Source organism: Sinohyriopsis cumingii, chromosome 10 (genome assembly GCF_028554795.1).
Source record: "Sinohyriopsis cumingii isolate HCF-2022 chromosome 10, ASM2855479v2, whole genome shotgun sequence".
Lineage (NCBI taxonomy): Eukaryota > Metazoa > Mollusca > Bivalvia > Unionida > Unionidae > Sinohyriopsis > Sinohyriopsis cumingii.
Genome location: NC_142970.1, coordinates 67830174 through 67902262, shown reverse-complemented (window position 1 = coordinate 67902262; position 72089 = coordinate 67830174). Strand labels below are relative to the sequence as shown.

General features: G+C 33.6%; 1 protein-coding gene and 1 long non-coding RNA gene across 4 annotated transcripts; one reads left to right on the top strand and one right to left on the bottom strand.

Annotated features, from left to right (window-relative positions):
* Positions 1-21054: 21054 nt before the first annotated feature.
* Positions 21055-60595, bottom strand: LOC149790329 (uncharacterized). 3 transcript variants are annotated; one of them, XM_089972378.1, is made up of 22 exons: positions 60491-60595; positions 59640-59693; positions 53753-53821; positions 51326-51373; positions 50005-50082; positions 46901-46978; positions 46341-46388; positions 44400-44471; positions 42585-42650; positions 41550-41600; positions 41116-41199; positions 39810-39860; positions 38830-38901; positions 38392-38472; positions 35562-35609; positions 32287-32343; positions 31695-31772; positions 30822-30866; positions 29037-29177; positions 23393-23562; positions 22599-22721; positions 21055-21344 (listed from the first exon to the last, which is right to left on the bottom strand). In XM_089972378.1, exons 1-22 carry the CDS (start codon positions 60498-60500, stop codon positions 21243-21245), a joined length of 1626 nt encoding a protein of 541 aa, XP_089828504.1. In that variant the 5' UTR covers positions 60501-60595; the 3' UTR covers positions 21055-21242. The 3 variants fall into 3 exon arrangements, with proteins under 3 accessions (XP_089828504.1, XP_089828506.1, XP_089828505.1); XM_089972380.1 differs by lacking the exon at positions 44400-44471; XM_089972379.1 differs by lacking the exon at positions 53753-53821 and having other exon boundaries at positions 60491-60548.
* Positions 60596-64363: 3768 nt separating this feature from the next.
* On the top strand, positions 64364-69752 carry LOC149790328 (uncharacterized). The gene is made up of 3 exons (XR_016424044.1): positions 64364-64461; positions 68448-68563; positions 69576-69752. It is a non-coding gene; the product is annotated as an uncharacterized LOC149790328 (long non-coding RNA).
* The last annotated feature ends 2337 nt before the right edge of the window (positions 69753-72089 follow it).

Genomic DNA, 72089 nt, shown 5'->3' with positions numbered 1-72089 from the left:
TATGTGGTGACATGGGGTCATATTCAGACCTACATCACCTCTATTGTGCATTTTTATAATAGTAACGAGGTTACTTTAAAGGTCCACTCTGCTATCGATTGGGAAAACTATCGCCATATTGGCAGCGGTACAGAGTAATAAAATACAGCAGTTCCAGTATGGAGGGAAAGGAAACTTCCCACGATCGCATCAGATAAGTAATGGACTTCATAGGCTTAAGATAACTAGTTAAATCGAAAGAAAATGATATTTAACGTGTTGGTGTACCTCAAAAAATAAACAGCAAACAGCGTACCGTATCTACTAAATTAAAAAAGCATTAACCCTGATATGTTATCGCATAATGAGCCAGCAGATCAGGGTCGTTGTTTTTTGTTCTGCTGATCAGTCCAACAAAATTCATAAGCTCAGATCTCACTGTGCGATTTATAACGACATATCTGGGTTTGCACAGTTTGCTGATGCATCCGATGTTTACCCGAGTATACTTGATATGTGACGCGAACCAATTATGTGACAAAGAAAGTGTATCAATGATAAAAGTAGACGTTACTGTATACAAAAGCTACTAGCTTAGTGTTGTCATTATCATTATGAACTATATGCAATAATTATTTATATTACTATTCTCATAGAGTGTTTTATCTTTATAAATCCATCTCACAACTTTCTCGGAATCACATCATGTTATAAATTCAAATGAAGTAATTAAGGTAAATCTGAAGTCTCAGGAGTGTCCGGGTGTACCTTAGAGTGTTTTTGTTTTGCACTGTATGGATGGTTATATTGAACCCAAACAGCGGCTCCTTCTTTTTGTGTTATAAAGTGATACTTTAAATTTACGTTCTTGAGTAGATATAATGAATTATTTCACTAGTGAAGTGATAATATGACATGGGTCGCAAATACACAGAAGGTATACGGAATGATCTCAATTAACTCGTGCAATAGATTGTTTTATTGCATGTCCTTTTATTAGTATATAGTTTATCTGGCTTTGGATGCAGATATTCAGTCCTTAACTCCGTATCATATATCAGATTGGAACTGTTTAAATGTTTTGACTTACATCCACTCGTGGATATTTTTCAACGTACTGAATCAAATTTGTATAAATTCGAATTCATTCATACACATTGGGATCCATTTAATGTGTTTTGTGTGACAGCCTCGACATATCGACGCGTACAGTTTCGAAAGAAACACTTGTTATTTCTGTATGTAGCTGCTAGAAACGTATATTTTGCTTTATATTGTTCGAAGGCAACACACGAACAGTGATATTTTCTCATTATCTGCCAATACAGTAAAGTAGTAAGCTTGATTGGAACAGGATATCAAGATATTTCCAAATGTTTAGCAATTTATGACTGAGGATTATAGAAATGAACATCATACATCTAATGTTTGTAACTGTATATTTTGTGGGATTAATAACTTGTTCATAGTAAAAACAAGAAAATTGTGCAGATTGCTACAGTGGACATTGTAGGGGTAGGTGTTGTGTCATAACATATCGTTCATGTTCGACAACTTTATGAACATATCATATTTAGACTAGAAAGTTTAATAATTGCTTGTGTACCAATTAAGATTTTGCTTATGCACTGCTTTCAAATTTCAATAATTTTTAAGCATTATCATTCATCCATAATTATCTTAAACGTTTAGAGTTGTGGCAGAATGCAGCAGGAATGGGTGACTTTGATATTAGAACACACACACACACACACACACACAGATATATATATATATATATATATATATATATATATATATATATATATATATATATAATGACGACATTGTATAGCGTCTAATCTTTAGAAGCTCTAAGCGCTTTACAACATGAAACAACTCCTATAAGATAAAAACGTATCTAATTATATGATTGCAAACACATACACCATACAATTAGAAAAACATAAAAATCATCCTGAGAATATTTAAGGTAGGAAACATTATTAGGTCTTTACGTTTGTTCATGCGTCGAAATAAGTGAGTTTTGAGAGCACTCTTGAATGTGATCACTGTGTCTATGTGTCTAAGTTCAGTGTGCAATTCATTCCACGTTGCTGGGCCCTGGTATGCAAAAGAACGCTGTCCATATGACTTTGTTTTCATAGTGGGAATAATGAGTATACGATTGTCAGAAGAAGAGCATAAGTATCTTAATGGTGTGTACACATCAGTGAGGTCGGATAGGTATGTTGGACTAGAGTCCGTCAGTGAAACGTAGCACAGAGAACAGGTTTTGTGTTTGATTCTGGATCAAATGTATAGCCAGTGTAGGGTACAGAGTAGCGGGGAGGTGTGCTCTGATCGTGGTATTCTAAGAAGGATCAGAGCGGCTGTGTTATTAACTTTTTGAGGTTTTTAGAGTAGATATTGAGATGAACCAGACATAATTGAGTTACAATAGTCCAGTCTTGAAAGTACTAATGAACACACACGTGTTTTAGTGGCATCAACTGAAATATATTTGCGAATGGAGCTGATACGTCTCAGCTCAATATATGCAGCCTTGCATATGTTCATGACATTTTGGTGCAATGTGAGAGTACTGTCCAGAGTAACACCTAGGTTTCGTGCTGATTGTGTGAATTTAATGTTGGTGTTGCTGTATTTATTGTTTGAGGTAAAGGATGTGAATGAGAAAGTCTTTGTGTTGTAATCAGAATGGCCTCAGTTTTACCATCATTCATCTGCAGGTTGTTACATGTCATTCATGATTTCACATCAGAAATGCACCTCTTTACACCTTGGATGGTTGCATTAACTTCAGTTGGGTGGCTAGATTTGTATTTTGTGGTGTCATAAGCGTAAAATTGGTGTGACATTGGATGATGATATATGACACTTGAGAGCGGCTGAGTGTATAGAATGAAGAGAACAGGTCCAACAGACCCCTATGGAACACCACAACTTATATCAACTGAGTGTATTCCATTTGCAGGCACAATTTGTGTCATGTTTATCGAGTATGACTTGAACAACAGTAAGACTGTATCATGAATGTCAAATACATGCTGGAGACTGTGAAGTAATATATCATGGTCTATTGTGTCAAATGCTGCAGATAAATCAAGGAGGATGAGGACTTTAATATTTTCGCTATCCAAAGTAGAGAGAATGTCATTAACAAATTTTAGAAGAGTAGTTTCAGTACTGAGGCAAGGGCGATATGTAGATTGTTTCAATTCAGGTGAGATACAAGCTGGGATAGAACAAACTTTTCAAAAGATTTTTTATATGAATCCGAGATTAGAAACTGGGCGGTAGTTCTTTAAATCGTTATAGTCTAGTGTTGGTTTCTTTAGCAGAGGTATTACAATGGCAGTTTTGAAAAATGATGGGAATTATAGATTCAGTAAATGATAATTTCCCTGATTCAGGTGGAGACCTGTTATGAATAAGCCAACATGTGAAACCTTCTTGTTGTTTGCAATTTATTTTAATCATCTTTTAATTTAACGTCTTCATATCTTTCACAAGCAAACGGTGCTAGCATATAATAAGATACGTGCAACGGATAGAGGGAGATGGACAAAACAGTATGATCGAAGCTGAAGGAAGAGAGAAGTATAAGGCATTAATATGGAAATATAATTTACAAAATGTAGATATATCTCTAAAATGTGGCATAACGAATTCTAGAAGTGATAACGACAAACATAATTTTATCGCACCTGGGTTATATCAATTTTTTTTAATGAAATATATGAAACAATGTTATGTTTATAATAAGTTTCAAACCAACTTTGTGTAACGTTTGATAAAACTTTTATATTTTGTTTGTAAAGTTTCCTTATTGGTTAAACATTATTCAGTAGGGTTTACAAGTGACATGTGAACTGAGCACTCGCGCAGGCACCTATAGTTCAAAATATCTACACAAAGACTAGCTGATATGTAGAAATTAGCATTATCACACTGTTTAATTTTGATCATAGCTTCACTAGACTCTTGTATAATATATGTATGTGCAGCGCTTTCTGCTATTCCATAATGCCTTAAATCCGTTAGTAAGACATCCAAGAAAAATGCCAGCAAGCCCTCCATCTGAAGTGTACACTCCATCCGATTTCAATGTGGCTATGGGTGTGTACAGCGGAATTTTGTTACATAATGCAATGACCTGTATAAATTGAATATACAAAAAGGATAAATAAACTGGTAGAACACATATCAAAAGCATTATTCAGCATAATTTCAGCATAAGTTTCCATCTCGTTGAATTTGTTCAAATTATTATTCTCATTATTATTATTATTATTGTTATTGTTATTATTATTATTATTATTATTATTATTATTAACTATCGGAAGAGTAGTATCAGTAGCAGGAAAAGTGGTATAGTACGACAATAGGTGACTGCTGAGTCTGCACAATCTTTACCTTAAACCTCCAGAAAAAAAAAATATTTTTTAGCTCCTCTACATGACAAAAGATTGTATAAAGGTTGTCACGTTATAAGTACGTAACAATAGCCAAATTGCAACATGTATATGCTAGACCCTGAGGCTAATTATTCATTTCATAATTCTTGTGAGGTAAGCTGACATCAAAAAGACGGAGGGGAAGCCAGTTGTATATAGCATGGCCATAGGAACTTGTTAATGGCGACTTATTCGGCGGCGTGCGATTCATAGGTAGATGGCAGGAATTGCCGGTTTGGGCTCACAAGAACATCAACTGAGGGTCATAAATCCACCCTTGACAGACTGCCGGGGAGGAGGCAATGTATGTTAATTATGTAGACCATGGGTGAATCGACATCCACTCGGAATTGAGCAAGGCTCTGAGCTTTGCATCTCTATCACTACTTCAATTTCTTTAAAACAAAACGAGCCAAGGTGGGTCTTCTGTAATAATTATCGATAATACTGGGAGCATCCCACCTCAACCGACGAGAACCCATTACAAAGAGATTAAAATAAAAATGCAAAATGCAGATGACATGTAACGCAAAAGGCATGAAAGTATGAGAAATACTATCAATTAACTAATGTTAGGACTATGCAAATTATAAAATGTGCGTTAATATATTAAAATGTTTTACATATGCAATATGCCTGCTCATGTACAAATAAAACAGATTTAACAATATATTTGGCTTTTCCCAACAAATTAATTATATAAATATGACTTCTATAGATTGGATTAATCTACAATCTTTGAATAAAGCAGCCACAATAGTGTTATAAATGAATTACATTCAATATGGTTCTATGCTCTTGGAAATGCTCACGATGTTCTGATCTTAGTGTAATAATTCATGTCAGTGGTAAGCAGTCCGTAGGAATTTTAAATAGGCACTGACAAACTGACAACAAAAGTGGAGAGACAACCCTTCTGAGTTCTGTTTTTCCTGCTGATATTAATTACATTTCTCTTTCTATCTGATATATTTGATGATATAGAAATTTGACTAAAGATCCGTTTGCTTGAACATTTTATTTAAATTTAACTTACTAAATTGAGAGTAGAGACAATACTTTTCAGCTGTAGGAAAAGGATTTATAGATTTTTCAGAGACTTTACACAATGTATGTTTTGTCTTGTTCAGAATTTAAATGTGATATAATGATTTGGGACAATCACGTTGTGACCAAACAATTTAAAAAATAATTGAACAAACATCCTTTGTTAATACGTACATTTTCTCCTTGTCTCCAATTTGCTGTTGAGCTTGTATTGCAGCTGAGAAATACAAGAGCTTCGGACGACTTGTGATCTCCCGTCATACAGTCGGATGCGTTGGCATGGGTAAGCGTGACGTTATGCACAATCCCGGAGATAGTTAATGATTTGTTACATATAAGAAGGCCTACCATGAAGGAAACATATTATCCGGAAATATATATAAAAAACCAAAACCTTGATATTTGTAAAGATAAGTAACTTTGAACACCAGTGTATGTATGTGATTTTATTGTTGTGTTGGTATGGCTTTCGCAAGCTAGTTGCAGCTACCCTGATCATTAGACATGATTATGTTAAAGTGAACCTCAAGCAATCATTTCATTGTTTTACAGGTTTTCAGATCACTACAGATAAATAAACATAGCGGGAAAAGCATATATTACAATGGTTCAAGTAAGCCTTAAATCAGAATCAAACACTAGGATAACAAACCTGTCCTTAGTGGACCCGGACGTCAGTGTGATGAACAAATAACACTTAAACACATAAGATGATAATAAAGACCACATTCAAGACTTACTAAGTTAACGTTAAGTAAACTGTTACTGAGATGGTACATTATATAACATTATAAGGAAATAAACCAGTTTATGATTGCTAAATAGCATTTCTTTTTTCACAAATAGCATATAAATATAATTGAACTAATTTCATGTATAGTCATTCTAGAGTAGATAATAGCTTGACTGCTTTTTAAATGATTTCCTAACGTGTTAACTTTTATTAGTTTTCTTTTTATAAATTTACCACCATTGTCATTCTACTACTGCTTGAAGTTTTCTTTTCATTTAATACTAAAAATAAACGATTTAGACAACTACAATATCACATGAGATTTTACCATTCTTCCTTTTTCTACACGACATTCAGACATTCTAGCGCATTAATAAAATATATAATGGGAGAATGAAATCAATTTTAAAACATTTTTCTAGTTGTCCACAGCACATCGGCCCAAGAAAGACTATAGCATGATGTGGCAGTTTTAATAGTTTCTTTCTTCAAAACACACACCTACAACAAACAAGGGAACATCTGGGCATCTTTGAAAGACCAAAGAACGCCTTGTAAGTCTGACAAGCTAGATATTGAGCTACCCCACTATTTGTTGTCTCATTTCGTTTCTAAAGTCTTGAAACAAAATTTGAATGTGTGTTTATAATTACCTTTCAAAATATTTGTTGTTTCTTGAGTACTAGTACATGTCGTAGTCGATGGTACGCTAGTACTTGTCGAAGTGGCAGCAACTATCACTAAAAGTTAGGAAAGAGGCTACTATAAGGTTTGAAACACATTTGCGTTTCAAGATTCATAAAATTTATCTCCTATAAAAATGTTTCAAAATACAATAAAAACTGGTCAAACGATACTATTCTTGCAAGGACCACTATTAATATATGCAGAATATTATTTCAGCTTACGCACTAATCGAGACCACCTCATTGAGACCAATCATAGCATCGTTGCTGTCCCTCAGCACACACTGCACTGCGCATAGCGACTGATTATTATTACAGGTGAATGTCTGTCTAATCTATCGCCTATAGGAATATGCACAAAAATGGTCGAAAAGTGGTATAAAAGGATGTTAAAGGGGGAGACGTCAACGCATATTTCTACATTAATATATATATATATATATATATATATATATATATATATATATATATATATATATATATATAATGTAATATAATATAATATAATATAATATAATATAATATAATATTAGAATATCAATTACTCTGCCCTGTACGATAATTCGATATGGATAATTTATCGTTCCCTTATATTCGACTTGCAAGACGTATATATCAATGCTTTGACATATCTTTCAGACACACTTACACTACTCGATAGGTGGCTACAGTAGGATGGACAGTCTATATTTTCTGAATGGCTACTAAATCAAAAGGAAAATAGTAAAATACATCACATTTATTTTTAAAAGGTTTTTGCTGTCATGATGTGGCATATTCACACAAGTTTATCAATTATAGCTTCCTGTATGTTATACTGAACGAGTATTGATAAATGTTTCGTTTTAAATGTTAACCTTATTTACTTATGCTGATGGAAGTCAAGTTTTCAAAGAAACAAATATTAATTGTTCAAGCATAATATTCAAATACAACGTTATATATCAGTGAGCACGTTTAAAAGTTCGGTAAACCTTATATTAAACACTGAGTCATGTCACCAGGATAATTTATGTTATTTGAAGGCATGTGTTTCTAGACACTCAAATCTGAGTTTAAAAATAGTTTATAAATTAAATATTTATCAGATCTACCTATTGACAGGCATATTACCGTTCAGAAGAAAAAAACACTCTTGTTTGTGTCAATATCGATAGATCCATATCTTTAACTTTGACGATTCTTTATTAAAGAAAAATCGATTGATACATAAGTAAGTAGACATGGACTATACATGCAGGCATACAAACAAGTAGATAAGAACATAATAAGGTAGACAGAGAAGTAGAACAATACCTTTTGAGCACAAGCATGGATCATTTCTTGGTTCAGGATATGTGGCTATGGTTAGACGAAACGTTTACAGATTTACGATAGTGCAATATATTATGTATGATGCAATCAAAGGGGCGTTTAATTAATATAATATTCTTTATGCACATACTTGTTTAAAAGTGATTTCAAACCGTTCTAAATGGTTTAATCAAACGTGTGCATTTAAATCTTTGAAAATAACTTATATTTCTAATTGAATCCTTTCATTCAGAATAGCACATGTTATCTCGTGTTATATGTTTTTTATGTGTTGATTCAATTACAGCATGAACATGAAGGCTTGTTGAATATTAATTTAACAGTATGCTTCAAAAAAAGTATTTTGAGTCATTTCGTGAAGATAAAACTAGTTTATTTTGATATAGAACGTCAATGTATGCGTGTGTAGGTAGAGGAGCCTTAACGACTAAAGATTTAGAGATTAAAATATAGAAATATTACCGGCTGCATGAAGTATAAGATCCGCCCTACAGTATTCCTCACCGTGCACTAGGGATGTTAAGAAGCATTTGCCACACTGAAATAATTCACAAACATTTATGCTACGTACATTTTCATACACTGGTAACTGCAAAGATTGTTCTAATGGTAATAATTGACAAGTGGCTACTATGTTACAACTTGATTCGCTTAATCTTAATTATATGTATGCCTGTATGAAACTTAAAAAGTGAGGGACAATCATTTATTGCAAACACGACACGGATAAAACCATATATCCAAATAAATAGAACAATATATACTGCACTCACTATTTCATTCAGAACGACTTATAATGTGATCTTTAGTTTTGGATAAATGCGTTGAAATCTAGATTTACATCCGTACAGTTGCGACAGTATGTCAATCGTTCATTTGTTCATGTTTAAATGTTCATTTACTATGTTTTTCACGACTGTAATTTTTCTGATTTTCGAAGTTATACAAGAGAGAGAGACAGAGCGGAATCGTGTTCAAATGGAAAGGAGTATATATGACAGTGAAACTGATAAACAACAAAAGTCAATACTGGTTTAAGAGCACAGGCCCTATCGGCATCTACCCTTTCATTTCTTAACAGCAACAACCTGCGAGAACGTTGTAGGCAAACGGTGCGAGTGTGCATCCCAAAACGTGAATTCTCTACAGAATAAATATGACTTTTGCCTTTAGATATTTAACAAAAGGATGCGATACCAAAAAGTAATGCCAGCAAGGCCGTGCGGCCCTGGCACAAAGACCGGTCAAATTACAAGTGTCAGCGAAACACGTTGTCATGAATGAACGTAGGATTTAATCAACGAGTTAAACTAATGATATATTCAATGAGCAATACTGATGTTGTGCTTTTGAAAAAGACCATGTGCTTCAGCTTGATACCTTGTTGCATCGAAATCAAGCTGTCTTTATTACATCGATATATTATTGGAAATTAAAGCAATCAAAGATGGAAGCGGAGGGTGGAGGCAGTCAGGCAGACGAAGAAGGTATGACTCTGAAGCCGTCGCGGAAAGTTTTAGCAGGTGAAAGTACATTCGAAGTAAAAGGAGTGTGTGTCACACAAATGTACTTTCGAAGACTCGGTCTTATTGAACCCGCTGAATGTTAAGTACATAAGCTGTCGATTATCAGGAGCTGGTTGACCCTTCGACACTCAATCGGAATAGCACAGTTTTCCCCACAAAGGACTCAGTCAGCAAGTATCCGACCGTGATTGAATATGTCTACATGCAATACATTTGACGAAAACTCGGCTATTTACTCACATTAACAAATTTATTTATATCGACGTGTGACAATTCCTATAATCTCGAGGTCACGCTTGTCTATTCATTTGTTCACATGTAGCCTAAAATTAAAAAGGTTCGTGTCTTTTGAAATTTTGAAGACAAAGTCCTCCAAACAAGAAGTTTGTAATCGACGAATGACAGGTGAGCTTAACGCTTCTCAGTCTTCAGCAAACACACCTTCTCTTAGTACTTCACATGTTTGTATTTATTTCAGTTTTATTATCCTATATAATTGATCGAGACAGAATTAAAGATTTATTCCTTAGCACAATTTTTTTAAATTTCATTTATGACCTGGAAAGTCGAGGACGACAAAAACAATTTCAGAGACGAATTTAAAATCGAATATTTGTCAAAGAGAATTAAACCTGAATGTTCTCATTCCTTTGAAAGCTTAAATGGAATACAAATATTTCAATTGTGTACAAATTTAGCAAATTTACAAATTTATTTATATTTAGAATGTGACAAGAAATATAACATTGAACAAAACGTTTCATAATACTTACATTGTCTCCTCTTCTCTAGGTGGCCGTAGATATTGCGTTACAGTTGACAAATACAAGCGCCTCTGAAGACTTGTGATCTCCATTTAAACAGATTGGTGTACTAGGATGTGTACGTCGTGTTATGCATAGTCTCCGAGATAGTGGATGCTTTGTTACATACATGAATACATAAAAATAAGCAATTATATCATTTGAAATAAATGAGAACTAAACGTTCCATTACATATGATATTTTAACAACAACAAATATTAAACAGCATCTATGCGACTTAATTGGTATTTTTTATAACGCATACTGTTGATACTTGACAGAACCGCAAGTAATCATTCCTATCATTCACATGTTCTTACTGAACAATTTAGCTTGATAAGTAACTTGAGGTGAAACATAAAGTACAGTGGCAAGAATGTACATTTTATGGGAGTAGCGATTACTAAATATGTGTAGGACTGAGATTGTCGAGCCAGGCAGTTTGATGAACGAATACAATTTGAACACATACAACTGAAATGAAAAGAGGCAAAGTCAAGTCCATCACTTGCAGTGTTAGCTAAACGATGAATGATATAAAAGGCTGTATAATAAGGTGCTATTTTAAAATATATTGCGATTATTATATTGTTCCTCTTCTTTGACCAAAGTCAATTAAAAAACGGATTATCTTGGGAGTTTTTCCATAGCAGACAAAGTTTCTACTTTTAAATATGACTTTGCAAAACAGTATATTTTTGAGGTTCGTATGAAAGACATTTGCTGGTATTGTCATTTTACTAGTGCTTGCAGAATCAGTTGATTTGGTACGGATTTTAACTGTTTTAGACAATCAAAACTTAAAAAAGTATGTCTCCATTATGACTTGCTATAATTACCAACAACAAGTCAATAACTCTTTTATCAGTGGAACAATTTGTGCGTATTGGTATTTCCTTACTTTAACCTCGCGACAGCTGATCAGGAAAATAACATAGCATCAATAAAGGGGGAAATACTCTATGGTCCTAGACTCCGGCTGGTCGGGTCATACTTGCATAGGAAGTATATCTTCTTTTAAGTCCGTTATGCTTGAAAGTCAGTCCTTTCCACAAGTTTCATGTCCGTCACATGATACATTATTTGTACGTCCTACATGGTAGACACTGTCCAGCAACTGATGTTTGTTTTCTTCCCTTGTATTTTAGTTATTCAAATTAAAACTCTAAATTTATGTTTAAGTATTGAATTTTCTGTTGCTTATTTGATAGTCATTGCAGATGACGTTGTCGACGGTACGTTCATATGCGTCGATGGGGCTGCAGCTTTTATTGTACAAGGGACAAAAATAGTCTCGTTCCATGATCTCTATCCGTAACATGCTACGAGTATATAAATATAAATATATATATATATATATATATATATATATATATATATATATATATATATATATATATATGACTTCGTGCCTTATGTATCGAGAACGTGATTGGCTTGTTTTCGAAAGACAATTCAATATATAATCGTGAAGTACTTTTCCATCTTATCAAAGTGACATTATTTCTCGACTCGAGCGTCTCAAACTAAAGAACAGAAAAAGCAACACGAACAGGTTTAGTAAAAAATCAACACATAATTTGATTCGCGAGAATAAAAAGTGACAATTATAGGCGAATTTAAGATATTGTGAGTTAAATTCCAGTTATTAATAAATGTTCTACTTAAGATTCCATAGTGTAGAGCCTTAACACATGAATTTAGTATTGAATGCACTGATTTACCAATCGACGTCAGTATGTCATATATACCAATTATTCCGAACGCCCAAATGTTCCAATTTTCTTTGCTGTGTCACAATGTCATAATCCAGAATGAAATTGAATAAATTCGCAATAATCCAAAAATACTGTTTAGTCCAAGCCTTTGATGAACATTTGTAAACCCATTCAACAATTGAAATACATAATTCCTTACATATTATACGTGAACACAACTAAAAGCGATTATACTCTTATAAGCAAATAGGAATTAACACTTTTGTTTATACGAACCATATATAAAATCCAAAGACATCGTAAGATTACCACGATGTCGGCTATTGATTCGCTTCTAAAATTTGCTAAGGTTAAAGGCCATACTATCTTAAAGTTGAGCCTACAATCATGAACAAACACTAACTAAATATATTGTTTATAAACGATCATTAGCTTACACTACACAACTCATTTATGGATAACAGTTAAGCACACAACTTAGATACACATAATACATTGGTAGCATGTATTCCACAATGACGATGTGTATTATTTCCCTCTGCATATGCTATAACCATACCATTTCGGTATTGAATGCAATAATTAATATACCCTCGTCTACTACTACCACCACCATCGATGCTAATGATAGTTAATTGTATTGGTAATATTTGTTTTGTTGAAATAATCATACAATAATGTATATCGTATATTAATATACCTCACAGCTGAAGTTCTCGCCTAAAAGACAACCTGTACAAATTAATTGACTATCGAAAGATAATTAAGTTATTCAGTACATCAAGATATTAGCCAAACGGTATTAATTAAAATACTTAGATAAACAAATTATGAGTCACAGAAACAGAAGCAGTAGTAGAATGAACCGTTTACTTCGTGTTATTTTTTTTAGTTTCGATTTTGACCACTTTGAAGAAAACTACCTTAAATTGGCAAATATAACATGTGCCCAGATATAACATTCACCCATGTATTACCCGCAACTTTTCAATCCGGTACAAAAAGTATATGAGATAACCCTCGGACGTATATAACCCGCAGGCTCTCGTAAAGAATAATAAACGAACAAAGTATGTGTCGAGTTCTTTCATAATAAGCATAATATGAAATACCAGAGTATGGCATATCTTCCTCTCTATTCACTATTGAACCACAGCAGAACCGTGTCAACCATAAATCGCCAATTCAAAATGTGTTACCGGACTTTGATCCGTTTTAAACATCACACGATGATGTCACGTGCTCTCTTAATTAAATTCAGGACTGATGCCGCCCCTATCCGTTACGATGATTTATAGTCAATAGTCACCAACTTGTAAATATTCACCATGGCATCAACTACACATCTTCCGATTTTCTAATAAACAGCAAAAGCCCTGGTTATTATTCGCAATCGATTCCAAAAATGAGAAATTCTTCAGAAATTCGACTCCTCTTTGGTAGCGGTCATCCCGATTACGACAATAACAGCAAATCAGACCCATCAACATTACCGTTCTTCATAAATAAACAAATTATTAAATTCAAGATGTTTTTTTATTATCTTATTGTTATTATATCATCATAAAATTTCAAAAAAGCTGTAGCTAAAATATAAAACATACTTACATAAACAACGTTGGACTCATTTAGTACACGATTTCGAGCTTATTGTGTTGCTTGAAATAATAAATATCACTACAACATAGTTAAAAGAGTAAAACTCAAATTGTATAATACGCAGACATACATGCCCTGCTAGGGGGATGCTTGGTAGCGAAAACGTGGATAACTGATGATTTACATGGGAGATAAAACTGACGGCCACAAACAGCGCACTTTAGGGGAGTGAACTCTTCACAACCCCTCGAATGTATGTACGCTCAAAAAAGAAGTTCTGTAGTTATCCATAATTTCCTGCACACTTCATTCATATTAATTTATATGTTTTCTTTAGCAATATTAATGAAATGAAAACACAAGGCTGATAGTTAACATTCAAAAGATTTTTAATAATGTGCATGCAAACATTGCATTTGCAGCGTTCGTTGTCATGAACAGTAACAGTGCGGCCATTTGCATCTATACAGTAGCAACAGTACGATTCGAGCCATAAACATCAAAATAATGAAGGAACAATGGGCAATTAAACAATTTAACCTGAACCACAATTCATTGATATCGTTTATGTCCATATTTCGCTATTCCTACTGACTGTCAGTGTCACTTTCAATAATTCTCCTACGTTTTCGCTGTGTGGGCCCTGTTTGAGAATGCGCCTGTTGAAAGAAGTTGACCCAGTTATGGATCTCGTTCATGTTTTCCGTTAGGTTCATAACAAACATATTTTGTACGGTGATGTTTGATCCGTAGAATGGGTTGCTGATAATCTTATTCTGTTGAATATTACACGTTTGGTAACTTGACATACTGCAGTCTGCAGCTGTGCAGTTGGAAATTTCTTTGTTGTGGGGGTGGGGTTTACATCATCATTACTTGGGTGGTCGGTGTTGCTCAGGTAATTGGAGTACGTCTGTTGTTGTTTTTCACTAATGTTTGAGTAGCTGTGTATAGACTGCACGTTTTAGTGGCCAGAAATGTGCATGATATCAGTTGGGGGAATGTTTTTGTCTCTTAACTTCTGAATTAAGTACTTGCGGCTACTTGTGTTTGTTAATTTCTTTCTTTCTTTAATATTTGCCTTCTCTTTCATTTCTTCATGATGCATCCAAGTTTGTTAATTCCAACGATTTGTTTCCTAAACCATTTTGGGTTTGTCGCTGAGATTGCCATAGTGTTGGGTGCAATATAGAAAGGATCTTCACGTTGACAAAAGTCTGCTGGTCTTAGCTCAGCATACCGTTTGTAGATAGCAAGTGGATCTCTCTCTTTGTTGTTTTTGTTTTCATACATCTTAGGATTAATATCCCTGATGTCCTTGACATTGTCTCCTGTTCCTGTTTTTATCTGCCTTTCATTGAGTTCAAGATACGCGAGGCCATTCACATCTTTCTTTAGTGTAACATCCCCCATTTCAGATTGTAACGTTCAGTCACTCCCGTCAAACCAAAATGCACAGAGTTGTTAAACCATAATGTGTTAACAATGGCTTCAGGTGTTTCCATCCCCATTAGTTTTTTACTATACAGGGCATTTATTTCTTCATATGTGATCGGTTGACTCCGATTGGGTTTATTTCCTTTTCCTTGATATTTTAAATCTTTTTGCTTAGCCCGAAGAGCTTCCCTTGTTAATGCAAAATTTGTGTCTGTTCCTCTCATGATTGTACTTGCATATTTCGTGATTTTAAGGAAGCGATCAATTGAGCTGATGATGCTTCTTAAACTGTTCGGTTCAAACTCAGATCGATCTTTTCTCCTAACACTAAGTATGAAACCATCCAGGTGCTGATCCAATTCAGATGGGTGTATCTTGTCTAAATTTCTGAATTCATTTTTTGACTGCAAGAATTATGTCACTAGGCTTACATCAAAAAGTGTCTTTTTTTAAAGTGTTTGCATTTTGCTTAGTTTCTATAAATTTCAGTTTATCATCAGGCTCATGGTGTACAGATCTGTCTTCCCTAACACAATGATCATTTTCATTTACAAATGTCTCCAATTAACTCACAGTTCAGTAGATTAAATGTTGCTTCATCATCTTGCTCCTTATCTGATGTCATTGTTTGCTTTTTTCCACAGAGTTAGAGTGTTTGATTTTTGCCAGAGGGAGAGACTGGAAACAGCAGTGTTGACAGAGATGACAGCAGACGACACAGGGTGGAGCTCAATAGTATTCATTTCCTGAATTGAGTATTGTTGGTTTTTTGTATAAAAATGTTATTTTACAAGAAAATCATAATCTTGTTATTTTCTCCTTTTTAAATGTAACATTAGAAGAAATTCATATTCACTGTTAGAGAGTATAATAGCTATATAAACATCTTCATTTTGCGTATTGATACGCATGGGCAAATCACAATTTGATCTGGCAATACTATTGGTATATCAAGTTGCTTTATACCAACACTTCAACGGCCATGTTATTTTTAATAGATGTGGTATATATATATATATATATATATATATATATATATATATATATATATATATATATATATATATATATATATATATATATACATACATATGTATATATATATATATATATACATATGTATATATATATATATATATATATATATATATATATATATATATATATATATATATATATATATATAGTAATCTGACAACAAACAGTGCAAACCTACTATCTAGATTGCCTGAATGCTTTCGACTCCTAATGAATCGTTTCCAAAGGCAAATACAAACTATAGACAAAAATATAAGAAACACCTGTTTTATTTGTTTGTTTTGTAAATGTTTTGAATTTGTCTTTGAAAAAGATTCATTAAGAGTCGAAACTGTTCAGCTGGAGCTCAATACACATAGGTCATGTAGGCATTCAACACCGACTATTTCAGTAACGGGTGTCATCTTTTCGAATTTGATTATACAAGCTTTTTAAGTGGCAAATTCTTCACTTCATTTGGATTCGTATACATCCATATTCCTTTGGTAGGTAGGTGCATACGGACAAATCAATGTTAAAGTACATAGACATTTTTAAACAAATCAACCAAAACAGTGCAATCCGGAATGAATCTCGCGCGCTGTGATGTTACAATCAAAGTAACCCGGATAGATAAATAAATTCGTACTAACCGCGATTGTGGCGGTTGCACTCGACGCTTTTCTTATGTTGACCCAAGTTTAGTACACGACCACCATTGTAATAGTCCATAGCGATTGATACGTTTCGTCTGGATATTCATTGGTGATTGTTAAGGTGCAAAGCATTCAGTAATCAGCATTGAATAAACCTTGGTCAATGAAAATTAGTATTAAATTTTGAAAGAACATATATTATTTAATTTAAAACCAATAAATAGGCACACATGACCAATGTGACTTGTACTATAGTTAAAAATTAGCTTTCCAGTGTTTGTTGTCAGTTTATTTCCTTTATCATAATCAATCCCTGACACACGTGATACCTTGCTTGATCCAGTACACTTGAAAGGACTGTTATTCTCCATATGTTTTACATAATATATATATATATATATATATATATATATATATATATATATATATATAGAGAGAGAGAGAGAGAGAGAGAGAGAGAGAGAGAGATATATAGATATATATATATACAAATACATATATATACATATATATATATATATATATATATATATATATATATATATATATATATATAGATTCAGGGGACAAGCATCAATTTATTAATATAATGACAGTTTGAGCCATTTTGCACATATGTTAAATTACTATTCAGCAATTATAAAGTTGAAAGCATTGTGTTGATGGGGTTATAGATCAGGCTGCAAGATATGTCGGACGCAGACAGTTCTACGCCGAATTTCGCAACTATATGATGGATGAATACAGCTTTCAGAGTAAATATGATACTATATTGGAATTTCCCTAGTTATTTATACCATTGTTAATTGAATACAACATATCTTTGTCATATTTATAAGGGCATGGTTCCAGCACTACACGGTGTTCATGTTCTTGAGTATCGCGGTGATGGTGCTTTTAGATGTATGTCCCTGATACGAGTCAATTCCTTCTGTACCCCCTGATTTGTTAGTCAATCACATGCGACACTGTGGATTGTGAAAGTCACTACCATGCACCCATACCAGATAAAAAGGACATACAGATTAACCGAATATCATCTATATCATTAACGAACAAAACCAGTAGCATCACGCTACCTATATACACCAGTCTGAGATTTGAATGTGACAAATACAAAGTACAGTGCTTGTTCTATGCATTTATATACTTGCCTATGATTTAAAACGAAATTACTCGACTTTCACTATCTGCTGTTCCTCAACACTCTTGCTTCCTATCTGTTCTCAAAGACGCCAGTCGTTTTCCATTTCCATCAACAGTAATTAATTCACAGAGTGGCCTCCATCAACAACCCTTACAGATTTCTTATTTGTCAGTATAAGGTTGCCAGCAACGATCATGACATCACTGGACTGAATATTCCGTTTTGGTTTTATTGCATTATTTTCACCATCAATTGGCTCTCCCAGTGGCTGAATTCGGCTGCTATTCACGATAAGTTCTCCACTAATTTCATAGAAATACTAATTAACCTTCGATTCCGTATTTGCGTGAAGACAATCGTTAACAAAGGAACCGATGTTCCGGTGTACGTGGTATGTCCTACTTCACTGATTACAGGTTTTGTACGATAGCGCATGGCAAGTTAACACCACTATATTTAATGTCCACGCTATACGTTTTAAATTGTCCAGTTACAGAAAGTATAAACAAATACAATAAAAAAGACACATTTTGATTCGCGGCATGTGCCTGAATTAGTGTAGGTAAAGAATAAAAGCAGTAAGATACACAAAGGTCCTCCATATAAATCGGTTCAGCACCTGGCCAGTTTTATAGGCCGTGTTACGAAAAATGAAGAGTCTAACAGTGAGTCAATCAACTAAAGAAGCATCATCAGATCCGTTGATCCCCATTTAAAAAAAAAAAGAAATAAGCTACCACAAACATAACAGGAAATTACACATTTTGCGGTAACAATATACACTCTTACTGCAAAACAAAAGATTTAAAATGAAGCAAAAAGGGAATAAATAAATCGCATATAGTCAATCACAGCTGAAGAGAGAAATGCTTTGCATAGCTAAAATTTATGCGGATAGGAACACTTTAAACCATGATTAACGTACTATGGTTTAGCATCTGAGTGTATTATGGTTTACGGATAATGACTGAACATTACAGTTTTAAATGAATGGTTATACTGCTAGAAAAAGATGTTAATGGTCAATACTACGATGGGATCAGTCAAAGACAGACAGAAAACAAGAGCATGAGAAAATGGTAACGACACGAGATTCATTCATTCAAAATGTATCAAAATAAGACTAACATGTGAAAACTTTAAATCTAAAAATGCATGCAATATTAAGATCAGCGGAATCTTGTTAACCAGGAAACATCTTCTATATTGCGCCAATTAATATGCCGATCACATTTATGCATCCAACTGTTTTAGAAAACTAATCGTCGGAATTATAACAATAAAAAAACTGGGATGATTGCAAACAAGAATGAGAGAAAAAGCAAACATGACAGAAGGAATAAACTTGTCATCAGCCAGTAGGTGTAATGTTCTAATTCCACCTACTACTAGCAGTGATGTTGTCAACCCCGTTTCCTAGCAACAAAAATATTTCAAATTAGTCCACATGAGACTGCACCAGTTCCAGTTCGAAACACGTAATATACAACATCATAATATTATCGCAAACCTTCTTATGGATCAAACATCAGAGTAAGTAATGTATTTGCTATTAAGCCCCTCTCTAAACAACGTAAAAGAGATTCCTATCTAGGTCGAAGTTTTTCAACAATCGACTTCTAAAACTCAGGAACCTAGAGAAAGTGACATTGACAGTAAGTAGGAAGAATAACGTATATGGATAGTTGGGCCACCAATGAACTGTGTGTAAGATTAAATATGTTTGCTTAGGTCTTGTTTCTTCGTTGTCTTGAAGCTTCTGGCTTGAAATGACATGTCTGGTAAATTTTCCTTCTGTCACCCTTCATAACAAAGCACACTGCAAATTCGTTGTTGGCATTTACATTATTCAAAAACAGTGAATGTTATAGGTCAGCTCTGTGACTACAGTTTATTTATTCAGTACAATAATAAACTTAATTATGAAGGATGAAGTTTAACTTAAATTAAGAGTCAATAAAAAATAAATGTTTTGGCGTACATATTTGAGAGAGGGGTTGTGAAAATTTCACTCCATTCACATCTCAGTGATCAATGTCTTCATCATTTCAAAATCCTAACAGTACTGGTATATCAAATTTGGCCACATATTTTAAAGGCTATGGCGTCTTTAATGCAGACAATATATATATATATATATATATATATATATATATATATATATATATATATATATTCAAGAATGAAATATAATATGTGTTAAATGTGTTAAATTACGTCTTGTTCCTTCATTATATATATATATATATATATATATATATATATATATATATATATATATATATATACAATTTTAGAACCCTTAGAGGATCATACATGTTTGCATATATATTATCCTGGTATGATAATATTATATTTATTTAGGCCTTTATTATTTTTCAAGCACTTGCAAGACCATAAAAAAGGTATTTTTTAGCTTAATGGAGATATGTGTTTCCAAAAAGAAGATAATTGAACCAATCACAATACATAATAAGAACACGTGCATGAAAAATTCGATCATAGCTATTGTCCAGCCGACACTACAAGTAACGCCATTATTATCTCTGCCCTTTACTTTCACGTCGTGAAAGTATGATTTCGGTAGGCATCTACTCTCTTGCATATCGTTTTATAAACTCCTGTCTGCATCCGTTTAAATATATGTCTCGTTTAATTGGAATATGATATATAGTGACATTCAGTCGGGCACTGGGGCATACAATGTAAATGTCCAAACACCATATTCTGTGCATACACACTTGGCAGCGATAATCCAGATTAGGGTTCTTTCACCATGTTCTAGAAACTGACTGACACGTAGCCGTATATTAATTTACTTTTCAGTTTATAACACATAGCAATTGAAATTTTAAACAATCCTTAATATTCCAAGAAATGTATTATCAAAGAACTTTCTAGGGTTCTTATAGTTTGCAAAACAAATAAAGCTTATACTGTTCATTGAATACGTTTTATTTGCATGTATTCATCTGTAAGCATGACGATTTCATCGAGGAAATATAACAAAGGATTGAAGAAATACGCAAAGAAAAATGTAAAAGATAGGCACTTCACACGAAAGTAACAAAGTAAAATATGTCATTTAACGAAAATGAACCCCGCTAAACGCATGAAATTCACCATCTAATAACAAAATAGCTTGCTGGATCATTTACACCAAGTGCACCCGATTGCAGATGTTTGATTTGCATACCGGCAAGACAGTCTTGAACAGCTAACTGAAAGAACAAATCAGAATAATACCTAAAATGATTAATATATAAATAAGAAATAGGCAAAACGTTACAATCGTGATAATAATTGAGATGTCGGTTGCAAATGCAATGATGTCCAAAATAATAATAATGATACTACTAGTAAGAAGAATAAAACGAATACGGAGGAGAATAATGTGGAAAACAACGACGATTATAATATGTTTATCATAATCTTGGTTATCCCATATTCAAAGCTAAACATATGAACATGTATACCTACCAATAAGCAAATGGGTTATGTACATTTTCCAGTAGAAAACAAAGGTATCTGAAACACTGCCAGGCTGGCGTACGTACACCGCCTGCATTAATTCCTACCTGGCGCCTTGCAAATGTTTTCCTTTGTATAGATTAATAGAGCGAGACATCGATATGGATGAATATAGTAAAAGCTTATCAAATTCTCTTCGTTGCGGTTGTCTTCCCTTGCAATCAGAGTTACAAAAACTAAATTGAGCATGTAGACAAACGTAGATACTACTTCATCTTAGTTTCGTCATTTGTAAAAATGATCTTCATATAAGCACTAATTATAACATTATTTTTATATTAATAGGTTATAAAGTGATTAAATATTGTTCAACATCGCATTATACATTGAGGTCTAAACAACGTTATAAAGAACGTAATGTATAATAAAAGTCAACGACGTGATTACGTTTAGTTTTAGTTTTTTTATTGTATACGTTCGAATGCAAGAAACATCAATATGATTGACGAATATGATTTCCTACTCCATCAAGAAAAACAAATTTCGGTTTCAAAATATAATAAGTTCCTACAGTGGGGTTTGCACATGTATCTATTATGTATAATATTTTGAAATGTATGTATACGCCTTATAAATAACTTTCGTATACAAAAATCACACGTTTGGCTGGATTTCAAACAGTAAACATTATTTCGATTGTAACGTCATCCTCACAGGGAGATCATACTCAATACTCCTCAGACAATAAGCTCTTCTGCCAAAAATTGTAATCAGTACTAGTTCAGATAATTTATTTGTTAAGCTTATTTCTGCCAAAAGCAGTAAATTGGATTGTATTAAGACTCATATTTTGATAATCAGTTAACTGTAAAGGTAAACGCATTATTTGCAGAAAACCTCAGCGAAGATATTACGGATATTTACATATCTGTTTATAAGACTTACATTATCAGAACCTTAACCAATAAGATTCTTTCCAATATATTTCTGTTATTTATAAGTACCTTAAATCCATCTGGAAGACATCCAAGGAAAATGCCGGCCTTCCCTCCAATTGGTTCGAAAACACTATCTTTAAATGTGGCAATTGGGGTGAACAGAGGAATGCTGTTACACATTGTCTTAACCTGGAGAAATTTAACAGAGTGAAAGGTAACTAACTGAAAAAGGAAAGTATCGGCTCCATGTAAAAGGCATAATAAACATAATATAGTTCCTCTTGTTTTTATTGTTATAACTAGTTACATCATTAGTGATCTAGTATGAAAATGGAAGACATTTAATAATTTAAAATATTTATCTTCAGCCGTCTAATTTCGACTGTCTGTTTGTCATGTTTGTATATAGATTTTTTGGCTAAAGAGGGTAAAACCATCTTCAATTAAAGTTTGACTATATTAGTAGAGTACAATAGAGGCTGTATATTCTTTGTTAAAACTGCTCGTATTGATTTAGACAGACAAACCATTCCGTTCATAAATCAGAATATTTCGAATCTACTATCACGGAAACTAAATTTCATAAAGATTAATCAAATTTATCGGCCATTTATTCAATAGTTATTGAACTCAAAGTTGCTTATTCTAATTTAACTTCCTGCCGGAAGACTCGTGAATCAACGCCTAATAATAATTTCATTGGAAAAAGGTTTAAACACCTTGTCTGATAATTACAAAACGAAATTTCGTCCGTTGGTTTATTATTACTTGAATTATTGCAACTGCATACACTAGAGAATTTATTAACATTTTAACGTATGCAAGAGAACTTAATAAAACTATTGTATGTTAATACGTACATTTTCACCTTTTATCCACATCGTCGTAGAGCTGGCATTACAATTTTTAAGTACAAGTACCTCTGAAGAAGTGTGATCTCCCCTTGCGCAATCTGATGCGCTAGCATGGGTAACATTGAGGCTGTGTGCAATGCTGTAGATAGTTAATGCTTTGCTACAGACGTGAAGACCTAAAGTGAGCAACAATAGCATCCGGAAATAAATGAAAAGAAAATTTGCCGTCTCATTTGAATTTTCATCATTAACCCTTTTACATTAATGATACGATTTTATTGTTTTTTTAGCATGCACTTTACTGGTCAGTTGTAAATTCTAAAATCATAGGCACTGTAAGCATTACTCTAAAGCCTATGTAATTCTTTCTCTGATTTACATGCTTTCTAAAAGTTTTGTTGATAAATAAATAATGAAAGTGGGAAATACGTGTTGATATATATATATATATATATATATATATATATATATATATATATATATATATATATATATATATATATATATATATATATATATATATATATATATATATATATATATATATGTATGTATGTATCCACGCAACACATATCACATACGAAGACATATATTTGCCATCTAAACTGCGTTAGATAGACAACAGGCAACTATGTGTCCGCTACAGACTTTTGTTCTGTCTTTTTGTGTTTATTCATAATGACCTTTTCGTATTGATTAGTCGATTGTTTTCATTCTTGAATATATATTTGTATTCACATTTATTAAGTCAATATACATTCCACTTATGATATATACATACAGGATGGTTTTATTGAAGAAAGCAGATGACTAGGCCCACATACACATTGATTTTTGAATACTAAACGCTCGTCAATGCGTTGATGTACATGCGCAAGGTAATTAGAGTGGAATAGAATCTAAGCAAAACGACGAACCTACAAGACGCAATTAGAATATTGTACTATAATTAAAGTTGATTTTAGGCGTTATTGTGTTTCAGTTTACATTACTACCGACCATACCATTATCTCTCTCTCGCTCTCTCTCTCTCTCTTTGGTTGCTTTGCCATAACAGTTACCAGCATTCTTCATAGCTCCATAGCCGCTGTGATATTACGTCTGCGAAAATCCTCTACCATCGTCTTTGCATGGATTTTCTTATATTCATACGATGTAAACATAGAGAGAGAGAGAGGCAGCCTTTGGATATTTTCATATTTAATTAATAATTATCAATTCTTAGAAACTTATAATATGTTTAAGATGCAGCAACATCATCCAGAAGGAAATAAATACCTTACATATTTTTTCTCATAACCAAGACATTTAATTTATTGTTTCGACCGGCAATAGCAACTTTGTATCATTGGTTTTATAAATACTTTATATAGGTCCCACGGGAAATGTTGACATATCGTTATGAAGAAAGATATTGTAGGTTACTTGGTGCAATTTCAGTTTCAAGGTTTTCATCTCGCCCGATTTATTTCTCTCTCACTCCCTATTTCTATATATTTTATCCTTTGTACATGAGAGTGGAGGGGAAAGAAGGGAATGAGATTAAAGTGTGTACCATGTTAAATTCGTTTAGAAAACGGAGATTGCTTTTAATTTGCATCTTTTTTTCAAAGCTCACTAATATTTACTAAGTGAAAATTCATCACTGATATATAGGAATTGACTAATAGCACACAGTTCCAAGCATATTTGTGTATGCGTATTATTGAGCCCTGGGCAGTAAGTATTAATATATCAAATTGCTTTATAACAACATTTAAAAATCCTAGCTTTTTTAATGCATGTGGTTTATATATATATATATATATATATATATATATATATATATATATATATATATATATATATATATATATATATATATATCAGAACTCCGCACCAGGAAAGACTATGAAGACTCCAACTCTTCGTTTTGCAACCTGGAGCATCAGGACCATGTGTCCTGGATTGACCGCTGACCTACAGCAGATCGACGATGCACGGAAGACTGCCGTCATTGACAGAGAACTCTCCCGACTGAACATTGACATTGCCTGCCTCCAGGAGACCCGACTGGCTGACAGCGGCACCATCAGGGAAGCCAATTACACGTTCTTTCGGCAGGGGAAGCCCTCGGATGAACCTAGGCAGCATGGTGTAGGCTTTGCCGTAAAAAACACGCTAATCGCCTTCATTGAACCTCATCATCAGGTACTGAGAGAATCCTTGCCCTCCGGCTGTCAACATCCTTAGGCTCGGTCAACATCTTCAGCGTGTACGTCCCAACCCTCTGCTCCACCTACGAGGAGAAAGACAAGTTTTATGAGGCTCTGGATCAGGCAATATCCAGTATCCCCAACAATGAAAGCCTTTACTTACTAGGAGACTTCAATGCTAGAGTGGGAGCTGACCATGAGGCCTGGTCCACCTGTCTCAGCTTTTACGGAAGGGGCAAGATCAATGAGAATAGTCAGTGACTGCTGGAGATGTGCTGCTCCCACAGCTTATGTGTGACCAACACTTTCTTCAAATGCAAGGAGATCCAGCAGGTGTCGTGGAGACACCCAAGTTCACGCCACTGGCACCAGCTAGACCTCGTCATCACCAGGCGTGCAGAACTGGCCAGTGTCCTCCTCACCCGCAGCTGCCACAGTGGCGATTGTGACACGGACCATTCCCTCGTCGACAGCAAGGTGCGAATATTACCCAAGAAGCTACACCACGCCAAGAAGAAGGGTCACCCACGCATCAACACCTGCTGTGCAAGCAACCCAGAGAAAACACAGCAGTTCATCAGCAAACTGAAGGAAGCTCTCACCAAAGTGACACCTGATGACACCATTCACTCCAAGTGGTCCCATATCCGTGACTCTGTGTACAATTCAGCCATCACAGCTTACGGGAAGATGGAGCGAAAGAATGTCGACTGGTATGAGGCAAACTGGGAGGAGATGGAGCCCGTGACTGAGGCAAAGAGGAAAACCCTCCTGGCATACAAGGCTGCACCTAGACCCAGAACACTACAAGCTCTCAGGATTGCAAGGAACAACGCCCAGAAGACTGCCCGCCGCTGTGCCAACACCTACTGGCTGAACCTTTGCAACAGTATACAGACAGCTGCTTACACCGGGGATACAATAGGAATGTATGAGGGTATCGAAAAGACGACAGGCCCCCACAGCTACAACACCGCCCCCCTCAAGTCCAATACGGGCGAAGTCATCACAGACCAGGGGAAACAACTGCAGCGATGGGTTGAGCACTATCTCGAGCTATATGCAACCCAAAACAATGTCACTGGAACTGCCCTGGACGCCATTCCAGACCTGCCTGTCATGGAGGAGCTAGACACACAGCCCACCCTGGAAGAGCTCGGAAAAGCCATCGATTGCCTTGCCTGGAAGCGACGGCATTCCGCCTGAAGTCCTCAAGAGCGGAAAACCAGCACTGCTCCAGCCCCTACACACACTCCTCTGCCTTTGCTGGGAACAGGGATACATCCCACAGGACATGCGTGACGCCAACATCGTCACTTTGTACAAAAACAAAGGACACCGTAGCGACTGCAACAACTATCGTGGCATCTCCCTTCTCAGCATCGTTGGAAAGGCTTTCGCCCGTGTTGCCTTGGCGTGGTTGCAAATCCTAGCCTCCCGCGTCTACCCAGAGTCCCAGTGTTGATTTCGAGCCGGCAGGTCAACTGTAGACATGATCTTCTCACTACGTCAGCTGCAGGAGAAGTGTCGCGAGCAGCAGATGCCCCTCTACATTGCCTTCATAGACCTGACGAAGGCTTTTGACCTGGTTAGTCGGAGTGGACTCTTCAGACTCCTGCAGAAGATCGGCTGCCCCCCCACGTCTGCTTGCTGTCATCATGTCGTTCCACGAGAATATGCAGAGCACAGTGTGCTTCAATGGCGCAACATCTGAAGCATTCCCAGTCATCAGCGGCGTCAAACAAGGCTGTGTCCTTGCGCCGACGCTCTTTGCCATCTTCTTCTCCATGCTTCTCCAGTACGCATTCAAGGACTGCAGCGAGGGAGTGTACATCCATACCAGGGCTGACGGCAAGCTGTTCAACATCGCCCGTCTCCGTGCTAAGACTAAAGTCACAGAGGTACTCATCCGTGAATTGCTTTTCGCCAACGATGCAGCTTTGACATCACACACGGAAGATGGACTGCAGCCGCTGGTATGCCGCCTCTCCCATGCTTGTAAGGAATTTGGACTGACCATCAGTTTGAAGAAAACGAACGTCATGGCGCAGGACGCAGACTCCCCTCCGTTTGTCACCATCAATGGGGACAACTTGGAAGTTGTCGAGAACTTCACATACCTCGCAGAGAAGACCAAACTGCGTGTCTACCAAGCCTGCGTACTCAGTTCACTTCTCTACAGCAGCGAAATGTGGACCACCTATGCAAGACACGAGAGGAAACTCAACAGCTTCCACCTGAGATGTCTGCGGCGCATTCTGCACATCCAGTGGCAGGATAAACTACCCAACACAGAGGTTCTAGAACGCGCCAACATGAACAGCATGTTCTCCATTCTCAGCGAGAGGCGCCTTCGCTGGCTTGGAAATGTCAAAACAATGGACCCAGGTCGCATTCCCAATGACCTGTTATATGGGGAGTTAGCAGAAGGTGCGAGACCAACTGGACGACCACATCTGCGCTACAAAGATGTTTGCAAGAAGGATATGAAGATGGCAAACATCAGTGTCAACGACTGGGAGAGCTGTGCAAACAACCGTTCCAGCTGGCGCCTAGAAGTCAGGCAGGGATTTCAAAACGCAGAGGAAGAGAGAAGAATAAAACAAGCTGAAAAGAGAGCTAGAAAGAAGGATAGACAAAAGCTTACGTTGGAGCTACGCCATCGTCTCCCGTAGACGGACGGATGCCAAGAGATATATCAGAAAAAATATTTGGTTTGCTGGACCCATAAGTGATGAAGAAACAAAACGTAATTCAACATTACGTAATAAATTCAGCGTAACTCAGATTTAGGTAAAATATGAATAGTGTTATAAATAAAACAGCAAGGTATTATTATAAAATATGCTACATTAATTGAATATCTTATCTACTATCGAGAAATGCGCTTAAATTAATTTGAGCGGGTTTTAATGGATAGTTATTTCACAATAGACATTGTTTGATGGTATAGAACTATTAAGTACCATGTCGTGCTTTCTTGGTTTCCTCTGTAAGTATTCACCAGGATTATCGAACATCTATTGCGTGAATCACATTGTGATTTAAAACGATAGAAAGGCATTAAATAAACAAAATATCAAACGATATTTCCCCATTATCAATTTGCAACAATTAACTGCATGATGTGAACAAAATTTCCATAAATAGACGAGTCATGATTGAGAAAGGTATAAAGAGATTGTTGCAGTCTTTGTTAATAGGTTTTCGTTTGAAACAACACATCAGCTCAAAAATTAATATTGAGTACCAAGGCAGTTGGAGGAAATTCCCTTTCTCAAAAACGACGCCACGGTTGATCTGGGTTCAACAAGGACTGTGCACCTTACTGCATTCAGATCTGTCAATCTACACAATTCTTGTGAGTCCGGTACACTAGAGGCGGACCTAGTACTGTTACCACATATCCTTTTCTATTAATGTTTGAAACGAAAACGTTTAATGTATATATTTACCTATTAAATTTTCTGTTGCTTGGTTAGTACTTGTAGTAGATGCCGCTGTCGATGTGGCAGTAAATTGTGTTGTAGAAGTAAGTGCGAAGATAGTTGGTTCTGCTACGCGTGTCGTTGCCGATAGCGTCAATGATGATGCTGCTGTATGATTTGGAAAATTTAATAATTTTGTGGAATCGTATTTCCTGTCAGGAAGTTCTAAAGCAAATCATATTAACTTTTCCACAGACACGTATAAAAGTTCAGTCCATTAACTTCGATATTTCAAAAACGAATAATGAGTAATTATGCAAATCAAGGATACAACACAGGTGTAAAGAAAGTTAAATTACTTGCATTAATCTGAAGTTATTAATAGTTTAATAATATTTTAAAAGCCTTGAAAAATTGTTTCCTGCTCACCACCACCTCAAGACCATCATTCAACTTTATGTTGCGATGCCATAGAGACCGCATGCTTCTTACAGGTGTGTGTCTACTTTATTTCTTACTTGAATTAATCAAAGTCAATTTAAGATATATCTTTTCGTATATAACAATCCTTTGTCGCTACCTTACAATCCACTTATATGATAAATCATATATGTAACTTTTGCCATTTTTTTAGATCCAATTACAAACAAAAGGCAGTTGCTACACTTGGAGAATTGTTGTATCTGGAAAGCATATTCAATTATATAGCAAAACCTTTTTCGAAAGGCAAATAAAATACACTTAATACTTTTAGATTCATTTTCAAAATATGTTAGAATTTTTTTATCTCTCATGGAACATAATTTCCACATCAGCTTCTCTTGTTTTACATTTAGAGCTAATTATAGTGAACCATATCGGAGAGATATTACGATAATCCTTTTCTGTTGACGACGCAGATTCAAATTTATGCCATATCTTGCACATCCTTCCACATTTCAAAATCCCCTCTTTGACCGTTGCTTCAAATAAGTTTTATTTTAGAAAACGTAAACCTTTTTGAAGCAAATAATCATCTCATATCCCTCGTTATTATTGGACACAAATGTACGGTTTTACGCCTATCTTTCTATATCCATTTCTTTTCGCATTTAAACACTATTTCTACATTGAAGCACATATATAACATTATCTAAAAACAGCTCACTTGAGTTTTAGTATAGCTTAAATTTTCATTTGATGAAATCCGTGTTATTACCAATATGTCATAACGAAAGCGATATTGGCGTCTAAATGAAGCTATATTTATAGATTAGGAAATCTAACCATAAATCAACATTTTGTCAATATTAGTTTCTAGACATAGATCTATATATGTTATTGCCACGTATATTAAAAGAAGTAAAACGCCTCATACAAAAAAATGTTAGACATTCAAAATCAATACAGAGAGCACAGATGATAACATACATAAATTCGACCCATGCGAAACGTTAACGGTATATTCATTCATGCATACATAGTTATACATTTATCAGGCTATAAATTGGGCGTTGTTCCATTCTTACTTATTGCCCCAAAAAAAGGCACACATTCACAAATTCATATACATACATACATACATACATACATACATACATACAAACAAACATACAAACATACATACATACATACACACACATACATACATACATACATACATACATACATACAGCGGAAGATGATATACAGATATATAGAGACATATATAGATCGATATATATATATATATATATATATATATATATATATATATATATATACAGAGAGAGAGAGAGAGAGAGAGAGAGAGAGAGATAGATAGACTGACATCAATGTAAGCAGATACATTACCATGTGTACATGTGCATGGATCATATGTTGGATTTGGAAACGTGGCTTTGTTTGGATGAAAAGGTATAAATTTATAGTAGAAGTTTTCAGATGAATTGCATGTAATGTAATGCTTTATTTCTTTTAGTAATAAGATACATTTTGTAAATAATTTATATATAAATTTTTAGTTGAATATATGCATATAATTTAAAGAAAATGAATAGATTCATCAATACATATATTTACTTTTATACATGATGTTTATATCTAGATATTATATTTCAGGAGTTAGTGCCAGAGGGATAGATAGAGTTAGTGCCAGCGAATAATAGAGGGATAGATAGATAGACACATGTATGGTTTGATGGACTGATTGATAGGGTGGATGGGTAGAAAGAAAGAAACTTTGAAATAGACAATTATATATATAAATCGATGGATAGATAGATAGACAGACAGACAGACAGACTGATGGATAGATAGATAGATAGATAGATAGATATATAGATAGATATACCGACATAGAGACAGATAGACAGATAGACTGTTATATAAATATATATTTAAATATATAGGTAGATAAATGGATGGATGGATGGATAGGTTGATAAACGAATGGATGAATGGATTGATGGAGAAAGATAGATACATAGATAGATATACTTTTAGGTAAATATATATATATGAATAAATAGATAGATAGATAAACAGATGGATGAATGGATAGGTTGATAAATTGATGGATGGATGGATAGAAGATAGACAGACAGATATATAGATAGATGGATAGATAAATAAATAAATAAATAGATATATAGATAGATAGATTGATCGATATGTAGATTCATTGATTCAAGGATTGATTCATTGATTGATTCATTGATCGAATACCTGCAGCATGAAGTATAAGATCCGCTCTGCAATCCATCTCATGTTCAGCAATACTGATCCAAAGAAGTTGCTGCCATACTGAAACAATTTTCAAAACTAGATGCATATTTACTTTAAATGTTGTGCATACATTCACTTTATACCAAAATTGATTTTTAAATCGTAATTAAATTATTGGATAGGAAAATTACGACTACTGTTAAGACAAAGCAATACAAATCAATCGGTACCAAATACTTTGGAAATTTCGGAAACTCAAGTGTTCCGCAGTCTGCAATAAATCAGGTGTTTACGTTCAACATAAAATATATAACCCAAAGTATAAGATAAACAGATGATGTCTGATCTCTGAGTCACATGGGAAATTGTACAAACTGAATGAATAGTAAATAAATCTTTTCCTATAACATATGGCACATAATCGGTTTTCCGTTGAAACCAAAATGTATACGAAATAAGATTGTCATCAACCTAACATTCAGGGGATCAAAATCTTCAAATAAGTAATACTGCATTATTGAGAAAAAAAGCCTGATTTACGGTCTAATGCATATAGGCCATAGTTATATTTTAAGAATTGAAGCGTTCTCACGATATTGATGTGATCTGCATACTGATAGGCTGCTTTCATATATTTCCCGATGTAGTACTGAAATAAATAAAAGTAATTTCATTATTTTGGCATATTTCTAAATGTAAGTCGTATATTATGCAATAAATTCCATGTGTAGTTCATATTTTTCTCCTCTGGTAGATAGGAAACATTATTGTGTTTCCTTCATCATACATACTGTCCACAATTCCCCTCAATGTTTCCAGGATATATTTCCCTTCTCAGTCAAATGTTTAATTTACAGGATTGCATGCATCATTTCACTTGTTACCAAATTTCAGTCCTCATTTTACTTCAGCTTTTAATTTTCCTTTTTATCTTTGATATAATCGTTTTATCAAAACAAAGAATTATATCAAATAGTAGAAATTTATAGACACACTAAAATTAACACCTTGTTTGCTCAACATTTTATATGCCTTAATATGAAATATACATCAAACTGAATGTCAGTAACATTATAAAGGACTAGTGGACACACACACACACATACATCCCACTTACACACACACACAGACACACACACACACACACACACACACACACACATATATATATATATATATATATATATATATATATATATATATATATATATATATATATATATATATATATATATGTAGTAACGACACTTTGTTTTGTGAAATTTAACAATTTATTTCCCTAGAGTTTCATTTGAAAATGAAAATAAACAAAATTACGCTATGACGAATCAAAACCAAAATTAATACAAGGACTAAAAATAAAAGTCCTAATAATATAAAATCCTAAATGGATCTTAGTTAGAATCCCGATCAAATCCAAGATGGAAGACGATGACTTCATTAACAGTCAGTTAAGTACTGCAGTGGTGACAGTCTCTTGTTAAATCACATGCAATATTATTCTAATTTTTGAATTATGTATAACTGTCGATGAAGGTGCTTATCCAAGAATGAATTTAGAACATTTGTATTTCCAGGGAAATGAACCACTTGAATTCGAAAAAAATTTCAAGAAAAAAATAATTACTTAGGCTGGACACAACAGAAAACAACTTGACTTTCCAAGCGTTAAGACACAAATGACTATTATTTCTCAGTAGATCAGTAATAAGTCTAACAAAGTCTAAAAAACATATTCCCGGAGGTGGGTCAACCTTCTAGAAAATATATGTTTGTAACAATAAACATATGTTTCATATCACCTACTCCAGTTATGATTCGAACTTAATTTACCTTAATTTACTAATTCTTACTCTGATAAAGAATTAAATAAAGGTTTTTTACTAAAACTATCACTGGTTCGGAATCGAGGTTAGACATTAGATACCGCATTTATATTATTAGTTGCTTATAAAAGGAAACCGATACGTTATACAGAACTGAAGTTTTTGGACTATGTCAAATCCGGTAAATAAAGTTACATTATAATCACATGTAAAGGAATAGAAAAAAAAATTAAACTAACAAACAAACAATTAAATTAAATCAAATGTACATAACTATATGTATACATCTATATATATATATATATATATATATATATATATATATATATATATATATATATATATATATATATATATATAATTGCATCAATCTTGTTAAAAGGAATGTATGATAGAAAATTTGACCATCACGTCTGGCTAAAAACCAGCCAAAGCATTTAGTAATATATAAATTCATTTCTCACTAGCACAAACATATACAGAAGGAGAGTCACGACATCAGCGAATTGTGATTGCTTACGTTAGCAAGTATATCATTTTTGAAATATCTGCACCATCCATGTTGTTGTTGACAGCTGCCGAACTATAATATTGTTTGGATATAGCATATTGTCGTAATGTTGATTATTTAAATAACGATAAACACTTTGCTCTAAAGCAATTAACACAACTGCCATCAGACTTGCTACGAATGAAACCAATAAAGCATCTGCATCTAACTGACATTCAAGAGTATGTGGATTTAGGGAAAAACATGTGATTTAGACAGATTCTTCTTATCTGCATGCAGAAATTGTCTGTTCAAATTTATATTTAGTTTAAGAGAATGGCTTTGTGAGTTCCTCGGCGGTGAATATAAAATCTTTATATGCATTTCCTTGTTCCAGCACTAATCGTATGGTTAATTACAACTCCAGTTTGACTTAGGTGATTGAACTGTGACGGGGGGGGATGCATGTATTATTCGTCTTGTGTGATGCAAATTTTGCATGTAATGAGATAGAGCTTTCTTGCATCTATTAGTTCGGCTTTAAATGTTTAACGTTCGACCTGAGACTCCGCTGGAAATTGTGTTTATTACTTTGATGTGTTCCCACGTCTTGCGTCATTATTCTCATCAAGAGATGGACGTTTTCCTAATGTTATTTACATTAGAGAAAAATGAACATCTGCCAAAATTTACTACAACCGGCTTACCTGGAATGACCGTATTAAAGCGGTTTTAAAGAACAATTATTTGACAAGTGTTTATATGCGACACTCATGGGGACTAATATGTTAAAAGTAAAAGGTATTAGCTGCACATTTACATTTCTAAAATTGAGCGAATCCAACTTATTAATTCCAATTCACAGATAACAAGTTCCAAGTGATCTTAAATCGAATTGTCGTGTCATTAAAATTATCTCCAATCTATGATAACTAATAATACATCATCGTGACAGTTATTAAAATGTAATATATGATAATAAAATTGTAACTGTTAACCTAAAATAGTTTATCCTACGAGTGAACTAAACTTGTAACATATTTGGTAATGACCAGTACATTAAAATATACAACACATACAATAAAAGTGTAGTTCGGCAGTGGTCCAAAAACCCAATAGATGACTCGATCTATTCATTGCCGACAATCTTTTCTCTTAGCACATTCCTCTATAGGAGCGTCTTCTTAAGTTGTGTTGGAACAGGTAGCGTTGCACAACGACAGTCTTTGTACGAATTTATATTGTATCGATATGTAATTAGTTACTGCAGACGATCGTGTATAGTCTCTACAGCTATATGTATCCCTGTGTGGTAAACTTCTAGAAACCGTGGACTGATTTCATACTAGTTATACTACTGTTGCCGTTAAGATTTCCCCCTACGCATATATATATATATATATATATATATATATATATATATATATATATATATATATATATATATATATATATATATATATATATATGTTATTTATTTAGAAAGAAAGCGTAAAAGAGATAGACAGAGGGAGATGGACATAGTCTTCTGTATCATTACATCTAACTTACGTCTGTATCTCTCATGGTTCTTAGAACAATATGTTTGGTTCCCATGAGCTGCAATGAATGAGAATAGCTTTTTTTGCAACCTAATAATTATTATAAATAAACTACTTAAATTAAATGGCACCATTTAACTTTTGTTATCATTGCGAACTTCAGGCGTCTAATACAAACATTTGACATATTATGAGATGTTTCGGACTCCTAACAGTAGAGTGTGCAACATAATCAAACCCCTATGTCTCCGCTAAAGATGACATGATATTAGCAATTTATTGCTAAGATTACGAACGGAAAACGATTATTTGCTTTAACTAGTTTATAATGTAAACGAAGCATTCTTCGAGTAATGAAACACAAGAGCTAACAATTACGAACGTATAACACAAGAAAGAAGATGGATAAAGACCATATCACAAACTTGTCACACCAAATAATGGAAGCTTTTAAAATGTAGATGTGTGTTCCTTTGTGATCAAACCACAGGTAAAACATTCTAATTTTATTCCATTTCGCAGCATCGTTAGATTATTTCTTTCCTAAAGAGAAAACGTACGTTCAGCTGATGAGTTTAGATATGTCTGTCATATAATATATCTAATTAGATACAAACATCCTCCATTATTCAATAGCACCAGCTTCGTAAGTGTAATGTTTATTCCAAACAGCTAACGCAGCAGTAGGAGCACCCTCCCCAAATCTTATGACACAATTTAAGGTTCCTCTAGCCTGTTAAGCATCACGAATTCACCATCTAATCTACCGCCAGGTATACGGTGGTCTAAGTTTAAAGGTTTTGCAGATACAACAGAAACCCTTTATACCAATGTTATAATTATTCCCTGTGAATAAAATATGATTTATGCATGGATTGAATTAACACTTATACCTCTTGATATAAACATGAAATATGCACGCTGAAATACGAGTATTTGTGGTATATTTATAATATAAGGACTAGACAGATTTGTGATCTGACTTCCAGAATAAATATTTGTCTATCCATCGCTTGTGATTAGGTTAGCCGATCTGAAAATTGTTTTTCACCATTGAAATCCCTCAATATGCTTACCGTTTATGTATGATGTATTAAACATGCGTTGTCGATGTAAACAAAATTATGTATAGTGTCTACGTTTGTGAATCTACTTAGTTTTCCCAAGTTTTCAATGATAAAGTGTTAGTTTCTTGTAACAAATACGTAACGTATTAAACGTAGTTTGTACATTGATGCTCTAGTTGTTTATTTTCCAGTTTTGTGTGTTATTCTGCGTTGATCTGCTCCACTAAAACATTATATGCCTGTATTGAAATTCCATCGTAGCCCATATAGCTATATCTACAGATGTGGCATTCTATACTTTGTATTTAATTGTCTTCATAATCATGTAGTCTGACTTCATACAGCAGTCGTATGAATCGTTCTGATAATCGCTCAGATAAAGTATTTGTGTTAAATGTTACATAAGTATGAATCTTAACACAATTACCGCAACATGTATGTCCTTTAATGCAAATATATAACCAGGTTGCAGTTGTTATCATTGCATGATTCGTTTTCACAGCTATTTCGAATTGTGGCGAAAATATGTTTCATGTTCTATTTGACAATTTTTGTTTCTGTTAAACCTTTCATTATTTAACTAATGCATTGTCCTGAGGAGAGGTATGCTCCAATCATAAGGAGGACACGCGTATCATGGACACAATGTTTAGTTTGGTGCCATGTTGCTCTCAGCTTGCCCCCAAATCATACAATCGTATTGTATGCACTTCACATTTAACAAGTTCATTCACTCTACGGCTCATTATATATAAGATCTTTAATTGTCTAACTTTTACCTTGTTTCGACTCTATGACTTAAATTATGACAAAGAATGAAGCGAAACCATAATAATATATTTTTTCTTTGTCTTCAGTGCAAAGCGAAACTTTAACATACGCTTACATTATTAAGAATTAAATCCCAAACTATCCTAAATTTCATATTACAAGTCAAACATTATAGTCATGAATGTAATGATGTACAACAATGATGTACTCCAGAATGTCTTAGAATGACTTTTAATAATTATACAATAAGTTGTTAAGCTAATGATAAGGAGCACTTAATAATTTCAATGAACTATTTCAGTGCAAATATCCTCTCCAATTACGTCTCAACAGAACTGCAAACCCTGATCCTAAATTTCACAAATGAATAGAAAAGAAAGTTAGGCATTGAGTTCTAGTAAACACCGTGTTTATAAATTAACAATTATAGACAAAAGTCAGGTATGAAAAAGTTATTTAATGAACCCTTAGTTACGGAAAGAATATATGAATATCTATCTATCTATATATATTGATTCAATTGTTCGACCAGTGTGCTAATTGTTTCAGCTGTGCTAGAATCATTAATATATTGATTGTGATTGAAATTATCAATGACGACATGTTGTTAGTTTTCAGAATGCATTTCGTATAAGCATATAAAGTTAAGTTATACTATACGCCTTCACTATGTTTGCCGACTACACTAATTCTAATCAATGCAACTACTTTATTAGGATTACTCCTGTTCAGGTCTCTTTTATCAAATAATTTGCAAACGTTTCTGTTTTCTTCTTCATCATATATATACATATATCTCTAGAACAGTCGCATTTGACTGAGTGAATGATACGTTCTTTTTCGTTTTTAGCCCCTTTGGCAACTCAAGAAAGATTATGATTGAACTGCAGTTAATACCATGGTGCAACGTTCATCTCATGCATTACTATAAAAATATTAGCATTGTAGCCAAATAAAATTTAATCATGTTAACTTATGAATTCGGAAGGATTTTATTCTTACCAACATGTACGATGTTATGGCGAGTATCGTGTCCCGTGCATGTGCAATAGTTCGGCGAGTTGCTGTAGTCATGGAAAATAGCTGCAATGAATTGGAATTCAATATAAGGTATTTGTGTTTTATTGTAGATCTATTGCGATACCCAACCCATTTATCGCAGAGCAAGAACCTGGAAAAACTGTTTTCGAACAATATGATGACAACGAAAACATCAGTCATTACATACATTGTTAATCAATTCAGTAATGTGGTTTAGCTTGGGTGGCTGGGTATCGTATAGATTAGCATGGTGTAGTGATATATTTCAACGAATTATACTACATTTAAAATAATGCATTATTTCATTTTATTCAAGTTTAGCATACTGTATTTGATTGACTTTTCTAACATGGCATTGTGGTGTATAATATAAAAGCGGGCAAGTGGTCTTATTTTTACCCGCCATATGGTCCATAATCTTCTTTCTGCAGTTAATGTCTCTGTGATGTAGATCAGCCAGGTAATGCCACACTATAAATAAGATTATTTGTTACAAATAGTTCTGAGACATGTCACGTATTGGAATGAGTATACAATTCATGCTATAAATTTAAATCATGGGTAATTGTGCGTTAACCTGCACCAATTGGTTTCTCAATTGCTTGCATATAAAGATTAAATATTGCATTGGTCGAAGATTTCATACACGTTGTATTATAGAGTTGTTCCAGTTGACTCCGTTGCTATGGTAAAAGTGTGAATATGCTATTGAAAGTATGAACGGAATATTCCACAATTCCCTAAAAAAAAAAAAAAAAAAAAAAAAACCATCTGATTTAAATTGTTCAAGGCTCTGTATCAATTCTAATTCTAAACACGGAAAGTGCTAATACTGATTGCTTTACATGAGCACCTATATGATTTCTTCTAAATGATTTGGCGAACCAGTACGGTATTGTAAAGGATTAATCCAAGGTATTGTCTACACTTTCGTTAAATTTAACCTTCGATTTATAATATTTTCAAATTCATCGCCATTTGAATTCAATGTGAAATATAAGTTACGTCGAAACAGGCAAATACAACTGACTGTTTCTCTATTTCATGATTAAAGATTTAACTGCCTTCTATTTATTATAATTAAGTTCATTATATCCACCTTTATGACTCATTATGTTGTAATGTATATATTATAATGACCGATTAATGAAAACGACAAATAAGCATGTTGAACGTTGATCATATGAACTCTGGCGGTCGGGTGTCATTTTGTTTTTACCAATGGATTTGAAATTCTTCGAAAATGATTTCAATTGTTTTGTCTGCATGTCGTTACCGACCAAATATAGTCCTGCAGTTCTGAAACCCTCATGGATTTGTTAGGAAACTATGCATACTTGCATGAAATGTAATTAAGTGTGTTAGAGGTAGCAACGTACTGTTATTCACGCTCACACACCGGGCAACATGTTGGCCTAGGTTATACAAATCTGCAAAAACAAAATAAACAATTATTGAAAATTTGCATGTGATGTTCTGTACATCTTCTACCCTAGGTGTATGTTTGTTAACAAAACCATAATTCCACACTAGCATACGGACCAAATTTGTTTGTTTTAAACGGCCTTAAAAATTTAAACAACAAACTTTGCGCCCATAGTAAACTCCCTTTACACAAGGTCAACTATCTAGCATTTGTCTCAACGCCAAATAGTCAAGAAATAATCTACAATAACGGAACCTCCACTTCAATATAAATCAAGCTAGAAAACATTTGACATAAAATGGGGAGGCTTCCGTAATACATGTTTCAGTCATCTGACACAAAACTGTCGTCATGTATATAACACAATAGTGCTTGTGCTTGACACATATTTCAAAAGCATGCTTCCGCTTAATAATAAAAAATAAAATAACATCAGAGACAGTTTGATTACTACTCTACATTTGATCTTAATCTTCTGTACGTATCCTGCACTCAGTGTATGTTTATAATGAAAACCATATTTGAAAGCATTCTCATTTAAGGTGAAAAATGATCTTGAGGACATCCAGGACAAAGTTGTATGATATAACATATTTAAACGTAAGCAATTAGGTACAGTAAAAGTTAGGTTTCTAACAATAAAATCATTTAACCAGGACCAATTATCTAGTAACGTCAACACATAATATTCCAGAAATACAAAATCCTCTTAAGTGAAATGAACTACGAAAAATCGCACAAGATTATCTTATGTAATATGAGAAAAAGTGTCATAATTTAAATATGCACAGAAGTACAAATCTTTGACACGCACGTATTTAAAAAACAAAATGCCTCCTTGTTACAATAAAATATCAGAAAGCATACTAGACAATTGTTTCTATACTCGTTTGTATTGATCATTATAATTGATGCTTCGTGAGAAAATATGCATTTTTTCCTGCATATAGTGCTCAGTTATAATATCCATATTCTGGTTAATAAATTTGTTCCAGGTTGCTACCCTTTGCCATCATTTCTTCTAATTAAAAGCTTAAATTTTACAATTTAGATTGCAACATAAGAAAACACACTTTCGCACTGATTCATTTTTCAGGGCCGCCACGTATTGCATCTAAACCATTTAATATGTGCAGAAATATACTTTTTATACAACCTAATTTTGGAAATATGGTACTTATTTATATCAGTATTATCGATTGAGTGACCTAGTGGCAAATGTTATTTAATGATATAACACTGAGTGATTATCAACTTACATTTGTACGAGTCATACTGGAGGCATTGATCCGATGGTGCTTTGGTAGAGATTGTTATGAGAAGTATCTGCTGCACAAGTTCACCTGATCAAGTAATACGATAATTAATTATAAATGTCGCATCTTCACTGACTAAACCAAAGCAATGCTCAGTATCAAATGGTATTTTAACAATATCGTGTTCCAGTATTTATTCAAATAATGGTGACAAAAGATATTTTTTAAATTACCCACCTTGAGGAACTGTTTATAGTTTTACATAACACTTTAATATCAAGCACAATATTTTTTCAGTACACGACAAAATTATAAGTACCTGTTATCATAATGCCATTCTTTAATCAAAAATATACATAGTCCGATACATTTACATAATCCCATTATTGCGGTAACGAACATGTGCGCTTAATTGCTTACATATACAAAGTGCATACCGTCTGTGTGTTTCAGGCATGAACACGGATCTCCAGAAGAGTGAAAGGTACCTATAGAAATATACAAATCGAGATCACCATTTTGTCACTTATTATATAGAGCCTAACATGTCCTAAAGGTCAAATAAATTCAGCGGTTACCTGATCAATCGGTCATTCTAATTTCCTCCTGGCAAATTCCCTACATTTATTTTATGCAATTAGCTGTCACTTGCCATGTGTTTCTTAACCATGTGGCTTTACATTGCTTTCTGTGGTCAGGTTTTTCAACCTTTCCATCCTCTCTTCGGCGGTCGGCAGCCACGTACTTATTAGGCAGACAGTGGTGTGATCGCGATTGCCGTGGTCACCGGACCTTATCAGCAATGATCGCAGAGTATGCTAGGTATGGCATGTATAAAGGTATATTACATTAATCGATGCCAGCATAAATAGTATTTTCATTTAATAATCATCAAAGTTCTCTCATAAAAGATAACTATAGTTTGATCTCAGTGAGTTTATGACAACCGCTTAATTGATCAAATTTTGCAAGTGTGGGTACACGTTTTAAGATTAATTGCACTAGATAATCAAAGTCAGGTGTCTTTTTTAAACCATAAATAACGTTAAAATGCGAATTAATTAAATTCTAAATACGGATCGAAACTTCGACATATGGTCTAATCATATAAGAATCAGTGATGATGTAATGTTCATAATGGGATTACAAAGTGAACAGTAATCCTGTCTCTATCAATGTAAATACCCGGTATCAATTTAACATATTTGCTAAAGAATTTCCCACCTTTATGTTACTTTTTTAAATGTTTGATTTTTGCATCCTGTTCACATATAAAGTCCTCATCACAGAAGAACGAAATCATGAATAATTTTACAAGACGGATTTACAACATACTATTAATTTAAATATCGACATATTATGACAATTTCTGTTGAAAAGTCGATGTTGTTTCTAATGCTTCCAATATATCTGCATGACACATAATATAATGGAATTTTAATGTGGTATTATTCATTATTATTGATGCTTACTGGATAAGTGTAGTACTATATCATTTCTGCATGTGTCACTGTGAATGGTAGCCAGAGTATGCCATACTGAAACGAAACCAAATATACATACATGTTATATTAGATTTTTAGATGTCGTAAATGCATGCGACACAATACAATTCACAAACATAACTAGAGTAAATCGAACGTGAAACTTTTCATTAGTAAATGAAAGTATGAAATCAATAATGATCTTATTTGCTATCCTTTATAAATTTATCTTAAGTTGTTAAACAAAATGTTTAGAAGTCATAATTTTCTCGCAGATAAATTCCCAACCCACCATAAACAATGAACAGCTACAACGTTATTGAGATAGCGAGAAACAGTATGTGAAAAATATATTTTATCAACTAAAGTAAAGCCATGTTTTAAAACACGGGTTTAACGCAGAACAAATAAAATATATCCTAAAATCAAAAGAAATCGAAGAAATATGAATATTGTTTAAGAAAAAAATTATACCAAATGCAAAAAGTCGTAACAGAAGCATAATGAAATAGAAATCAGAGCATACAGTGCAAAAAGACGATGCAAACACTTATATGTACATATTATAAGCACATGTTATAGTTTCAGAGTTGTTGTGACATCTTCAAAATCAACATCTAAGCACTGGTAGCACTTCAAACAACACAAATGAGTTCCAGCACAAACGATTTATCATGCTCGAAAAATACGTAAAACAATACAGTTCTGAACAAGTCATATAAAGATACAATTTCAAAATAACCATAAGATTTGCAAACTGTAAGTATCGTTAAAGGATTTAGTCAATTCTTTCTAAACAGATTGAAAACCGATCATACTGCCGTAAAAAAATAGTATATTTATTTTATTGGTAGAAAAAATACCTAATGATTAGTTTCACCAGTTTCGATACTATTTTCACACTATTTCACGTTATTTTTCCTGAAAACTGAAATACCATTCTAATAACGGATAGTCAAGCCAACTTCTCTTGCGATAAGGGAGCAAACGGATGCGCATTGAGGGTCTGAAAATAAAACATTATTCTTTGAATTTTGATACTTTTAAGGAAGGGTGTTGAAACATAATGCCACCTTTCTCCCCCTTTCTAACCCAAACCTTAGCGCTTTTAAATATGACTAACTCTTGATACAGAAACACACAATCCTTGTAGGATATATCTGCGTTACCTTTCGATTTTTTAAAAAGAATTTCCTCATATTATATGTTGTGGTATTTTTATAAAGCTTGGGACAGCTTATTCTTATATTGCGCAGAATGCAATTTGAGCCATCAACGGTCATGCAGTCTTTGCATCTTTAGATGTAATAGACAAAAGAAACGGAAACCCAAATTGATTCGGCTAGTCATGTACGGCAATAAAGCACAAAACAAAGATAAGCTGTCACCTATGTGAAGTTATATTTTGCAGCTGGAATTACATGGTGGAAGCGTAAAGTATCTGATGTGTTTTTGAGTTTTAATTTAGACATGAAGCAATCTAGGCATCGCATGTTTCCTACCAAACCTATTGAACATAAGTCTAACCTGGTATGCGCCATAGTATGAGAAGGCATTTCAAATTAGTTCATGTGAACTGATGACTACTGTATAACAGGACGACATATACCGGATATTTTTAGCTTTTAATAAATAAACAATTAGTGCTTCGGGTTCACATATGTTATATTTCACAAAACCTATTAATACCAGATGTGCCCGCTGTAAATGACCTCACAGGACTGCACATTTTAAATGTTTAAATTAAATGAATTGGTTTGATTCCCATACTGCGAATCTTGACTTTTAGATCAAGGAACTTACATGTGTGATGACTCCTGCAATGATAGGGCTGTGCCTGATGTCTGTGCGAGGTAAAGTGTGTCCGATATAAATCTGAGAAAGAATATTAAATCCATGTGCTGGGTATGCAATCAAATTTCCCTTCACTGTAAATGCCTTGTCTTAGATGATTGGAACATATACGATACAACTTCTTAACGTATTATATATATATATATATATATATATATATATATATATATATATATATATATATATATTACTAATTAGGCCTTTTATGTCTGTGTAGCATATCGCAAAATGTTCACACCATCGCACCGGAGAAAAAAAATATTTTCTCTGTTTTGATTGCATCAGTGAAATATTGTATAAAAACCTGCATTCATTTCCAATTTGTTTCGGATTATGGTATGCTAGGGTTGCTTTACAATATAACTCCTATTACATCTATATGAGAAAAGAAAGATATGTAAATGTTAAAAATTGTTTTCAGGTTAAATGCAAATTCTTTCTCACGTCGCAACTATGCGTGTTTGCTCCTAATGGTAGTCATTGTAGTCCCTGTTCTATTTGCATGTTGGCATTTATAACTGTTAACACCGTTCCTGCTAAAGGAATGTTCACTTCATATAGTTTCTAACAGATCTAACATTATGATTGTGTATATAGCGTGTGCGTGTTAATTTAACAAGCATGTCAGGAAAACTTATGTCACTCTCAATTTGTGAGCATAGCAGTTACTAAGTTTCCGAAATAATGTTTTATGTTTATTCGAAACCATGAATTAGTCGTGTACATTATCTCTACGCGATTTCCTCAAATGATTGCAAAATTCAGTTTTGCGTGTAATCTATCAGACTGTAAAATTGTGAACCTAGAACATTGTTCTAACCACGCGTGTCTTAGCTATGAATGTCGTCTGTAGTTTGAAATTTCCATTAGAGTAAAATAACTTACATTCAATTACTACATAACAGGTGTTCATATGACTAACTTGTGAATATATGGTTTCACTTTTCTCTTTGCAATTCAAATATCTTATTGCGTTTTTCGATCGATCACAATGTTTAGAAAACTGTTGATAAAATAACTTTAAAAATGTTCCAGATTTATCTAATAATCATTTTCTTCTTTACACAGATCGTTTCCCTGTCTTCCACATATGTACCTTGTTTGTTTTGTGCGATCTTATGACCGTACTCATTTATTCCCATGGATGATTCCTTGATATAAAACATTTTTAATATTGTCTTTCAGATGAACTCGCACCATGTACGCTTAGAACAGTTCCACTTTTTGGTTATCCGTTTAAAAAGTAATGAAGGAGTATTTGAGTTTGATCCTAATAATTTTGTAGTTGTGTTCTAGAGAATACACTTATAATCTTTGAAGCCTCTAAGATCTTCTCTGTGTTTAAACTGGATTCTGTCCTGTCTTATGTATACTCATGTTTGTTTCCTCGCCATCATTTTACCATGTGATTTGTTTTGCCTGTCGGCAGTTCTGTTATAGTTCATTAAGATGTAAGGGCAAAATCAGGATCATATTTAGGATAATAAAATGGACTTCATTCTACATACACTCGACATCCAATGGTTGTAACTATTTATTAGAGAATGATGAAAATTACAACTTTATACATTGCATCAATACATTATACATCATATCAATACATTATGCACTTTAATACCGTTCTATAAATGGCCGATATTGAGTTCATTTATGTTCAATTTGTTTTCTTATGTTTACCTTGGATGTTTAGTGTTTTCGTTATTCCTTCAAATATATTTTACGTTTGTAAACATTACATAAATATCTTAATAAAGATCTTAATAAGTACATTATGTCTCATCCTAATAGCAATGACAAAATTGAAATAACAGTAACCTCGAATTATTCCTGAGAAAAATACATTGAAATTATAATACAATTACCTGAGCTGCAACCAAACACAGCACTTACAATCATATGACTGTTCGTTCCTGCACTCGTGATTATGGTCTCCGGGATCTACAAGGTATTAAATAGCAAAGAAAATTCAAAAGATTTTACGTATAATCCTTTTCGACGTAACATAAATTATTATTAATGACTTTTAAATTTAAATACTGTGCCAAAAGTGTATTTTCTTCTTCTTTTAATTTTTCGATGTTTGATGTAAATAATAATTTCGAGATATTATTATTCATACACGTATAAAATGACCAATATCATGGAGATGGATACGAATATTTGTTTTCACTCATATATGTTTAGCAAGTGGTTAAGTTTGTTCACATGCATCCTCTTCTAGTCCTGACGTTTCGCGTGTTGTTTTTATTTATTAATGGTTTAATATACAAGCTGAATATTACGGAAACTAGAAAAGAGAAATATTTGTTCCATGTGCACATTAACAGTAACAGTTGTCGAAACTCATTCTTCTTTCACTACTACTATGATATCATCCTGTCAATCTAACAGGTTATACACTACTTATAAACATTTAGGGTGGGAAATATAAGTGTTGTTATTTTGCTTACCTGGAACAATCGGGTAAGTGTGTATGATATTTGACCCAGAGCAGTTACAGTACTTCGGCATGTGTTCGCCAAATCTTTCTGCAATAGAACAGCGCACAGAGGTCTCAAGCAGCAATGCATATACATAGCACAAATTTAATAAATACATGCTGTTTGCACGAAAACGACATTATAGAGATAGCGTTTTAGTCTATAAATGATTAAAACCTGACTTAATTTAGATGACTTAAGGACGCAGTGTTACATATGGAGACTGAAGTATTGGAGTTGTACAAGTGTCACCATTACTACCATCATTCCCACAATACATATCGTCATCATTGATATCTTTTTTATCTTCTTCTTCTGTATCTTCTTTTCTTTTTCTTCTTAATCTTCTTCTTCCTCTTCCTTTTCTTCTTCTTCTTCTTCTTTTATTATTATTATTATTATTATTATTATTATTATTATTATTATTATTATTATTATCAATAGTAGTAGTAGTAGTAATGAAATTAATCTTCTTATTTTTCTTTTTCTTTTTCTTCTTCTTCTTCTTCTTATTATTATTATTATTATTAGTAGTAGTAGTAGTAGTATTAGTAGTAGTACTGGTAGTAGTATTAGCATTAGTATTCGTTATCATGAATATGTACATGTTTTATAAGATAATAATAATTAGCACGTGGGCAGATATATGATATATAATTTGTATCATTCACGTCATGTCAAGCGGAGATGGAGACAAGTTTTTCGACCAACTATTTAGTTGATAAAGATTATCAACAGGTACTAAGAGAATGTACTGCTATCAGAAAGTAGAGAACAATGTGATATTGAGTCTGATGAAAAATAAGGACCGATGGAAAGTACTATTCAAAGTGAGACCATAAATTGTTCAGTGTGAAAAAGAACTAAGCGTACATGCTAAATAAATAAGGGCTGACATGATATGATTAAAATGTATATAGATACAGGTGAGAGGGAGCTAAACTATAGCGAATATTGCAAGCCTAGAAAAAAAAAGTAATTTTGACAGTGAAATATTTAGGAAGTTAAAAGTATACTTAGAAAACAAACTTGACCTTACTTTAACTTATAAAACTTGTATGGTTATAGGAATTGGGGCACCCTGGAAAATAATGTCAGCTGTTCATATTATCCTAGTATATACTTCAAGTCGATTTCCGTAAGAGTTCGGACTTTGGGAATCGCATACCAGAAATAGATTGATAAAAGTGCCTGAAAGTCTTTTATATATGCGTTGAAAAAAGGAACATAGGGAATCGGAGTTATATTTGTTGTCAATGAAAGTGCACTCTCATGACAAATAATATCTCTCATGTTCTTATCAAATTATTTGGTTATAATTAAGACAGAGATACATTAAACAATAATTCATTTTATGTGGCATCTACGTCGAAATGAATAATAAAGAAAATCATTTTGAAGCCGTTCAATGAACGAAAGCTCAGTACAAAGATTCTTTCTAACTATTCAAACAACATTAACTTAAACCAGAATGAGACGCATTTGGATAATGGGAAAGGAGATACAAAACGAATCGGAATTATATTTCGAATGAATATAAAAGGGTACTATATCATTTTCAGGTGAAAAGACTTTACACATTCAGCGAAATATATGCAAATTCGTCTTATATGGTTATCTCTCTATCATGTTGGAAACATACCGGATGCAAATTTATAAAGATATATATTCGTCGATTCTACTGTAAACAAAGATGAAATACAGAATTTGCATAATTAAAAAACAACTAAGAAAGGTTAAATGTTAAGTTTTTGTTTGAAAGTATTGCACTGATATGCAAATTACTTCAACTGGAAAATGGCGAAAGTTGATATTTAACCCACTCACCCCCATTACCACGCACAATCCTCTTTGAAAGTCAAGGATGCATAGTAAATTTGTAATAAATGATTTCAATGCAAATTTAAAGTATATCTCAAACAAATGATAACATTTAAATTTGTCTTTATAAACCAAAGTCACTCGTTATAATTCTAACTTGTGGTAGGATTAGAGTGTACCATAGAGAGAAGGCGGCAGATTGTTTTTAAAATCTGTTTTGATTTGAGGTTCTTTTATTGGTGAGTTTAGCTTAAACTATGAAATCCTTTGCATTTTTGTATTACATTCCTGAAATACGCCATCCATTTCACTATATGTTGGTTGAAACATGATTCTACAACATTACGTTAATGGACGTTTCATCCTCGTGTGCTAACCTTTCAGCTTCTGTAATACCTGACCCTAATGATGAATTACTGTGATTTTATTAAACACTTTATTTAAGGACTATTTTTCAAAATAAACTACGTCTATTTCTGCTCATTTACTGTTTTCCCATTCCCATGTTGTGAATCATCTTCACAGAGGTGCTTTATGGTGCTATTAGTTTTTGCCATTTTAAATAAGGTAACCTATCTGGTTATTCTTAAAATATTTTAGGCAATCAGCTGATACAATTATCAGAGTTGTGGCAGTGTTTTCAAGACAGTGATAAAACTTGGTCACACGGACATGAATTCGAACAAGTCAGTTAATGCACTTGTCACATGTTTATTTCTTCTTTTTCTTTCGTGAACACAAGTGTCCACATTTATCAAAAAATAATGTCACAATAGACTTCTAATATTAAATTTCACCTTCTCTAATGATTTGTTTGTTTCTTTGTTTTCGTGTTTGTTTATTTGTTATTTTTAGGACGGCGATATTGGGTTAGACCTAAGACGATTGCCCTTATTGAGTTTCATTATATCGTTCCTTTTGGTACTTCATTCATTTTTATTTGTTTAATTGTTCACATTTGAGAGGATCGGTCCGATGATTTAACAAAGCGGATGCTTTATCACTTTTGCAAGTACCAGATAATGAAATAGTAGCAATTCATTGCGTTAAAGTAAATGTTATTCGTTACCTTTCTGCCCATATTATACGGATCGTGTATCCAGACCCATGATGCGTATAAAGTGCATACAGTACAAAACAAATATGGTTTGTTTATGAATAAGTTACATTACCGTTAAACGAAAACGGAAGAAACAAAAACTTTCTGAGTTAAGGATAGGTGAAGACAAAGAGTGTAAAAAACTAGTCCTCACCACTCAGATACATAATAGCCTGTTTCATGCAGTCTTGGCCATGTCGTTCATGATAGAGATGATCCAGCATTCTCAACACTGAAACGTACAGCAAACTTTTTATTAATATGTATCAGTCTATACATCAACTAGAATTCATGTTGGACAATATGCCTGCATACCGGCGTCATCTGTTATCTTTCAGTCATATGTTTACCTAACAACGTGGAACCTTGTTTTGATGTGAAGAATCAAAAGTTAGTTTTAATGAGAATTGAACTCAGGAAATATTACAATTACGTGTGGTTAAGTAGTATTCATTTAAGATAATACAATATGGAGAAAGCGCTTTACACAAAGACATACTTTGAGAAACAACTAATGTCGTGCTTATGTTAATCCATCTAACAGCCAAAAAAAGGACTTACATCCCTACATTTGCAGTCTGAACATGTAATAAAAATAAGACTGATAACCAATAACGGAAGTCAAACTCCATCCTTGCTTGGGCAAGTTTTAGCACAGGTATACGAATGAACAAAACATTTGTATAATAATGCATACTGAGTCCATGTTAACATTATTTATGATCTTTGTACTTATATTACGCTTCAAATGATATCTAGTGTGCTTCCATTAAACATGACTTTTTAAATGATATATACTGCTCATAAAACATTTACATATATTGTGCACAAATGTGACATTAATTAACCAGTATTGAAGCAAACGTTAATTAGTTTAGACAACGTTCCTATCCTAGCATATGCTTCATTTATTTTGTGAGGAAAACACAAACAGGTAGCACTTCATATTCTAAATCAATATTCTAATGTCACTATGACTAGAGCCATAATGGCATTATAATACACTCCAAGTTACCCAAACATAAGGGACTGTTTTCATGTATATGACATTTTATAGAAAATTCATGTAAAATAATCTTTTTCCACCATAATTTATTTACATAACAGACTTTACCACTTTTATGGAAATAAACAATAAAGAAAATCAGTTCCATTGACGAAAACCAATTATATAAAATTCCTTTAAATCAAAATGTACAGTTAAAAAGTATCAGCAAATGTTATGTACAATTAAATGACGAACGATCTAGATTCTATATTTTGTTCAATTACTATACGTTATAATGCCATATGACTAAAAGCAGGGTGTATACCTCTTTTGATTACATCGCAATAACCTAAATACTGTTATAAAATTAAAAAACGTTTGAAGCATAAGCGTTTTATGTTTATATATCCATATTTGAATGCAAATATTTTAAACTATTCCACACTTCCACATTTTAGTTACACGACTATGTATTGTTGTATTGAACCTTGATTTTCGCCGGTGCAATTCTGCGTGTCTCTTAGAGCCAATAAATCTGAAAATAAATCAAAACAAATATATTTAAACTCTTTGGCTGCAATCAGAACTAAATATATATTATAGTACCTTTTCTAGAATAAATAATAAATCACTGAATCCAAAATAGAAGCTTGATATGCGGATAACAAATTGAACAAATGCTTCAACGACATACATGTATTAGTACCCAGCGACTTGAAGCAGGAATAATACACGTAAAGGCAATGTATTTGGTCCTAATTCAACTGTTTCCAGATTGGTATTGATGCTGATTACAATATATGTGTATAACATACGCTATTATGTCAAATTTGAAACAACCTCCTAGTGCGAATTGAGACAAAGATTGCAACGGGGACATGTAATAACGTTCTAAAAACATATAGAGCATAGGATACAGCAGTAAATATCAAACTTTAGTCTCATTCTTTCATCCATACTGCATAACTAGGTCTATATGCACAAAACCTAAAACAAGCGACCACTCAGCAGGTCTTTGAGGTATATCATTTAAAAGAATTCCATTATGCAATACTGCAGAGCGTAATTGTCTGCCAATTAAAGTTGAGTGGAGATAGGTATGCAAGAAAGGAGAAAACCGAAAATACCCCATGTAGTCCCCAAAACGTGCAGCAAACTAAAGAAATCACATATCGAGGGACATGATGAAAACATTGCATATGTCCTGCACATTCACAGACATATTATTGCCATCCGCTGTCATAGTACCGTATAAAAGATGACAGTGTGGTATACAATATTGTGTGCAAGATCTGATCTAATTATGATCCTTTGAAGACAGACAAATTCAGCAGGATGATGAGCTTTTGTGATCTGCCTTTAAAGCAGCAATAGTGTAAACAGTTAACGATATAAGAACATTTTCGATTCTCCAATGGTGACATGTTTGATAACATCTAAAATCAACGCAATGATAGGAAAAATATTACTGAATTCGGTACCTAATAATCGTACTAGATGTGGCATATAACAACACCCAGACAGCTGGTCATTTCGTAACTATAACATATGTTCCAGTTTAGTCTTAAACATATCACTTGGAAATATATTCCTCGAATTACAGATTTGCCTCTGGATTATTTCGGCAAAGACCGCTCAGGATCTATATAAGGTGTTGATGACGCATTTCCACAGTGACGCCATTTTTGTACACCCGTCTTCCATATATTTTCAGTTTTTACACGTGGGCCCTACCGAGAGCTGACACAATTTACTCGTTTATCTGAAAAATATGACACCTTATTTTGCTAGACAGTCCTTTTGTGCCACGAGAACATATATGTTTCTCGCGCCATTATGACCAGATCCTAATCTTATACAAGAACAATACTTGCGCAATCAGCTACTGAATTCATGTTAACGAACACAATGCAAAAATAGTTCTACAACATTTTTACACCGGTCACAAATCAATGTATCCACAAAATGGAACAGTTCTGGTAACAACAATGAAAAACCCGGAAACTGCTTTTCTAATTATCTAGACCCTACAACAGAACAGTTCTAAAACATTCAACATAGATGTCTTATAGGTCATCATTATACTACACAGAAACAGTTCTAAAATGTTTTAACACGGTTAAACGCTTTTTAATAATATATATGATCCTATACCAGAACATGTATACAATAATTGGTTTACAAGTAGTCAAACCCCGTCGAAACGTATTCATACTCAAATGAGAAATTCGTGCCACTGAGGTAGGTAAGTCGGCTCTAAAGATAATTCAGGCGCTTCATATTTATGCGAGTGGTTTTTATAATATATTTGTGCTTTTGAGTTACGAACATGAGCATTTCAAAAACGATTCATGCAAAAGACTCAAGACAATTGTACCCGAAATACATAGAGCATAGAAATTCCAGGCCGACGAAAAACATTTTTGCTCTGTTGTGAACTGATTATTTGAGAGCTGTTTCTAAAGTTAAGTTAGGTACAGTCTTTATCAATGTATGTAGACTATTTCAAAAACAGTGGTAGCCAAAAGTGCAAATCTGCCCCTAGCTAACTCACACGTGCATAGATGTCTATAATGTTTGAATCAGTTTAACCGAGTTCATTTGATACTGTTCTAATGCAATGGTGCATGATGGTTAAACGGATGCACTAAAAACTAAAACTAATCAGTTTCGCTACGCAGATATGACTGTGATTTAAAGCGGTATATTTGTGTTATCCTATTAGTTGGTTCAGGTACAAAAACTATATATATATATATATATATATATATATATATATATATATATATATATATATATATATATATATATATATATACAGTCGTACTAATAAATTATAAAAGTACATACATACATATACACAGTCGTACATATATTGCATACAAGTACTATTTAAAAAGAGTTAATTACCCACCTCGATATATGTAAGAATCACACGAAAAGCGCCGTATCTGTCCACCACTGTTCAACGTACTGCATGCCACTAATAGAGATAATAATATACTTCTGTGTGATGATATGATATTAACCGACACCGGTAAATTAGAGGAATACATTAAGCACTATTTAGAGAGATACAATAAAAGTAAAAATGATAACACTCTAAACGGATTTGAGTAACATTTTATTTTAAATTTTAGTGACATTATATACTGAGTAGAGTTTAGAATGAATAACATTTGATAACAGAAGGGAATTCAATTTACAAATAATCGTCTTCCAAACGATATTAATAGATGCATATCAAGTTCAAAACCAGAATGATACACAGGGTCTGAATTACGTCATCTGAGAAAATAAACTTTCTACTTTAGTTAGTGTGTGTGTGTGTGTTTGAGTTGCATGCAGGTGATTGCATATGGTTTAAAAAATATCAATATTTTCTAATGTTATCAATGCAAAGTGTTTACATTATTTCATGATATATTATCGTGTTGAGCAATATATGGATAGGGTGCCGCTCTCTGGGTATAATAATATAAGGCAATGAATTTAACAATATGCCGCCATTTTGAAAAAAAAATCATTTTTAGGAGTAAGAAGAATATAAAGGCACTATTGTTAAATAATTACATTGGTATGTCATTAAGACGGTTATGGGTATTTAATATAAAACCATTTTTCAATAGTTTCTAAGTGATGGTTATCGGAAATGTAAAATTAAAACTGCCAACAGTTTCCATGTTAAACCTTTACTGGGACATACCATTTTGAGGAAAGTGGTATGTAATGTTAAAACTACAGTTACTACCCAATACGCCCTTTAACTGTCCTAATAATCTACCGACTAAATGTGAAATCTATTAACCAATGAAAACAGCTGTAAGGCCAATGCATACACAAACATACTATCAACAACGTTTGACGGACCAATATTAAGACCTATGAGAAAAAAAAAGCTGTTTAACTGACTTCTAAACAATTATATGCTGACCAGAACATAAACTTTATAGCCTACGATAGAACAATATTGTTAACACATTCATGCTCAAAGAATGCTCCCGCTCACCTACTGAACAACTGCACCTACTAAACACCGATAATAGTAGACATATTTACACATACACAAACAAAATACCAACAGCAGTTGTGAATAAGTTAGAAAGAGTATATCATTTTCTATATACTTATATTATAATATATGCTATTGGTATGTACCCATATTCGTCTAAAAAAAAAAAAATATATATATATATATATATATATATATATATATATATATATATATATATATATATATATATATATATGTATGTATGTGTCTGTACTTAGACGCTTGGGTACTATATCAATCAGCATACGTGTTGATTACTACGGCACACATTTAAACATGCCTACCCTTTTCTGAGGTGATAGTAGGCGTGCGTGCCAATCCTACGATTTTCTTTGATTGATATCAAATATGTCTGCTTCTTGTTTGTGTTAGAATACTCTTACACTTTCATGGGTCACATATCATTTGAGTTTACGCACGTGTCAGGTAAGGGTACACATGCTACAACATGAAACGGTATACAGTACTTAATGTGTCTGTTGTTCAGAATAAACAGCTACATCTGGCCACATCAAAAAGAGTCCTTTCTGGTGGGTCAGTAAGTCTATCAGATATTCTCAAAAGTAGGATGTAAAAGCAGATGACATTACTCTCCTCCCTCACCATATACATTAAAGTAATATAGAGAAGTCAAAGCAGCATAGAAGCAGGTATGCATACACTGTCAGGTGCATCTGCAAACATACAGAAAGGCGGTTTATGGTATCGAGTCAATTTGCAATGGACCGAAGCACCAATGGATCTCGTCATCACCTGCGTTACTGGGCAGACCATTTTAGATCACAAAGCTCACTTCCCCAGTGTGATGAAAGACTATGTGCTTTAAACATAACCTGCTCACATTAGGCCTGATCATCGTATTGCTGCTGATGAAGATCCCACCTTAGCAGCGAAATTCTAATAAGACTACATAGATGAAGCAAATTGCTATCTGTGTCTGAAACGTGCATATGCTAATATATATCATAAGACAGAGAACTGACCAGATTCGACATCCAGATAGCAGGCCCGAGTGGTATTTTCCTATATGAAGAAGGATGACTTACCGAAACAAAACAGGCTACACCTTCTACAAGAGAGGCTGAACTAAACAAGAGCAATATTAAGCTGGTGTTTCCCTTGAAATCAAAACACAGCTACATGGAAATCTCACAAACCTCGTAAAAGTACGTGAAAAACATAAAATTGAAAACGAGACCCTTCGGTCTGGAAAATGACATGAGATATCATTAGCGAATATGCACCCAAAATAACCAAGCCAGATGAGATAAAGGACTCATTCTATGATGACCTCGAGGCTCTTATTGCAGAAATATAAAATGCAGACATGCTTATATCCCTTAGTGCTTACATTGTTAGAGTTGTTAAGACGAAAAACAATTCAGCATCCAAAAGGGCAGTCTTCAGCAACATCAAGAGGGAGGACTGTCCATTGCAATCTAACATAGTTGAAAGACTAATAACTTAGAAATAGGGCAGATCAGATTCAGATTCAAGTAGACAGTACTTAAATGATACATTCCTATGATACTTAAAGATAATCTAAGGGCCGGAGTTATAAGGAACACATCCAATATCTAGTTATGTGAACGCCAACCTGCGTAATGACAAGGACAATATCATCAAAGACGGATAGAACACTTCGAAAGCATCTTCCACCAACAGTCATCATTAATTCACGAAGCAACTGATGGACTGCCCTAGTGGAAATCGACATATTCTTCAACACGCACTGAAAATGTAAAAGCAAACGACATGCACCAAATGGCAAAGCAAAAGGAACGGACACATTTCCAGCAGATGTGTACAAGGCCTGATGCTCACACGTGGCACAGAAGCTGACTGAATTTTCCATTAAGTGTGAACCCAGAAATCTATACACAAGGAGTTCACATTCGTTTCCTTACAAAACTAGTAAATATAAGATGCGGAACAAGTTCCATGACACTGCGCTTCACACTCAAGTAGGATTGCCAAGCATCCACACTATGTTGATTAAATCACAGTCGAGGTGCATAAGTCACGTCGCTATGATACTAGAAGAGCAAATATGAACGACAACCATTTACGACGAGCTTAAGGAAGATAAACTATACTATTGAGGTAACACTAAATGTTTCAATCTTCCACTGGATTCATCCTTGAAACACTCGAACAGTACCATCAGTCTTGGACAAATCCAACTCATGATTGCTACACCTAGCTCAGTCTCGTCCATGCTGGATTTACAGACATGGAACAAAGGCATAGCAGGAGCGCAAGCAGCGTAAATCTCAGAAACATAGTAAATCCTCTTTTGGTCAGGCATATCGAAGCAGCGTCTCCTGTCGAGTGAACAAGAGACAGTTCAGAGAACAAACTGGATTTACAGTCACTCACGCGATATAGGCTCCAACCCAGTGATTTTTTTCATAGTTATCTTCTAACAGTAGGGACCATCGGCAACTTATTTAAGCACCCCTTTCCGTTTAAAGGGTGATATTATATGTATAGATGTGGTAGGAGTCCTCCTAATGATTGTTATGTGCACGTCTTCTTCCGTACATACGTGAATGCTGGTTAGTTAGACGAAGCGTTGATTCGTCGGTACGTATATTAACATTTCCTTCATTTGCATAGTAATACTATATTTTTGTATGTGTAAGCACCACAATTCTTTCCTTTGGTTAGTATGTGTAGACGTTGGTCAGGAGATGGGTTGGTGCCAGTCAGTCAAATTGAATAGTGAAACTAAATGTTAGCCAGTCAGACGATGATGTTAACATATTGTGCCTGTTTAATCAACCATATTCTTTATCTCATTGGTAGGTGTATGTGGTGGTCGGCAGATAAGTGGATATTGGTCATATAGACAACCGTTTGGTTAATAACCATTTGTGTAATCATTCATACTGCTAAGAAGGTGATACATTTTTCGCGTACTGGTAAGTTCTCCTGCTTTGTGGTTTTTAGGTGTAGGCGTTGATCGGAAGACCAATGATGTTCAGCTTAAATAGCGTGTTTGTTAGTAAATGTAAGTTATTATCTGTCCGATGACTAGATGAAGGTGTTCTTTAGCACATCAGTTGAAGCTGGTTAGACAGACGCTCTGATGGTCTGTAAGCATCTGTGTGAATGTTCCCAACACTGTCGAAGGGATGTTAACTTCTATTATGTGTAAGCAATCTACGTAATATTGTTATTGACAAGGTGCAGATATTCCTTAGTTGATGAGATGATGTTTCCCAGTAAAATAGTGAACTTTAATTAGAAGTTGTAGCTTTAACATTGCAGTTCTTTTTCACCGTCTAATATGTTTCTCTCTATAAAATCCCATCATTTAAATCCTACTGATATTTTATACATTACATTTTTCATTACCTCCATAGTGATATATAATCTTAAACCTTTGGTTAACTTAAATATTACGCTTCCAGATAACTGGTAAAAAAAGCACTCCAAAATTTGGGTAATTTTAAATTCTCACAACCGCCATATTCCCATTTACTTCGATAATACCACACTGTAATACTAGCAATGTTTTGGAACGATTAGCAAACAAGAAAGAACTCTCGTACCTGAAAACTTGGTGGATTATATGTCCGCGAAGGTTTAAAGTTTATCTCCTATTATGTGTATTGAATTTACGTAATTAAGATCACAAAAGATGAATTGAAGGTGATACCACAGCCAATACATATCGGTGTTTGCATGGAGTCAATTATATATATATATATATATATATATATATATATATATATATATATATATATATATATATATATATATATATATATATATATATATATATATATATATACCTAAAATTCTTCTCTATTAAATTGACAAGTCAAAATATTCATGAGGTGATATATTAAGGAAACTTAGTGTGACATATTATGGTAGAGTATTTATCCATTATCATCAAGAAATGTTTGCAGTAATAGACGCACTAAAACTTGGCGTCGGTTCTAAGAAAAATGGTCATAAAATACAATCGATAAAAGTGCTTATTTTCCTTTATGAAATTAACTAAACACTTAAGAAGAAATATATTGAATAACGTGCAATAAATATATTACATAACGTACACTAATTAAAATAATAAACATATATTCAACAAAATGTATAATACCGTATCCTCCAAATCACAGACAAAATTTACTTGTGTCGAACGAACAACGGATATATTTCCTCAAGTTGATTAAAAACACATACACTTGTCATCCACGCGTAGAAATATATCCGTTCTTCACTTGCAATTAGCACATTTCCTTTACGTATGCTCACGTGCATAGGTTTGCGCTGTGTTTAAACGACTGAACAAGCCGACTTATCATGGCATCCCGACCGGTAATAATAGCAGTTTACCATACGTGTTCTCTTAGGTTTTCACACCATAAAATCTACTACAAGATGATTATGTCTCATAATTCGTGGAGAAACAAATCCCTTAGAAAAGAAATTGCACTGAAAAGAAATATGAATGTTATGGGATATATATATATATATATATATATATATATATATATATATATATATATATATATATATATATATATATATATATTGTACACTTCCTTGAAAGGTAGCAATGCTTACTACTACACCAGTAGTCCCAGCAAGTAACAAAAGAGCTGACCAAATTTCTTGATGATGTTATCGATGTAGCTGACGTCAGTGAACACATATATTTTTCGCAGTTCAGTATCACACTTATTTCTACTAAAATTATTCTTGACAAGCAAATAAAATGAATAAATTATACCTTGTGATGCGAAAGTTAAGGTTACTACCCATACTATTGTTGCTAGAGAGAAATCTGGAAAAACAAAATCAGAATAAATAAAGTAGCCTTACAGGCGAAACACATAAATGTGAAATAGCTGGTCTTAATTAGCAGAGCCGAACAATTCATTTAAAAGATAAATAAATACGTCAATATATAAACAAGAAAAAATAAATAAATAAAAAAGCAAGCAAAGAAACAGATAAATAATTAAATAGACAGATAAATAACTAAATAAACAAATAAACACACCCACACTCACCCACCCACCCACACACACACACACACGTATATATATATATATATATATATATATATATATATATATATATATATATATATATATATATATATATATATATATATATGGTTCAAAGCTTATTGTATATAAAGAAAGGCAGATTTATGATGTTCGTTGGGCCCATCAGAATATTTTAGAATGTATGTGTTATCTCACATAGATAAAGTGCTTTGTTCAAAATAAGTTACCACGTGGAAATAAAAATTCTGTACTTGTAGCAAATAGAGGTTCGGCTTCACTCAAAGAAGAATGTGACTTTCATTTATTGATCACACTTAATGAACTTGATACACGATTATATGAAATCATCACGACAACGTAATTTAAAGAATAATAAAAAATGAAGCCAACACTATATATTCAGAGTTGCCGCAGCTCATTTGCAGAGATCGTATAGCTGAAAGGCCAGGCATCACAATTCATCCCACAACATCAAAAGACAATCATGTTTATATGGAAAGTTAAACGAAATCAACTTTGTCATGGATATCGCAATCACTGTGTTTCAGACATATTCAGAATATCTTACCGGGTTTCATTTTCTAAACAGACCCTGGTCTCTTGGCGAGGATCCTTCTCCTTCTCTTTCTACGGCCGAAATTAGTTAATCGACTTACAAATGCTGATCCAGTTGAAAGTCGTATATACTCGCATGGAATACGCCAGTATATGAACTATTGAAAATACCTCCGTTTGGAACTCATAAAACTGTAGGTTATTGCATATTAGCACCTGTAATGACAGAACATAATATGGTCCGTACAAATATCATATATAGTTTTATTTAGTTATATAAACATAGATGCTACACATTGAGTACATATACGACTTCGTGTTACATGCATGGAACACGTGATGTTCACGTGTTCTAACGACCATTCTGATAAAATATAATGAAGAACTTTTATATATTATCATAATGACATTATTAACTTGTATTCGCTATCGAAAGTGTTCCATGGATTCATCCTTGTGGCCATAAACATTAATACAGTGGCATTAAATGAATAAATCCAATGATATGATGAAAATGTGAAAAAAAATAGAGGCATACTTAACTCTCTCTCTCTCTCTACATATACATATACATATATATATATATATATATATATATATATATATATATATATATATATATATATATATATATATATATATATAACTTTATTCATTTAATATCACAATATTAATGTTCATGGCCACCAGGAGGAATCCACGGAACACATTAAATAGTAAATACAAGTTAATAATGTCATTATGATAATATATAAAAGTTCTTCATTTTATATATATATATATATATATATATATATATATATATATATATATATATATATATATATAAAGAAAGAGAGAAGTATAATTATACAGAATTAATATTTAATACAAATCATACCATCGTACATGTTGGAAAGTTTTTAATCCATAATCTACGGAGATTCGAAGCCTGGTCCGCTGGTAAAACGGCACCATGCACACACGAACCCATATTCCTTTACGACTTATATCACCAAACAATTATGCTACTTATTCGGAGTTATATACATTCGTGTGTAGCAGACACACTCGCGTGACGACACAGTAATTAATTTTAATCTATTCACATAGTACTATGATTCCTATTCTCTATTATTGTCTCCATATACCTTGATTTCTCTCATAGAAATCCGAAACCACTGTGTAGATATATGAGAATTAATTAATTGTCTCCTACACACGGGTGCGTATAACACTGATTACGTAGCATCATGTTTGGTGATGTGTGCTTGGTCGTGAGGAAATATGGAATCGTGCATACAGGCAAGGCGATGGTGTCCGTTTATCTGCGGACCTGAGTTCGAATCGCCGTAGAGTACAAATTAAAACATTTATGAACTGTATGATAGCATTATTTGTATTATATATATATATATATATATATATATATATATATATATATATACTCATAGAAGAAAGTACAGTTATATCGCGATGCCACTGTATACATCAAAGTAACATATATTTTCTATTTCTCGAGGATATTTTTAGCGATCTGGTTCTCTTAGAAAGTTATAGCTATGTCGGGTCCATGTCTTGCATAGTTTGCTGTTCTCGAGTTTCATTGCAAATGACGAAATATCGATACAGCGATTTATATTGTTCTATTAAAAATGAAAATCCTAAAAAAAAAAATCATGTAAACGTGATGGTTTTCCTAATTTTAGGGTAATACATGTGAAAAGTAGTCGACGAAATAAGACATTGAAATGTCACCCCTTGACCTGAATTTTGGTTATCAATGTATGTGGGCCAGTCAGGTTATCATCGTGTTTGAAAATAGCCTTATTCTGTGATGTCAGTAAAATCATTTTAGATAAGACAATTTTCGTACTGTATCCAACCGCGTATATGTGTGTAACATCAAAACAGTGTTCAAATAGCGACTTACAGGTCACAACGTCAGTCACACTTCTCAGTCCATATAGTAAAAATTGATTACATGATGACCTTATTTGCATTGACAACATGAATCTGGCAGAAAAACCCAAACAGTATAATTTCACATGCATGACTTATTATCTTGCATTCAAATCACTTTTGTTTTCTTATAGCAAGTGACAACTGCTGCGTTATGTCAAATGCAGTAGCGTCACTGGGGGTGGGGTGCGGGAGGTGCGGACCGCAACTGGTGACACCATCAGAGGGGATGACTCCACAATGACATTGCTAGGGATTATGTATGGTCTGTTATGGAAGGAGGTTCATGGCCGTGACACCATGAGTTACCGCGCTGAGTGACACCAACCCTAGTGACGCCACTGGTCAAATGCTTTCTGTTTCCTGGTAACCAAATGCTATATGTGTTCTTACATCCAAATGAATTATGTTGTTGTTGGGTTGTTTTGTAGCCAAACGACCATTTTGCCCTTTTAGAGAAATTTTTCAGATCAAAACAATGTCACTGCTGATTTGTCCGCTTTGTATATATGCATGTGCATTATTCATGGATATGATGCACTGTAGCTATACACGGTAGTTTTTATTCGAGATTCTCTAAGATTCACTTACATAAACGTTATTAACATTATAGACAGGTTAAACGTGCTGTTTGTGCTGTGGAAGGAGTCAGAGCGTTTTAAATGATTGCACAAAGGATAGATCTACTAGTATAGATTTTTATTTGTGATAATCATTGTAGAAAAAATCATAAAATAAACTAAATTGAAAACTCATTTGCCAATACAGGCGCAATTTTTGGGAGAATATATATATAGATAGATAGATATAAATAGGTTTTATAAGTATGACATATTGCAATTCTTTGAAAGACTAATTCGCCCCTACAAATGTTTCTGTAGGAATAAGGATATTCTCCTCATGTTAGCATCGGTAGTAGTGTCAGATTATCTGTTTCTGCTCGTTTTGCCTTTTTGTGTTCTGACCATTTGCCATAGCCTCTATTTCGCATAATTTGAAAGCAAACCACATACCATATGCAGCCTGAAAATGATTAGCACTAATTATCCACGTTCTTAAGGCTGTACGGTATCATTATACATCAGTGGACAGCGTAATAAACGAGCTAGTTCAGCTATAATCTAGATTTGTTTATTTAGCGTGCCAGACTAATTGAGTTATAAGTTGTTTGATTTAATCAAGCAACGTATAAATGTCGACGTCATTATAATTCAAAGCGAACTTATTAAAGCTTCAATCTGCACCGAGCTACAACACATGCATAACAATACCTGGAATAGTTCTAGTAAGCTACAACAGCGACGGTACAACAACTAAACAATTTGCATTTAAGCGAAATAAACAATTAACATATAGGTGCAAAATAAGGGCCCCATGTGGCAGAGTGGTCTACCATGACCTGCAGAATGGCATTAATCCCAAGACAATATCAACAACAGCAACACATTTACTGTGTTATTCCTGCCTTTCTTGTTTCGCTATGATTTACTGCTGCTTGATAGCATAATTATATTCAATATGTGCACAGAAAATTATAATTTCAGTTGGAACAATATTTATTACACATTTCTCCTTTAGTGTCTTTATTTATCGTTTTAGCTATATGCTATGTAAAGCATATGTGACTATAATAAACGACTGATATTGTTACTAGTATCACTGTTTTGATACAGTTAAATAGCCACAATTTACGTACTCGACCAATTCTAACATAATAATCATCATCCGCTACCTATCCTTGACAAACAACGGACTGTTTGTGAACTTATGTGTATTACATTGAGCTTTTCCTTTCTTTATATGGACATATTTAAATCCCGTAACCGTCCAAGTTAAGAACTAGTGTACATCTCAGTCTTCCAGTAAACCTTGAAATATCTGAAGATTTCACTGTTATGACCCCAACTCCGGTTCTTTTGAACGCAACTCTTCATATCACAGATCTGTAGTCTACAACCTGGATTCGTGGAAATCGGTGAAAATAAGGTTTCTATCATTGCTTTCAGAAGAAACAGGCATAAAGAAAGAGTGCAGTTTCAAGTGGTAAGTTGTTTCTGACCCTGCCCATGATTTCCAACGAAACCCGTTTACATCTCTGAATGTTTGTCTGAATAACAGACATTCAAGGTTCACACTTTTCATTAATGTCATTTAATAATGGCCCTGAATCACTACGGGTATTTATTAAAATGTTGCATGAATAATTGCTGTTAAATGATATTTGTTGTTGGTATTAAAATGGCATACGATTAGCAGGAAATGTATCCTTTTTGATTGATAGATATTAGCCATAACTTGGACCAAGGGGCTAGCTGCGAGCAGTATTACCATTCCGCTGTTTTCTGGTGGTCGTAGATCAATCATTTGGGCGTATCTGATTGGTGTCTTCTTCGAAACATGTGGAGGATTAAACAATTACTTTATATTTTTAATTGCAAATATTGCGCCCATTTTTATCTTTTTTGAACGCTATATTAGCGTGAATCATTTCAGATAAAAATGACATGAATCAGTAATAAATACGTCAGCTTCGTCAAGCAATAGACGTTATAACCATGAGATTCTTGCATTCTTGTGACAATGTCATATTTATATTTAATTAATATAAAACAGTATTTTGTCTTTCAGTTTCACCATTTAGGGTGATTTATACTTTTGTTTTCTTCAAATTAATGTATATACCTGTCTACATGATATTTTGATGTGTTTAATACAGATTCCACAACATAACAGAAACGGGCTGTATTTAATTTTTCAGTTTACTGAAGATTTTCTGTGATTAAATCATTCTAGCAAATCAGTCCGAACTGAGTGGTTGATACCCATACATGTGCAATGCTAAGCATGCATTTCTTTCAAGTATCCAAGTGTTTTGTTTTTTATTGCCCATTCCAAATGTTGGATATTAAAAATGCAAAAGAAATTCAATATCAACGATTTCACTTATGATCTATATATTTAAGATCCATGCTGCAGCATATACTTATATTCTCAACTCGTTGTCTCTTCTGTCAGTTGGTATTGACATCAGATGGTCGAGCTATGAACTTGTCTAATTTTTCAATGGCCTCTTCTTAACATGAGGTCTAATCGTGTTCAAGAGATTCACTGTTCCCTAAATGTGTGCTTTACTGACAAAACATTTATACTCATTCAAGAATTAACATATGTAATGATTAGTATTTTCATTATGATATATATATATATATATATATATATATATATATATATATATATATATATATATATATATATCACCATGTCGGCAAATTCTGCGCAACGATACGATATTCCTGTAAACGTGGGATCACGTGTTGTTTTAAGTCGAATATCCTATTTGCAGCAAGAAAGATTGATCGTCCTTTAAGGACGTGATATTCATAAAGTGCACAAAAATATCCCACATTTCGACCATCAATGCATATGAAAACGTGATTTCTAAATGTCAACAACAAGACCCACTCCATGACATTCTTGAACCTGAAACACGGAAAATCCTATATGCTGTGTATCTTTTAGAATCTCACAAAAATACATTATGTATAAAGGTATCAAATAGAAATGACTACCTTAAAGCAATAATGCAAATAAATCCAAGTTTCCAATTACGAAAGTTGTCCCACACATATAAAATCGTCTGCTATCCAAAAATGTAAACTTGCCTCTAGAATTGAATTGTCAAAAAATTACCGGGCGTATAGCCTGTTTCCAATTTTTTGTTTGTTGTATTTTTTCCCATAAACGAGACGTTGTGAACACATTACTTCATATTCATTGTTGTTTCTCTTCAACACAATAGCTTATCTGTTATAAAATGTTGAACTTTACTATCTTAAGATCGGTTTGATTTGCGTAATATAGCTTACCATTTATTGACATTGTTAAGTTAAGTGTTGTAAGCCCAGCTATAAACCTGACCTAATTACTCGTCTGAAATGCTGACAGAAACTTTCCAAAGTATTCCATTTCCATAGACCAGTAGATAATCTTTGCGTCTTTCATAGCTATGCGCATAACAGGTCGACATATCGCGATACATAAAAACATGAGAATCATCCCATGTGTCCGAAATTAATATTTTTTAACAGATTATTCGGGTGACAATTACCTCCTTTCTAATGGTGATCATTGCAGTATTTTAATTTCGTCACGCGGTCGAATTCGTTATGAACTTTGCTTCAATATTGGTACCGTAAACAAGTTGCACGATATTTGTCGGATAATTTTTGGAAAGATATTTTGTGGGTTGGCTAGCATATTGCCTAGCCTAGTACAGAACAAATTGGTCTTTTTGCATATGTAAAGGGCGCCGATTCAGCAGCAGAAAGGGTAGCATAAACGAAAAACAGAGACAATTTCACTACTGTCAGTGCTAGTCACAGACGTTATCAAATAAATTGATCCTACAAAAGTAGCTGAGTGAGTGATAATTAGCACGACCGAAAAGATATTGACCTGCACAGAAACCAATCCAATGATTACTAGTGTCGAATTTTGTGGTAGGGTCTAGTCTAAAACAGATTTGCGCATAACACGGATGTTTAAATGTGTGCTTTGATTTACCCCAAAATACGTTAAGCTATTGGATGGGGCTACAAGACATGAGCCTACACAACATAAGTACATGGAGTGCAGATTAATAGTGTTGGAAGAAAAATTATTGATGAGGACGTTTACTTGCACCCTCTTAAATCATTTTTAATGTCAGATCATCTTTGAAATACTGCTACGTTTGAGGCAAAAGCAAACGTGGCTTTCATAAACAACGTCTGGTGTTTATGTACGACACTTACGATCTGAAGATCGAGGACATAAGCAAACATATGCCTGTCAATAGCAAATGTATGAAATTAATATATGCCTGTCAATAGCAAATTTATGAATTAATTATAATGAACAACGAGCACAGCAAACGTTGATAGTAAATATGAATTGGTACATGGATTCTGTTAATGCTGCTAAAGAGAGAAAGAAGCTTCCAATCACCACAGGCTTAATTCCAATGGCGACTGTTGATATTGCTGCTAATGTGATTATGTTTCAACGACGTATTACCTACAAGTGGGACTTTGCTATTAGGCGCCATCTCATCGACAGCCACAATGAAGTTGTATTATGATGCCACTATATTCCATATATTGATTTTTGGTAGCGACATAGACATATTATTTTGAGGAATCGAGCACTCCCTGTTGTTTATATGCATAGTGCAAATGGTGCCGCAGACGGACAATTTGGTCTTACCTTTATATATACATGGTGGAACTTAACACACTCTTGATAGGATTTAGCAAGAACGCTTATTTTAAGCACACATGCGTCGGAGGGTGTGTCATATATTTGGCAGTGCAACTACTAGCATCACGTAGAATAGCTATTGACACACACACACACACACACACACACACACACACACACACACATATATATATATATATATATATATATATATATATATATATATATATATATATATATATATATATATATATATATATATATATACATGATTAGATGTTCTGCATACAGATCGAAATACAGGACAGCTACATAACAGCCAAGTATTTTCATAAATAGGGTATGACTCAGAGTGTTGCAAAGTAAACTGCTGACAATATCCCTAACGTTACCTTGAATGTAAGATTACAGATCTAGCATGAATTTATTTGCGCACTTACCTCATGCTTCTTGAGGAAAGACCAAACTTTCCTGATGTCAATTCCGGAATTCGAGTATGACTTCTGGCTGTATACTGCTTATCAAGTTTTGACTTATGTAAGCTCATTGAACGTACAAAGGACAATGTAATAGATGTTCAAGTCGTGTAGGCCATATAATCCCATTCAGCTGCAAACTATTCTGTCATTAACATAATTGCCACAGACAGGTTTCTTAATCTGGACACTGTTAGAGGCAAGATAAATGTGATTGTTTAGTTGCATTGCTACAGCGACCAGATAGTTGCTTTAACAATACCATTTGCACCGTTAAATTTGTTCAAATATATCAAATCATGATTTACATTCCAGTAGGTGTTGCTTTGATGGCATCGTATTAGCAGCATATTCACGCTGAACAAATCCAAATGGCGTATCCATCAAACTTAACAACAATCAACTGCACCAAGGACAACACCTTTCAACACGTAATAAGAATTTGCACTCTCTCTATCTCTCTCTCATTCTCCCTCTTCAGCACATCAGTTGTTTTCTGGCAACGACATATTTGTGTTAAAATTATAAGAAAACAAGGTACACTGAGAAATCGTTTCACAACGTCTTTGACAAGGATACGCTTCCAAAACTATTAACCGTGATGAATGTTGTCTGCCTTTATGCGAAGTTGTCAAAAAATACATATCAGGCGACAAACAAAGGATTGTTGAAATAATTCTAGATCCTGCTGTCTTCCACGGTTCGTTTATATTTTACAATGATTAGAACCGGTAGTGTATTCGTTCGCTTGCAGCCAACAGCATGTAACTTATACATTTCTACTTGCAACATTCAGTGATGTACCATACGTTTTCTAGCATCAGTAGTAAGAGGAGATGCTGAACTGTGATTGGACATTCATTTGAATATGAATTCCATTTAAAAGTAGAGGAACAAAATGCACGGATAAAAGCAAATTATAGAAACATACCGCTCGTGCTTAGAGTTATTTACATAGTTAAAACACTTGCATATTTCTCTAATCAAGTTGAGACTTACATTGATACGTTTCGTAATGGAGGCAGTAATCATGGTTGATGATGTGGTGTGAATAACTGCCTGAATCGACTGTTGCACTCATATACCAGAATATATAATAACGTACCCGATAAGTTTTACTCAGATGTAATTAGAATATAAATCATGCTCAATATGAAAAGACGTGTCAAAATATTGTATATATTTTAACATGTAAATGTGATCCAGAACCATTCCTACACAAAAATTTGATTCGATAAAGATCACGAGCAGAAGATGTATTATGATACCCCAAGTGATAATGACAGCTATCAGTTATGTATTTTACCTGTGTTTTGTTTATAGTCACACACAGAACGTAAGCCTCGTTACTAATTCAATTAAAACTAGGATATTTGCAAATTAATTAAAGACAGGCCAAATATGCATGATCAGGGATTTAATCATTGTACTCTTGGATTGCAGGTAACCATACTTACCACTAGACAAGTAGACCAACCAAGTAGCAAAATAGATGATCAAACGACTTCATAATAATGTTAGCGATATCTGCTGACTCGCATTGAGAGCACACAATATGTGGTAAGTCATTCCAGGGAATTGTCAGAACTATTTCTATTAGAAAATTCAAAAGGACTGGCGATAAAATAACCCGCCTCAACATTACCTTGTGATGTGTGAATCAAAGTTAGGATCAACAGTATGTGTGCTGCAATAACATCGAAATATATATAAAATAAATCTAGAACCTTCATTGATGCAACGGTTGTGCATTTATTTCCTCTTTTTACACAACACATTAAAACGTTATCTACATATTATAATTTCTGTTGCTTACATGTAAGCACGACGAATCTATTGAAATTGGTACATTTTACTTCCATCATAAAGACTATGGTCATACGAGTAAGATATTCCTTCATATCTGAATTGTATATTCAGTGTATATTCATATATATGAACAAGGCAATTTTGTGACTGGCCGCGTGTTAAATAATGACAGTGCATTCTTTATAACATTTATAGTAAGCAATCAAACAGTGTCACACTCCCATAATTTGTTTGTAAAATAGAAGTGCAACCATTGAAAACCAATGGAGATCAAAATTATTCATAAGTAAATAATGAGAATAACAATACAATTAAATAAATTAAAAGGTATTTAAAGATATAAATGCAGTATCATAAATGTGTTCGATATTACAAGATTCAACGCTTTTTTACATAAAAGTTTATCATGTTATTATATCGAATAATAATATAGTAGGACGTATCACTTCTACCACGGAGAGAAAATTAATTTGAGCTAATTCAATTTCCAGGCATATTGAAAAGCAGTAAATGTAATACATAGTACGGAAAGTCATTCTGGATATAAAAAAGAAGAATAGTACTTATCTGTAGATGCCACATTATGTGATATATGTTGTTCGTTATTACGCAGTTCTCCATTTATATCCATAAATCCATAAATCCTATGATACTTCATCTTACAACATTACGATCTTAACATTTGATCTGGGAAGTTGAACGAAACCGACATTCATATCACTTACTTAGGGATATCCCAAAGACTGCGTTTGAGACACATTCATGTAATTTAGGGATATGACAAATACTACGTTTGAGACACATTCAAATCATTTACTTAAGGATATCACAAAAACTGCGTTTGAGACACATTCGTATCACTTGCGTTGGGGTATCACAAAGACTGCGTTTGAGATACACTGATATCACCTACTTAGGCATATCACAGACACAAAGACTGCATTTGAGACACATACAGTACATCTTACCAATCTTCATTTTGGGCTCCAACGCAGATCTCCTGGCGTCGATCATTACCGTGCGCATATATGGCCGAATCGAAAAGTTAATATAAATTAGCTGATTTACCTTTGTGTCGAATGTGTTCATATTAATGACATTTACACATGAACACTTGAAAATAAACTCTTTGTGAGCTCATATAACTTTTCATTATTAAATGTTAGCATCATTCACAACGTACTTTAATAATATATGTACGAAATTAAGATTTGGAATAAACGGACCACGGCACAAAAATAGTCTAATTCCATGATCCCAATCTGTAACATGTTACGAGCATATATACGACTTCGTGCCTTATGTTTCGAGAACGTGACTGGCGTGTTTTCGAAAGACAATTCCGATCTATAATCGTGCAATACTTTTCCATCTTATAAAAGTAACATTGTGTTTCGACTCGATCGTCTCAAACTAAGTAACAGAAAAAGCAACAAGAACAGGTTTAGTAAAAAGCAACACATAATTTTATTCGCGAGGATAAAAAGTGACAATTTTAAGCGAACTTAAGATATTGTGAATTAAATTCCAAATAGTAATACTTGTTCTACTAAAAATGCAATAGTGTAGAGCCTTCAAAAATGAATTTAGTATTGAATGTATTGATGTACCAATCGTGTTCAACATGTCATATGCCAATCATTCCAAAAGTGCGGATGTTCCAATTTTCTTTGCTGTGTCACAATGTCATAATCCAGAATGAAATTGAATGAATTCGCAATAATCCAAAATTAGCGTTTAGTCCAAAAACTTCGATGAACACTTCGTAAACCCATTCAAGAATTTAAATACACACTTCCTTACACATTATACGTGGACACAACTAAAATCGGTTATACTATTATTTGCAAATATAAATTAACACTCTTGTTTATACGAAACCTATATAATACCTAAGATAACGTAAGATTACCAGGATGTCGGCTATTGGTTCTCTTCTAAAATTTTCTAAGGTAAAAGGCCATATTATCTTAAAGTTGAACCTACAGTCATGAACAAACACTAACTAAATAGATTGTAAATGATCATTAGCTTACACTACGCAACTCGTTCATGGATAAAAGTTAAGCACATAACTTGCATATACATAATACATTTTGTAGCATTTATTCCACAATGACAATGTGTATTGTTTCCCTCTCTATAGAC

What these genes read in the sequence shown, in the direction of transcription:
- LOC149790329 (XM_089972378.1), bottom strand. An exon ending in CCAGTATGACTCGTACAAAT is followed by an intron (nt 39,861 to 41,115) that starts GTAAGTTGATAA and finishes TTGTTTTTGCAG; the next exon opens with ATTTGTATAACCTAGGCCAA. An exon ending in ATGCAGATCACATCAATATC is followed by an intron (nt 31,773 to 32,286) that starts GTGAGAACGCTT and finishes AAATTGTTTCAG; the next exon opens with TATGGCAGCAACTTCTTTGG.